General features: G+C 41.5%; 2 protein-coding genes across 2 annotated transcripts; one reads left to right on the top strand and one right to left on the bottom strand.

Annotated features, from left to right (window-relative positions):
- Positions 1-7,259: 7,259 nt before the first annotated feature.
- On the bottom strand, positions 7,260-17,454 carry ZNF891 (zinc finger protein 891). Its single transcript, XM_003281803.4, has 2 exons — positions 17,208-17,454; positions 7,260-9,788 (listed from the first exon to the last, which is right to left on the bottom strand). The coding sequence occupies exon 2, from the start codon at positions 9,680-9,682 to the stop codon at positions 8,048-8,050; it is 1,635 nt and encodes a 544-aa protein (XP_003281851.3). The 5' UTR covers positions 9,683-9,788; positions 17,208-17,454; the 3' UTR covers positions 7,260-8,047.
- A 128-nt stretch (positions 17,455-17,582) lies between these two features.
- ZNF10 (zinc finger protein 10) lies at positions 17,583-46,772 on the top strand. The gene is made up of 5 exons (XM_003281808.3): positions 17,583-17,745; positions 31,682-31,773; positions 38,339-38,465; positions 39,124-39,219; positions 42,815-46,772. The coding sequence occupies exons 2-5, from the start codon at positions 31,741-31,743 to the stop codon at positions 44,278-44,280; spliced, it is 1,722 nt and encodes a 573-aa protein (XP_003281856.1). The 5' UTR covers positions 17,583-17,745; positions 31,682-31,740; the 3' UTR covers positions 44,281-46,772.
- Positions 46,773-72,089: the final 25,317 nt, after the last annotated feature.

The following is a 72,089-nucleotide window of genomic DNA, read 5'->3' on the forward strand; positions in this document are numbered from 1 at the left end:
TGGAAGAAGGAGCACCCTACTCCTTCTTTACCTTCGTATTTCAAGTTAAATGTTATTTTCTCATGGAGACCTTTCCTGATTGCTTTTTTTCTTTCTTTTTTCTTTCTTTTTTGAGACAGAGTCTTGCTCTGTCACCCAGGTTGGAGTGCAGTAGCACTATCTTGGCTCAATGCAACCTCCGCCTCCTGGGTTCAAGTGATTCTCCTGCCTCAGCCTCCCAGTAGCTGGGACTACAGGCGCGCGCCACCACACCCAGCTATTTTTTGTATTTTTAGTAGAGATGGGGTTTCACCATGTTGCCCAGGCTGGTCTCGAACTCCTGAGGTCAGGCAATCCACCCACCTCTGCCTCCCAAAATACTGGATTACAGGCGTGTGCCACCGCGCCTAGCCCTGACTGCTTTTTCTAACACAATTCCCTGTTCTTATCAGAGAAACTTATTTGTATCCTTCATATTTTGAATTTTGCCTAGAGTAAGAGGAAGTCTAAAAAGTACCCACACCCTTTATCAACACTTTCAAAAAGTTTGCCTTTAAAAGGTAGGAGATAGAAATGGTAAGTTAAAAAATATATTTTCCCCAGCACTTTGGGAGGCCAAGACGGGCAGATCACAAGGTCAGGAGATCAAGACCATCTTGGCTAATACGGTGAAACCGTGTCTCTACTAAAAATACAAAAAATTAGCCGGGCGTGGTGGTGTGCGCCTGTAGTCCCAGCTACTCGGGAGGCTGAGGCAGGAGAATGGCATGAACCCGGGAGGTGGAGCTTGTGGTGAGCAGAGATTGCGCCACTGCACTCCAGCCTGGGTGACAGAGCGAGACTCTGTCTCAAAAAAATATACATATATATTTTTTCAATTTTTTAAATCTGGTATTTAAAAAAATGAAAAGAATCTATGTGTCCAACAACAGCCTAAGCAAATTATTTACTTTACAACCTTGAAGATATTAAAATCATGCTTTAAAAAGTATTTATTATAAAGTTAATGATAGAATTATTTTTAAAAAATAGACCACAGCTCTGTTCACTAAACTAGACATCTTAAAAAAAGACAAAAGAAAAAAATTATGACATAAATAATCATTGATAAAACTTTGGTGTTATGTCTTTCCATATTTTCAATGCACACACACACATATTTATAACATGCATTAAAAAGTCATACCATATTTTGTGACTATTTAAAATTCATAATGTATCAAATATATCTCCACATGTCAATCCACACAGAATTACATTTTAATGACTGCATTATATTCCATTTTATTGACTGTTACTGGGAATTTAGGAATTTTCCAGTTTTTCATTAGGGCATGAAACTGAGGTGAATATTGTTACTTATAAATGCTTATATGAAGAATCCTTTCATAAAATCTCAGCTTAAAATTGCTAGGTTTTACATATTTAAAGGTTATAAGTAATCCAGCTTTGGACATTTATTGCTTAACTGTCCCAAGTTTTTTTTTGGTTTGTTTTTGTTTTTAGACAGGGTCTTACTCTGTCACCCAGGCTGGAGTGCAGTGGTGCAATCATAGCTCACTGCAGCCTCAACCCCACTGCAGCTCAAGTGATCCTCCTACCCCAGCATCCCTAGTGGCTGGGACCACAGATTCATGCTACCATGGGTAATTTTTTTTTTTTTTTGGTAGAGATGGGGTTTTGCCATGTTGCCTAGGCTGGTTTCAAACTCCTGGGCTCAAGCAATCTACTCACCTCAGCCTCTGAAAGTGCTGGGATTACAGATGTGAGCCACCACACCCACCCAGTAAGTTTGTACTAATTTATGCTTCCATTGGTAGTTTAAAGCAAGTATACCACACACTCACCAATACTTGGTCAACTCATCCCTTTTCATATTATAATACATAATGGAACAAAATATGAACACTAGCTCTACAAAAAATAAGCTTGTGTAGTGAATGGGGTGGTGGTGAGTGGGATAAGGGAAGAGAGGAGAAGGACTAGGAGAGGGACATAATATAAATAACATTAAACTGCTGTTGTCCTAACAGTCTTAGTTTCTGCACACCTGTTATGGTGGAACATTTTCCTATACCTAGAAGAAAAATTAATTCCATGCATTTTTACTATAATGGAGTCTCATGTTACTCAGGCTGGTCTCAAACTCCTGGGCCCAAGCAATCCTCCCACCTCAGCCTCCAGAGTAGATAGGACTACAGGCACAGGCCATTGCACCCAGCTCCTTGCAACTTTTACCTTACAATCACTTAAATAGCTTTTAAGTTAAACTTCCACTAGAATGCTAAGTAAAAGAAAAGGCACAGAATTTGCTGAAGAATCATAAATATTTAACTGAACACCTATACTGGGCCAAGTAATAAAACAACGAAAAATTTAGACAAAGTTCCCACCTTACCAAAACTTACAGTGTAGAGGGCACAATACACAAACAGGCAATACAGTGTGAAAGTGTGACAAGCATTGTTAAAGCAGATGAAGGACACAATACCTAAAGGATAAATAGGACAGGTTAAGTTAGGGAGACAGTGAAGATAAAGGGAATGATCAGAGATGAGGCCTGAAAAGGCAAGAGTTTGAGCAAGGTCTTGTAAAAAGATTTTATCTTAACTGGAGAAAAATGCCAGAAGAAGATTAAAAGTGAAATGTTACATGATCAGGTTAGTACTTTAGATGGATCACCCTGGGAAGTGTAGAGAACAGTTGATAGGAAAGCACAATATATAAACAATATTATTGATTGCAGTATTGTTATAAAAACTCTGGAGGCAAATGGATCAAATATATTATGGTACAAGCATATAATCAAATATTAAGCAGCTATTACAAATGAAATAGAACTACGTGCGCTGACACGGAAAGATGTTTAAAAAGATGTTGGATGGCCAGGGGCGATGGCCTCACAATCCCAACAATTTGGGAGGCTGAGGTGAGCGGATCACCTGAGGTTAGGAGTTTGAGACCAGCCTGACCAACATGGAGAAACCCTGTCTCTACTAAAAATACAAAATTAGCCAGGAGTGGTCACACATGCCTGTAATCCCAGCTACTTGGGAGGCTGAGGCAGGAGAATCGCTTGAACCCAGGAGGCGGCAGGGGTTGCTGTGAGCCGAGAATGTGCCACTGCACTCCAGCCTGGGAAACAAGAGCAAAACTCCTCAAAAAAAAAAAAAAAAAGATGTGGGGTAAAAGGTGTAACTCAATTTTTATAAAATGAAAACAAATGTTTGTATGTACATAAAGTCTGACAGAATGCACATTCACCTACAATATTAATTTTTAAGGCAGTAGAATCTAGGGTTTCCCTTCTGCGTAGGGCAGAAGTTATTTACATTGTTTTCTCTTATGCAGGTATCAGTTTTATAATTAAAAACCACAAAGTTTTTGTTTCGCTTTTTTAATAGGATACCATGGCAGCTGCATAGAAAACATACTAATGCAAAGTACGATTCAAGTCAGAGAAACCAGTTAGGAGGCTATTGCAATAAAATCCAGGTGAGATGCCGAGTGAGACTGTGCCTGAGTCTACCTGCTGGTGTACGGGATGAGTATTCCTCATCCAAAATGCTTGGGACCAGAAGTGTTTTGGATTTTGGAATATTTGCATTATACCTACTAGTTGAGCATCACAAATCTGAAAATCCAAAATTTTAAATGCTCCAATGAGCATTTCTTTTGAAAGTCACATCGGCGCACAAGGTTTCAGGTTTTGGAGCATTCTGAATTTCAGATTTTCAGATTTGAGATGCTCAATCTGTTCCAAGATCACTGGGCCAAAATTAGAATGTAAATTCCAGTCCTAACCAAGCAAAATACAATCCCTTGCTGAGTATTCCTTAAGATGATCTCACCCAAGGACCACATGCAGTTGGGACCATTTTCTTGAGATGGAGTCTTGCTCTGTCACCCAGGCCAGAGTGCAGTGGCGCGATCTCGGCTCACCACAACCTCCACCTCCCAGGTTCACGGCATTCTCCTGCCTCAGCCTCCCGAGTAGCTGGTACTACAGGCGCCCGCCACCACGCCCGGCTAATTTTTTGTATTTTTAGTAGAGACAGGGTTTCATGTTAGCCAAGATGGTCTCGATCTCCTGACCTCGTGATCCACCTGCCTCGGCCTCCCAAAGTGCTGGGATTACAAGCGTGAGCCACTGCACGCGGCCAGTTGGGACCATTTTCTAACTACTGATGGCTAGTGCTATACCCACCAGGGCTGCTAACACCCGAAACCACTTGGTTTCACAGCATGACTGCGGGCTCTCCTTTCCAAGCTACAAATGAATCCTATTTGACCTAAATACCAATCATCTTCTTATAGACTGCTGGGATTTAACCTATACTCCCTCTAAATTTTGTTTTCACTGGTCATAGCCCCTGATCTGGTCTTTTTTCCTCTATCAATACTGTCATTACAATCTTCTGCATTCCTCAGGCCAAAGCCCGAAACCCAAAACCCCTGCCCTTCTGGAGACTCTTTCATGGTGCCCTCTGAGATTCCCCTAATAAACTCCCTTAATATCCTCAACTATTTCCCTGAACATTTCCTTTCATTAATTTAAACTTGGCTGTTCCCTGGGGAGGAAAAAACACCTACCTGACAACAATCACATGACAAGGGGGCTTATTCTCATGTATTCCACATATCCACAGGTTGGAAGTGGGATCAGTATCTTCCTTGCTCCCTAACACTGCTTCTAACCATTGCAGCCTGGTGAAAACCACTCCTTCCTTTGAAGCTCATACCATCTAGTTATACCACTTTCTCCATCTCTTCCTTGCTATCTTTTATTTAAATGACCTCTCCTCATTCACGTGGACTTTGCTACTTGCTTTGCTGTCTTCTCCACTGATGGCTCTATTGATAACTTGGAAGGACTTTCAAATACATAGAGATCTTCTTCACTAAAACCTCCTTGCAGTATTTCATCCGTCTTCCTCTTAGCAAATAATCTTACCATGAAACCTGTAATCATGTATCTATATCTTATTGGCCAGGAACAGTAGAAATGGCATCAAGGCTACAAAGAGGTTGGGATAAGTAGTTTTGTAGCTAAATACAATACTACTGTTAGCAAAACTGAAGATCTATTCATAAAGAATAAAAAATACATTTATTTGGTTAGTAATTAGCAGTGGCTGCCACACAGTAGTTCTTAGGAAACACAAAACATTATATAGTTCACATATTCTGATCACTGCTCAGTGCAGTTAGGTGTAAATAAAAAAACAGGTAATTTAAACCAACCCACCCATTTTTCCACTCCTGAAAGAATGCTGGGAGTATCCCTCCGCCTCATGGCAAACACCAATACTTTTGTTTGTGCTCTAAACATCTACACCCCATTCTCAGAAGCTTATATTAAACTTTATTAAGCTGCATACTAAACCTCACCATACTACATTCATCACATTAGAATACAAACATGTTCTAGTTTTTCATATTTTAAACATATTATCTCTTTACTCCAAATCTCTCTCCAGCTACTACCCTTTCTCCTATTATTCAAACTTGTCTACATCCAGTCTTTACTTCCTTGCCCTTTATTGATTCCTAAAGTCAGCCCAATCTAGCAACCATCTTCATTGTACCACTATGTTATTTCCAACTACAATCACAAATGATCTTCACATGGCTGTAAATGTTTACCTTTTTAGACTTCATCTAATTGGATCCCTAAGTAACACTAAAAACAGTTACCTTCACCTTCTTTTTTTTTTTTTTGAGACAGAGTCCTGCTGTGTCACCAGGCGGGAGTGCAGTGGTGAGATCTCATCTCACTGCAACCTTTGCCTCCTGGGTTCAAGTGATTCTTCTGCCTCAGCTCCTGAGTAGCTGGGACTACAGGTGTGTGCCACCACACCCGGCTAATTTTTGTATTTTAGTAGAACCAGGGTTTCACCATGTTGGCTAGGATGGTCTTGATCTCCTGACCTTGTGATCTGCCCGCCTCAGCCTCTCAAAGTGCCAGGATTACAGGCGTGAACCACCATACCTGGCCAACTTCACCTTCCTTTTTGAAACTCGTTTGTCTTGGTTCAGCGAAACTCCACTCTTCTTGTTTTCCTCTTATCTCTCTACTATGGTTCCTTTAAATGTATGTCTTCAGGGTTGGTGGCAGACATTCTCTTTTCATTCTTACTCACCTTCCGAAGCCTGTTATAGTCTCTTTACTGATGTCACTAAAATTTATATCTCTAGCCACCTCAGTTCTAGAATTGCATACCAACCTCTTCATCTGGATGTCTCACCATCCTCTGAGGCTAACATGAATAACTACAACAGCAGCTACTGCCTTCTTTCTTCCACGGTATGCCACTCCTTCCATATTTTGTTAGAACTAATCTGGTCAGTATCTGCAAGACCAAGCAGCAAAATCTCATGCTTTACTTAGCATTTAAAATTGGTAACTTCCCCTCTATCTGAAAACTTTCTGTAGTTCCAATGCTGAAATATTGGGATACTCTTTTTGCTGTTCAAAACACTTGCTTTCAGTGATCTTGGTTCTATCTTCATCTGCCACTTAGGCATAAAAGCTTGGTCAACATTCCTTTTCCATACTTTTTTCTATGTTCCTCTTCAAATGTGTACATCCAACATAAAACATTTAACTCTATATATCTCTGTTTTTCTACAATATGGTGACTGTGTTGACTGTATTTATGTAGTGCTTTAAGAAAAAATCAGTAAGAGCCAGGCATGGTCACTCATGCCTATAATCCTAGCACTTTGGGAGGCAAAGGCAGGAGGACTGCTTGAGCCCAGGAGTTTGAGACCAGCCTGAGCAATGTAGGAAGAGCCTGTATCTACAAAATATATATTTTTAAAATTAGCCAGGCATGGTGGCATGCATTTGTGATCCCAACTACTGAGGAGACTGTGGTGGATCACCTGAGCCCAGGAGGTTGAGGTTGCAATGAGCTGTGACCACACCACTGCATTCTAGCCTGAGAGAAAGAGACTCTGTCTGAAAAATTGAAAAAAAAAAAAAAAAAAAAAGAAAGAAAAAAGAAAAAATCAATTAACACATTTTTCTCGGCCAGGCATGGTGGCTCATGCCTGTAATGCCGACACTTTGGGAGGCCGAGGTGGGTGGATCACCTGAGGTCAGGAGTTTGAGACCAGCCTGGCCAACATGGTGAAACCCCATCTCTATTAAAAATACTAAAATTAGCCAGGCATGGCGGTGGCGCCTGTAATCCCAGCTACTCAGGAGGCTGAGGCAGGAGAATCACTTGAACCCAGGAGGTGGAGGCTGCAGTGAGCTGAGATTGTGCCACTGCACTCCAGCCTGGGCAACAGAGCGAGACTCCATCTCAAAAAACAAACAAACAAACAAAAAACCTTATTTTTCTCACATAGGAACATGTCCAGATACAAGCAGTGCAGGGCTGGTACAACTATTTAAAGATTTCTTTGAGGAACAGGGATCTTTTTCTTCTACTTCATCCCTCGGCTACAGTTGTCATTTTCGTGATCACAAGATAGCTCTTTCAGCAGCTTCAGGAATGGCCAATTCACAGGGACAAAGATGAAGTGCAAAAAGTAGAGGACAAGATAGATAGTTCTGTTCCCAGTGATATGTCTATTTTTGAATCAGCAAGAATGAATGATATGGCTACCCTTAGCTACAAGAAGTCAAAGAAGAATTCTATAACCAGAGACCTTATTGTTCTTGGCTAAGATGGAATTCATTCGTAAGGAAAGATGTGCTCAAATGTTTGGTTGGCTGCTAGCAATAGCAGTCTCACTGGGCCAGAAAACAACTTTCATAAAAACACCAACAAAGCAGTAAAATATAGTCCAGATTCTCTGAACAAAATGGAATTAACCCAGAAACCAACAATAAAAAGATAACTGAAAATATACCTACCTCACATATTAAAAATACGTAATTCTAAACAGCCATGGATCAAAAAAAAGTCATAATTAGTATTTATAGAACAAAATGTTATATTAAAAAAAGAGCCATTTGTAACCTTAAATGGTTATTTTAGGGAACAAAGACTGAGACAAGGAGCTTGGAATCCACCTTAAGACAATGAAAACAGCAATTCCACATTCATAACACTTACAGGGTTTCTCTCTCAGTATGAATTCTCTGGTGTATAATAAGTGAAGAGCTCTGACTGAAGGCTTTTCCACATTGAATACATTCATAGGGTTTCTCTCCAGTGTGAATTCTCACATGCCTCCTAAGGGAAGAGGAAACACTGAAGGCTTTCCTACATTCCTTACATTCATAGGGTTTCTCTCCAGTGTGAGTTCTTATATGCATTCTAAGGGATGAGAGCCCACTGAAAACTTTCCCACAGTCACTGCATTCATAAAGATTCTCTCCGGTATGAATTTTCTTATGAACTTTAAGGTGAGAGCTCGTGTTGAAGGCTTTTCCACACTCACTGCATTCATAGAGTTTTTCTCCAGTGTGTATTCTCTTGTGCACTATAAGGTAAGAGCTTGTGCCAAAGGATTTTCCACACTGGTTACATTCATAAGGTTTCTCTCCAGTGTGAGTTCTCACGTGAGCCTTAAGGGATGTTTTTTGACTGAAAGCTTTTCCACATTGATTACATTCATAGGGTTTCTCTCCAGTGTGAGTTCTTACATGTCTCCTTAAGGTTGAGGAATCACTGAACACTTTACCACATTCTTTACATTCATATTGTTTCTCACCCATGTGACTTTTCTTGTGTAAAGTAAGATTAGAAATCCTTTTGAAGGTTTTTCCACATTGATTACATTCATGTTTCTTATCAGTATGAGTTTGTCCTTGTTTCTTAAGGGATGATTGATGACACAGCATTTCATCTTTATTACCTTCACAGGCATTCTGTGCCATATGCAAATTGTTAGGTACAGAAAACATATTACGTGTGAAGTGCATTCCATGTTTAGAATATGTGTACTCTTTTTGTACTGTTTGATTTCTCTGAAGATGCCACAGAGTTGTATCACATTCATGACTTCCATAGAGCTTCTCACTTATAGAGTTTTTCACATAATTGTTTATGATTGAATTGTGTTTCAAACATCCAATCTCTGAGTAACATTTTTGGCAATGCTTACTGGTGAAAATGCTCTGTGAAAAAATAAGTTTTGATCTAAGTTTAGAGTTTTCCTCCAATTCATGATAGTCATGGAATAGCTCCTGAGATACTGTTTTCTTTGGGGCATATGTCATTTGCCTCCCATGTCCCCCTGGAATCTTATGCTGTTTTCTGATCTTACGGCATTCCCAGTCTTCTCTTAATATGGAGGACCAATTATGCATTTTGAGTTTTATCATTTTCACTGCACTGGATGGTTCCTCCCACAAAATTTTCTGCACAGTTGATTCTTTGGTTTTAGGTTGAATCTTCTGGTCTGGACAGATGGCTTGGGGAATTCCCTTTTTCATATTCCTTATCTCTTCTTGATCCAATGGGGAGATCACAGTAAGCCTGCACAATTGATATTCCACAGAGGTGAGATTTCTATAGTTTTCCAACATCACATCTCTGTACAGACTTCTTTGAGCAGAATCCAGCATCATCCACTCCTCCTGAGTGAACTCCACAGCTACATCTTTGAAACTCATTGGTTCCTGTAACCAGGTTGTCAGAAATACAGCAATCATCCTTTCCTCTTCAGCATTTCTCAGATGGAAACAGGCAGAGTTCTGTTTAGTTAAAGCCCATGTGGAGGATAGGTCCATAACTGCCATTTTATGAGTACATAAGCCTGCACAGTAAAGTAGAGAGATCAGGATGTTTCTGTTCTTGTGTCTCCAATCCAGTCACAGGAGGGATGCATTTCACCTGAAGTCCTCCCTGTAGCCAAAGAAGCAGGTTCAGGTAAAAGAAGAAAGCTGGAAACGGCCCCATTTGGGGAAAGGTGAATACAAAATTGTAGACCCTCCCCATTACCTCTCAGCAAGGTCTAACCAGCTTAAAATCTTTACTGGGATTTGTACTGACATGCAGTATAATAATCCTTACCCACTTTGAGAAATGCCATCCTGATTCTTTGTACTGGCTTCTCCTGCAGACCACTTTGAGCTCTGGGTGAATGGGGCATGAGTTATTTTTAAAAATATAAACTAAAAAGAACCAACCGGTAAAAAATGCATGGCTGTCAAATTAAATTTAATGTACTATTTACTACTTTTTTAACTTTTTGGGACAGAAAAACAAACAAAATTTCCCTGTGAAACACACCTGTTTCATATAAATTTCTTCCATAACTTGTTTACAAGAATAACCTTACACGACTGACAACTTGGCTGCTACCCTACCAAGGAATTTTATTGAAGTTAAAGGTGTATATGTGACTTTGAAACAGATGTTCATTTCAACGAGAACATATGGACACAGGGTGGGGAACACACACTGGGGCCTGTCGGGGGAGGGCAGCAGGGAGAGCATTAGGCAAAAGAGCTAATGCATGCCGGGCTTAATACCTAGGTGACGGGTTGATAGGCGCAGCACATGTTTACTTACATAACAAACCTGCATATCCTGCACATGTACCCTGGAACTTAAAATAAAGAAACAGATGTTCATTTGATTATTACTTCCAGTTTAACCTCCCTCCCCAAAGTCCATATTGTCATCTATGATAATTTATTCTATCTAACACTTGAATGGGGTCAAATGACAAAGGAAGAACCATGAACTGCATTCCCAAGTTTAGGAGTGAGGCACTATTAACATTAGATATTGTACTTTCCTGGATAATTTCTATAATGGATTTAATATAAATAACAAAATAACATACAGTGTAAATACAAAAGATACATGCTTGGGGACTTTAAAGATCATGACAAATCATGAAACAATTTATTATACTAATATTTTTAAAGTTCTCACTTTTTGAAGACGAGGTAGTTAACCGTCAAATGCAAGTCTTTTCTGTGAATACTGTACATCAATAGAACTCAGTTTTAATGGACAAAATTATAGAAGTGACATTTTTATTTAGGCAAAGATCTTTGTCAGGTAGATTCTGTGTCCCTAAACCAGGAGTGTATATAGGTCTGTCACTTTAGGGAAACTCATTTAGAAACTGATTTTGTCTGATTTGTTTATTGCTATATTCCTAGTACCTAGAAGAGTCCTCAGCCCATGGCAGAAACTCAACAATTTGAGTAAACCAAATGAACCTATGATAATTAAGGTTTTGTGCATGGGGGTATTTTTTCCACACCCACACCCTTATTTCAAGAAGGAAAAGGAAATCGTTAGGCTTCTGGGTTGGGTACAGGGGCTAATGCCTGTAATCCCAGCACTTTGGGAGGCCAATGTGGAGGACTGCTACCAGACTGGGCAACATGGTGGGACTCTGGGTCTCTACAAAAAATTTAAATATTAGCCAACCATGGTGGCATGTGCCTGAAGCCCCAGCTACTCAGGAGGCTGAGATGGGAGGATCACTTGAGCCCAGGAGGTTGAGACTGCAGTGAACCATGTTCACACTACCACACTCCAGCCTGGGCAATGGAGTCAAATCCTTTGCTTGAAAAAAACAACAAAAACACACACAAACAACAACAACAAAAAAAGAAAGTTAGGCTTCCTCTTCAAGAAAGAAAATCTGTTTGCCTTGTAGTAAAAGATATTAAGAATTGTATTGCAGGTTTAACCCTTCATTCCTCATAGTTTTATTTCTTTTCTTTTTTTTTTTTTTTTTTTTGAGACAGAGTCTTGCTCTGTCACCCAGGCTGGAGTACAGTGGCGCGATCTCGGCTCACTGCAAGCTCCGCCTCCCGGGTTCACGCTATTCTCCTGCCTCAGCCTCCCGAGTAGCTGGGACTACAGGTGCCTGCCACCATGCCCGGCTAATTTTTTGTATTTTTAGTAGAGACGGGGTTTCACCGTGTTAGCTAGGATGGTTCTTGATCTCCTGACCTCATGATCTGCCTGCCTCGGCCTCCCAAAGTGCTGGGATTACAAGTTTTATTTCTTTTCTAGTTATAGGACTAATTACAAACACTAAACAACTTTACTAAACAATAGGAAAAAATATTTGAATAAATGGCGAGAATCACTAGGTGAATCACCATGGGATTTTGATTAATCTATGTATTTAATAGGGATTTCCTGAAATGTAGCTTTTAAAGTTTTATAGAAAACTAAAGATATAAAAAATCAAGGCAAATACCTTAAAATGCCTTACCCTATTATATTTCAAAATACATTACAAATCTCTAGTTAAGTAAAACAGAACGATATTAGGGCAATAATAGAAAACAAAACAGTATCTTCGGAAACAGATTCTGTGTAGCTAGACATTTAGTACATAACAAAAATGGCACTTTAAATCGGTGGGGGGAAGGATGAACTATTTCATAAATGATATCAAGACAAATGGCTTTCTGTTTGGAAAAAAACATACTCTTCACATTCACAAATTCCAGATGGATTAAAGATGTGCATATGTGTTGAACAGGAATTCCAGAAGAGAAAAAGGGAATAGAAAAGAAGCAATATGAGATATAATGATTGTTTTTACTCCAAGCTGAGAGAAGGATATATAAGTCCTTGATCTGAAAGCCTATATACCATGTGCCATGTAGAATACATTTTAAAAATACACCAGCTACCAGCTACACTGAAGGTAAACTAGAATATCAAGAATAATGTGTAATTTTAAAGTTACCGAAGAAAAAAGGCTAATTATCTACAAGGGAATATCAATTATACTGACTACAGACTTCTCAGTTGCAAAGATAGAGGCCAAAAAGGCAATACAATAATATCTTCAAAGTACTAAAGGAGAACAACAACAACCTAGAATTCAATCGTATGCTAAAGACTGAGAGCAATATAAAAGGCGTCTATATGGGTGTGTGTGTTAACCACCCATGATAGTTCCTGAAGGAACTACTAAAAGGATGTAAGCTGAACTCAGAAGAAAGCAGTGGGGTGTAGGAGTAAAACAAAAGCAAAGAAGGAATTCAGAGGAAACAATGTAAGAAACAGAAAACAACAAACTTCTAAGCAACAATAGCATATTCAAAAGAGCATATGGCAAGGGAAATTGGAATTAAAACAATATGGAGACATAATTTTTCTATGGAAAAACCATACAGACTTCAAATTGTATAAACATTATCTGGACCATGAGTCAAAGAAATCAATTTTAAAGATTCACGAAAAAACAGAAAAATCTGAACACTGCCTATACATTATTTACTTATTTTTTAGAGACAGAGTGTCACTATATTGGCCAGGCTAACCTTGAAATCCTGGCTTAAGTGATCCTCCACCTTAGCCTCTGGCATCCTGAATGGCTGGGACTACAGGCATACCCTCCCCACCCCATCCCTTGGCTTTTGCCTATAAATTTGATATAAAGGAATTATAAATTTTGCAGGTGTGAGAATATCCTACTTAAAAAGGAGTACTTATCATTCAGAGATACATTTTGAAATATTTACAAATAATATATAATGTCCAAGATTTGCTTCAAAATAGAACGATGGGGCCTTTTTCACAAGATGGCGCTGATGGGGAAGAAGGAAACTCCTGCCTCTCCTATGGCTAAAGCCAAAGCAAAGGCTTTGAAGGCCAAAAAGGCAGTGGTGAAAGGCATCCACAGCAACAACAAAAAAGAAGATCCGCATGTCACCCATCTTCTAGCAGCCAAAGACACTGAGGCTCTGGAGGCAGCCCACGTATCTTCAGAAGAGCACCCTCAGGAGAAACAAGATTGACCACCATGCTATCATCAAATTCCTACTGAGTCTGCCATGAAGAGGATAGAAGGTAACACACTTGTGCTCACTGTGGATCTTAAAGCCAACAAGCACCAGGTCAACAAGCCCTCCTCACAGGCTTGTGAAGAAGCTCTATGACACTGATGTGGCCAAGGTCAACACTTTGATCAGGCCTGATGGAGAGAAGAAGGCATATGTTTGACTGGCTCCTGGTTACCATGCTCTGGATGTTGCCAACAAAACTGAATAATCTAAACTGAATCCAGCTGTCTAATCCTAAATATGTACATCTTCTCATCAGGAAAAAACAAAATAGGATGATTGGTACACTATACTATTATATTTGTGTATGTGTTTGAAAATTTCATAATTTGAAAAATAATCAGAGAGATATTTCCTCTATGAAATAAGAATACAACTCTATGGATTTTTTTTTAATTTCCCAGGAAATTAAAAATTATAATTTAAAAACTCCCCCAAAAGGTACAAGGGTTAAAAGATAAACTTAAGGCTGGGCACAGTGGCTCATGCCTGAAATCCCAGTACTTTGGGAGGCTGAGGTGGGTGGATCACGAGGTCAGGAGATCGAGACCATCCTGGCTACAGTGAAACCCTGTCTCTACTAAAAATATAAAAAATTAGCTGGGTGTGGTGGTGGGTGCCTGTAGTCCCAGCTACACGGGAGTGTGAGGCAGGAGAATGGCGTGAACCTGGAAGGCGGAGCTTGCAGTGAGCCAAGATCGTGCCACTGCACTCCAGCTCGGGCAACAAAGCGAGACTCCGTCTCAAAAAAAAAAAAAAAAAAAAAAAAGATACACTAAAGGAACTTTTCTAGAAAGCTGATCTTGGCTGAACACAGTGGCTCACACCTGTAATCCAGCACTTTGGGAGCCCAGGTGGGCGAATCACTTGAGGTCAGAAGTCCAAGACCAGCCTGGCCAACATAGTGAAACTCCGTCTCAACTAAAAATACAAAAAAAAAAAAAAAAAAGCTAGATGTGTTGGTGCACACCTGTAATCCCAGCTACTCAGGAGGCTGAAGCAGGAGAATTGCTTGAACCCAAGAGGTGGAGGCTGCAGTGAGCCGAGATGTGCCACTGCACTCCAGCCTGGGCATCACAGTGAGACTCTGTTTCAATAAATGAATAAATAAAGCTGATCTAAAAGAAAAAGTAAGAATAAGTAAAAAAAGACAACTATATGAGCAATTTAAAAGTCCAACCCCAGATTACTTAGAGTTCCAGAAAGAAAAAACGGGAAGAAACAAACAAACACAGGAAAACTTTTTTTGTTTTTTTTTTTTGAGATGGAGTCGCCCAAGCTGGAGTGCAGTGGCGCAATCTCCACTCACTGAAACCTCTGCCTCCTGGGTTTAAGCAATTCTCTGCCTCAGCCTCCCAAGTAGCTGGGATTACAGGTGCCGGCCACCACACCCGGCTAATTTTTGTATTTTTAGTAGTAGAGACGGGGTTTCACCATCTTGGCCAGCCTGGTCTTGAACTCCTGACCTCATGATCCCCCCACCCCCCCACCCCGGGCCTCCCAAAATGCTGGGATTACAGGCGTGAACCACGGTGCCCGGCCAGAAACTAAGTCTTATTCCTTATAAAAACACAGTATCTAAGAATTGATCCATCAAAGCAAGTAATTTCTTTAAATAATTAGAACACACATCATCATGAAATTTTTGAATACCAAAGAGCTTCAAGAGATGATAAACAGATTACACATAAAGGAACATTAGCAGGTATCAAACAGGACTTCTCAACAGTAACAGTAACACTGCTCCATTTCCCATCTAGCTGGGCATGGCAGTGTGCGCCTGTGATCCCAGCTATTCTAGAGGCTGAGGCAGGAGAATGGCTTGAACCCGGGATGTGGAAGTTGCAGTGAGCTGAGATCCTGCCATTGCATTCCCGCTTGGGCGACAGAGAGAGACTCTTTCTCAAAAACAAACAAACAAACAAAAACAAAAATTAGCCGGATTAGCCGGGCGTGGTGGGGCCTCAGGCAGGAGAATCCCTTGCGTCAGGGTGGCGGAGGCTACAGTGAGCCGAGATCGCGCCACTGCACTCCAGCCTGGAGACAGAGTGAAACTGTCTCGAAAAAAAAAAAAGTATAAAAACAGAGACAAAATAAAAGAAAAATTTAAAAATTAAGAGCAAAACTTACTGTAATAGGACCCTCCTCCCCCAAAAAGACCAAAACAAAACAACAACAAAAAAGCAAAACCAAATCTACATTTTTGAAGACTAATGTACATATATACCTTATAGGAGTAATCAAGAAAAAAAGGCCTAGATAATTAGGTTCAAAAAAGAAAAAAATAACAATTACAGCAGTTATTTCAAAATATTAAAAAGTGGTGATTTTAAAAATCACCATAGAAATTACTTACAGTGATAAAATAGCATGGGCAATTTTATGCCAATAAATTTGAAAAATTAGATTAAAAACAATTATCTAGGAAAAGGTATCTAAAACAGAACGCGAACTAAAAAACCTAATCAATGAGACTTTTAAAAAACTGAGTCAGGGCCGGGTGCAGTGGCTCACGCTTGTAAACCCAGCGCTTTGGGAGGCCGAGGCGGGCGGATCACCTGAGGTCGGGAGTTCCAGACCAGCCTGACCAACATAGAGAAACCCCGTCTCCACTAAAAATACAGAATCAGCTGGGCATGATGGCTCATGTCTGTAATCCCGGCAACTCAGAAGGCTGAGGCAGAAGAATCACTTGAACCCGGGAGGCGGAGGTTGCGGTGAGCCAAGATCGCGCCACTGCACTCCAGCCTGGGCAACAAAGAGCGAAACTGTCTCAAAAAAAAAAAAAACTGAGTCAGAAGTTAAATGCGTACTACATATTTTAAGACCAAATTGTACCAAACTTTTGCAGGCGGTGCGGGAGGCGGTGGGGGGTGGTGACCTGTTTTACAGAATAGGAGAGACTGTGCTGTCCAAATTATTCATGAAGCTTGTAAAATCTTGTTAGTATAACAGGCATGGATAGTACACAAAAAGATTAAAATGCAGTCTTGTGGGCATAGGTGAAGTCAGAGAAACAGCCAATTGAATACACCACAGTATTAAGGAAATAAAACCACATCGCATTCAACCGCAGTATAAGGCTATAGGTGAAAAAAATGATGGCTGTGATTCAACCCATTACTAGATTTAGAGATTCAAGAGAGGCTGCTGGACAGTGAGGCGTACACCCTCAGCCCTCCCGTGTTGCTTAGAGAAGGAGGCAAACGCGCGTCCCCGGCCCCCGGCGCTCCCTGCGTGGCACCCGCAGGCAGCCCGGGACCCCTCCGCCCCGCGCGCCCCTGGTCTCCACTCGCTCCCCGCGCTGCACTCGCACCCAGTAAGGAGCCCCTCCTCCCTCAAGGGCCTCTACCACCGCCGCCTCTCGGGCAGGCTCCCCGCTGCTCAGACTCCCGTGAGGCGATCCTTGCACGCAGGAGAACTCAGCGGGCGAGGCTGAGCCCACGAGGGACTCGTCCCGGGTGAACGAGCCACAGCCCCGCATGCTCACCCGTCCTCAGTGCTTGCCTCCAGGAGTCCGCGGTCCCGCCTCAGAGGGACGCGAGGCCGAACTACGTTTCCCAGGAGTTCGTGCGCCGCCCCGCGGAGGATCCTGGTCTGTGCGTCACGAACGCGCTCTCGGCGGAAGGCCCGCAGTGTCCGGCACAGAGTAGCGGCTGGGGCGCCGGCGAGGAATCGCCGGCTCTAGGGTCCCAGGGCGCGCAGCTGACGGACTGGGGGCGGGGCGCGGCCTGAACGCCAGGCTGGGGCGCGTGCGTAACGGTGTGTGTTTAGGGTGCGTGTGCGTGCGTGCGCGGCAGGGGCGGGCGTAGGACCAATGGGGGCGGGGTGGTCGGGGGCGCGTGCGCGTGCGTGACGTCAGGCCACGGGGAGGTGGCGCCGCCGTGCCGGGCCGGCCTCAGACTCACCTCTGAGGCCGCTCTTCGCGCTACGCTGGTGAATGGAGTCGCATTCTCTGTTTTGCCGTTGCTGCTGCCTTTGTGACGGGATCGCTTTCTCCCATCGAACCTTCTAGTGGCTTATTGCAGGTATATACGAAAGTGCTGAATTTTGTGTTTGCATCGTAATCAGACGCGTGTTGAGCCCTTTAGTAATGTAGCAGTGTATTAGCTTCGTATTTCTAGGTAGACGGTAATTTCGTCAATGAAAAAATTTAACAGTGATCGTCACCCCTTGCCTCAGTCATTCTCTTTCCCTCGCGCGGCCCCGGCGTTCACGGCGGACGTTCTTGTTCTGTGGAGAATAACGGCTGCACCTGGAGATTGACGCAGAGTGGGCGGGGGTGGTGATAAGTTTGAAGAGGATATTTTCAGTAATACAAAATAAGGTTTCTTCTAGTCTAACTTCCATTTTTCCCCCTAGCTGGGATAGATGTTTAAAATTTTGCGTATGGCCTTTCTAGTATTTGTTGAAGTAGTGACGCTAATTTGTGTGTGGTCTTTTAAAAACAAATCCTGCATCTCTAGCTCCTAGCTTCCTCATCTTTGTTTTGTTTTTTAATCAAATAGATTAACTGGAGGCGTGTTTGTGTGTTTAATCTACTTTTTTTATTTTAAGAGACAGATCATAAGTTTAATTATATTTTTATTTTCCCTTGACACTAGATTTGTTAATTAAAATTATATATACACCATCTAGCACATAATATAGTGTCAAAGATAAGGTAAACATCAAGATTTGGTACGTAGATCCCACCCAAAGTGTATGCAGAAGGTGAACAGTTTCAATTCTAGCTATACATTAATTGCAGAAAGATACTGTTAATTAAAAAAAAAAAAGTAAAAGGGAAGGCAGGATGTCACCCAGAATGCCAGCCAACAAGTGTTATTAGGTTAGAGATGACTGCAGTTAGGTCTCCGAGAACTGGATAGCACAAATCTTCCCTACCCCTTTGAAAAAATCACCTCCGCACTAACTTTTCTCTTGTGACGTAGCTAATCTCTTCTGTTTTATTAAAATTGTCTCCCATCTTCCAAAGCCTCCTGAATGGTAAGTTGCACACGCTCCTGTCTCTTTTTGAAAGTTACATTTGTTTTTTGATTACTTCTCTCAGCATGCATTTCTTTAGCTCTTAGCATATGCCAGTCACAAGGGCAGAGATTTGAGATACACATCATAAATTAAATGAGAATTTGTGCTTATCAGTATTTTATATAAGCACTGTTTGGAAATTCTACTTCGGACAATATTTAAGTAGATATGAGGCTTACCTTCTAGAAAAGAGTTTACAAAATTATCCTTATTAATTAAGTAATTAAGTCCCCAAAATGAGAAGAGATTCAATTACTATCAATAATTTGTAGTAAAGTGACTGAAAAGGAAATATATAAGCTAATTGATTGCCGTCCTCAAAAAGTTAGCACATACTTTTGTTTTTAAAAAGTCTTCACAATAGGAAGAAAATAATTTTAGCTAGAAATATATGTGAACTATATGAGAAAAACTTCAAAACCTTACTAGGCAATGTAGAAGAATAAAGGATGAGTAAGAATAAAAACAGTTCTGTTTATAGATTATATTCAATTGTCAAGAAAATCTGAGAATTTTTTTTTTTTTTTTTTGAGATGGAGTTTTGCTCTTGTTGCCCAGGCTAGAGTGCAATGGCGCGATCTTGGCTCACTGCAACCTCTGCCTCCTGGGTTCAAGCAGTTCTCCTGCCTCAACCTCCCTAGTAGCTGGGATTACAGGTGCCTGCACCATGCCCAGCTAATTAACATATGCCAGTCACAAGGGCAGAGATTTGAGATACACATCTTAAATTAACAAGAGCAACAAGAGCGAAACTCCATCTCAAAAAAAAAGTATTTTAGGGAAAAAGAAATTTCTTATTGTTAATATCCCTGTTGTGCCTACAAGAGACTCTTTTACTTTCATCAGTAGTACTCTTTCTAGCCTGTCTCATGTCAGCCAGGGCTTTTAATTCTTCTGGCTATGAAGCAAGGTTGGGACTAGGTATGATATAGGCCACCTTTGTCTGTATATGTGCCTCTTTGACTCATAATGAACATCCATGAGCATTATTTTTTCCTCTTTCCACACAATATCTCCTTGCTGCCTGATCCTAACATTTCCTGTTCAATATTTTATTATGAAAAATTTTGAGCATACAGCTAACTTAAAAGAAGTTTCCAGTGAATACTTATAAACCTTCCCATCTAGACTCTACCATTAGTGTTTTACTGTACCTAATTTTAACACATACCCATCTGTCCCTCTTTTTATCCATCAGTTCATTGTATTTTTTTATTTTTTTCTAAGTAAATTGACATGGGTACATATTCCCTAAAAATTTCAGAATGCATGTGTATTATTGACTAGAATTCTGTATTTGCTTAGATTTTTCTTTAGATGTAAAATTTACATAACATGAAAAGTGCAAATCTTAAGTGTACATTTGCTGAGTTTTGACAGATGCAGGATCTTTGCCTTTTGTATCTTTAAATATATCTTTGCCATGTCTATTGTTTACCAAGTTTTAACTTTGCGGTTGCTGGGTCCTTTTTGCTGATCATACCTTGCCCTTTGCTGAAGCAAATACTGGTAAACCTATTCAGAACTTGAAGAGACCCTGTTCTCTTTATTAATGAACATGTACTCCATGTCCCCAAGTGAAATGCGGTTCCTGACGAGGTTGTGCCTGTCATTGTGAGAGCTGGTTAAGTATAGTCAGATGTCAGAGTGAATGAATATGAAGTGCTAAGCACTTTGCTAGCCTCTTCCCAGGATTTAGAATGAGACTGTCCTAATTCTCAAGTAGTTCACTGTCTCATAAGGGAGACAGACAAATTTTGGTAAGGCAGTGTTGAAGTGCTGGAATAGGGCATGGGCAGAGTCCTTCGTGTTTACTGATGATAGAACCGCTGATTCTGTCTGAGATAGTGGGAAGGCCTCACAGCATAGATGGCATTAAAGTGATCCTTAGAGAATATGGGACAAGTGTAGTGGGCATTAAGTTGAAAAGGGTCTAGAACGTTGTTGTGAAACTTGTACGCTAAGTGTTTGATTGGAGCTGTGCTTTGGAACTGCTTGTGCCTCAAATAGTAACTTTCATAGCCTTCCTACTGATACTTGAAGCTTCTTTTCAGCGCATCTCTGCCCTTGTGGCAGGCAAAATAATGGCTCCCCAGAGATATCTCCAGCACCTGGGAATATTTTACCTTATATTGCAAAATAGAATTTGCAGATGTGATTCAATGAAGGACTTCAAGATGGGGAGAGATTACCCTGGATTATTTTGATGGGCTTAGTGTAAAACAGGGGTCCTTAAAAGTAAAAGAGCTGGGTGGCTGGGCACGGTGGCTCACGCCTGTAATCCCAGCACTTTGGGAGGCCAAGGTCGGGAGATCACCTGAGGTCAGGAGTTCGAGACCAGCCTGGCCGACATGGTGAAACCCTGTCGCTACTAAAAATACAAAAAAAAAAATAGCTGGGTGTGGTGGCCTGCGCCTGTAATCCCAGCTACATGGGAGGCTGAGGCAGGAGAATCACTTGAACCCGAGAGGCAGAGGTTGCAATGAGCCGAGATTGCGCCACTGCACTCCAGCCTGGGCAACAGAGCAAAACTCCATCTCAAAAAAAAAAAAAAAAAAAAAGTAAAAAGGGGATAAGAAGGTGAGCAATCAGGGAAATATAACCATGAAAGAAAGGCACAGAGAAATGTATCATTGCTGGCTTTGCAGGTGGAGGAAGGGTCAGGAGCCAAGGAGTATAGATGGTCCTAGACACTGGACGGGGCAAGGAAATAGATTCTTCTCTAGAGCCTCCACAAGGAACGCAGCTCTGCCAACACCTTAATTTTAGCCCTCCGAGACTTGTATCAGACTTCTGACCTCCAGAACTGTTATATAATAAATGTGTGTTGTTGAAAACCACAAAGTTTTGATAATTGGCAGCAATGGAAAACTAATACAGCACTCTGTCCTTAAGAGTTTACCAAAGCAAAAATGGTCTCCCTTTCTCTTCTCTGGCACTATATTTTGACTTTGCCTCAGAAGAAAAATGGAGTGATTATAAATATTTTTTGTGACCACATCTGGTAGAAAATATAGACTTTATTGTAACATTCACGTTCACAAACTGAATTATAGTCTTTGTCTCCTAGGAGATATTACCATTTGGAGGTGGGAAGAAAAATCTCCTCTTTGCAAATGTAAAGCTCACATTGTGGAATGGCTGTTGCTGTGCTTTCTAACTCCTAATATCGGACCTTTTCGCATTGTTGTTCCAGTTTCTCGTTCCCCAGGAAGTTTTGCACGTTTCCCCAGCCACATTTCCTTTCTCCATTCTCTTCATGTCTGTGGTACTGGGCTTTTAACATCCTTCCATGGTTACAATCTGCTTGCGGGAGGGAAATTATTCTCATAGTTGCGTTCCTAACATCTTAAAAAGAGCTTCTCCGGTAGGGGACGCTCAGTCACTCTGGTAGCTACCTGAATGCCTTTTGATCTTAGTGTGCGCATATAGAATTGTCTTTTGCCTTTCACGGGTCTGCCTTGTCTTACTGGGAAGATTATTGGATCTCAGAGCATCCGGACTACCTCTCACCTTTTGTTCTTACACAGCAGTGACCAAATAGTAAGTTGGGCTCCAAACTCTGCACTGTGAGCTGGGGAAAGGGCACTCAATGCTCCCTGAATACCAAGATCCATTATGCTGCTGCAGCCAAAACAGGAAATAAATAATGCTGGACATCGTCAGGAGAGGATTTGAAACAGCTTTCCTCTGTGGCATTGCAGTGTTCCAGGACTTAATTATATGAACTGAGCCTACCTTGCCTTCTCATCTCTGGAGGCTCTTCACTTCGTTCTGCTCATGTCATCACTCCTGTGTGCCTCACACCCAAACAGTACAGACTCTGCAAACTTCGGTATCCCTCTTTCTGACTCTTACCCCTTGTTCTTCTGGCTCTTTTATGTCCTTATTCTCACGACTCTTCTTGGAGGTTCTCCTCAAATCTGTCAGCTCCTTCCTTGACTCATGTCTATACCAAAACTAGATCCTGTTGTTGATTGCACACATGTCTCACATAGGGCATTCTTACTTCCCTTGCTCTGCATTACCTGCACACATAGAAATCCCAGCCTAGAACCACTGCACAGTGTGCCTTTTCTTCTGTCCAGGCAGCGAGTGCTGCTTGAGGAAATCACAGCTAAGCAGACAAGTATGACAGACATACTCTCCGTAACCTCAGTTTATCTTTTGTCAGCAGCTTTTGCTAGTTTGTCACTGCATGGCCCAAACCTTTATCACCGTCCTCAATGATCATGGCCACCTGTTGTTCCTCCCATTGTTAGCATATAGCCTTGATTTCTTTTTTGACTCACATTTTTATTGAACTGCCTGCTAATTGTCAACATCCCACCTATCCTGACTTCCAAGAGGTAAGAGAAAATGAAGCATCCTTCTTCCTTTACAAGCCTGATGCCTTCATCAGAGATTTGACCCCATCCTTTCCCCCTTCTCTTTCCTCTAGTTCCAACTCCCTTGTCTATTAATTGCTTCCTCTGTTTTTAGTCTCCACTCTGACCCCACCACCTCTTCTACCTACCCTTTCTCTTCCTTCTCCACTTCCAAACTTTTCATTCCTATTGTGGAATTTGTCTGCTGTTTCCACTAGTGTATTGAAACTGATCTCCTCCAATTATTAGTGAAGGCTTATCTAACCAATCCAATACCTTTCAATCCTTAGCTTATGTAACTCTATTTTGATCTACCCATCCTTGACATTTTACATATCTTAGATCTCTCTGTCTGGTGGTTCTCTGCCTCCTTTTTGGGCTTCTCTTTCATTTGCTTCCTAAATGTTGATTTTTCTCTATAATCCAGGTCCTACCGTTTATTTTACTCTTCAAGTTCTCTTTGGTTGGTTTTATGCCATGGTTTCATCTGATAATACCATTATGTGGCACTATTGAATATTACTGTTTCTTAGTAAGCTTTATATGAAATATGTCACAGGGTTGTTGATAGGAACATATGATCCCCCTTAGACTCCTTTATTCATGTGTTTACTTCACCTATATCTTATAGGAGAATATAGTTACCCTTAAATATGCGCCAAAAGACCATCCTCCTCCCGAAAAGCTTGTCCTGTTTGAGTATATAGCCAGGCAGCTTGAATGGATTCAGATAGAAAACAAATATGGAAGGCAGATGATGTACATCTGGATAACCCTCACATTTAAATACAGCCTCCTAGATGCCACTTCCCTGTGGCTTACTCACTGTGTTCCTGTGGCCTACTCACTATGTTCAAAACCAATCACATCATTTCTCTAGTACCTAACCCTTCTGATACTGTTCTCCATTTAGTCACACAGAAACCTGAGAGTCATGTGAATCCGCTAGCCCTTTCTCACACCCACATTCAGTCAAATTCCAGGACATACTGACCCTACCCAAATCTACCTGTTCTCCATTTCTACCATCATGGCCCTAATTTGTGTTCCCAAATCTTCTGGATTAAAGTATTAGCCTACTACCTGTTTTTTTTTTTTTTTGCTACCATTATATCTTCCTCTAGTCCATTACACAGCTACCCCTAGAAGAGCACTTTGAAGACACTAATATTGTTTCCTGGCTTACAACATTTAGGACAGAGTCCACATTTCTGAGAATGGCATTCTTGACTGGCTGTGACCTAGATCTGGCTTTGCACACCTCTGGCCCTGTTTCTTTTTGTTCTCTGGCCTAAACTATATGCACTAGAAGTATTGAACTTCTTCCCCTTACACATAATCTTCTTAGGCACTGCCTTTGCTCATGATGTTCCCCAACCTCCCTTACCTACCAAACCAGCTCTGACACTGAGCCCATTCCTCCCTGAAACCATTAGGCTGTGTTAGAAACCACCTTCTATGCTCCCATGAGCCCTTGTCCATTGCTGTTATTATAGCATTAGTCAAACTCTACTGTAAATGTGTGTTTTTAGTTTCTTCAACTAGCCTCAGCTGCTTGAGGTAAGGGATAAATACCTTGTTCACATTTCTATCCTTAGGGCCTGGTACAGAGCTAGAAACGTAAGTGTTCGGTAAAGATTTATTAAAATGGCAGAAGTTCCAAATCTATAACACTAAGATAGTTATTAACTTACCAGGTGTTCCTTAAAATAAACAAAACTTCTTCCAGTATCCCTGCTCTGAGAATGACTGATACTTTAGAGAAGTCAGTTTTGGCCAGTCACATAAAAGGATCCTTTGTGATGGATCTGAATACCTCAAGAATGGTAGAAACCTAGAATTAAATAAATAATGGTTTACATTTGTGTTTCTCAACCTTGGTTATGCATTCATTTGTACCAAGTGGAGCTCTTAAAAAAAAAAAAATCCTTAACCCCATCTCAGATAATTAAATCAGAATCTCTTGGTAGGGGACCCAGGTATCAATAAATGCCAGACATACTTAGCAATTCCAGTGTGCAGCTAGAGTTTAAAACCACTGGGTTAGATAAAGGTTTGAGTGAGTTATCTAGAAGTAGTTGCTAAGGGAGATTAGAATTGAGTGAGACCTAACCCAAGCTATTTATAATTATGGTAGTTATTAGAATGGACCTTATGTGTCTGTCTAAACCAGAAGCCTTACTATAGTTTTTTTTTTAAATGAGATCCTATTGAAAATTTATTAGTGACCAGAAATTTTGAGACCCTGTCAAAAAAAAAAAAAAAAATTAGCCGGGTACAGTGGCTCTTACCTGTAGTTCTAGCTGCTTGGGAGGATCACTTGAGCCCAGGAGTTTGAGGCCATAGTAACCTCCCTAGGATGCCAGTACTATTTCCAGATATGTCATTTGATTAACAGTATCTTATTATATTGACTTGTAACTGACTTCTTTTTTTTTTTTTTTTTTTTTTTTTGAGACGGAGTCTCGCTCTGTCGCCCAGGCTGGAGTGCAGTGGCGCAATCTCGGCTCACTGCAAGCTCCGCCTCCTGGGTTCACGCCATTCTCCTGCCTCAGCCTCTCTGAGTAGCTGGGAGTACAGGCGCTTGCCACCATGCCCGGCTAATTTTTTGTATTTTTAGTAGAGACGGGGTTTCACCGTGGTCTCGATCTCCTGACCTCGTGATCCGCCCACCTCAGCCTCCCAAAGTGCTGGGATTACAAGCGTGAGCCACCGCGCCTGGCCGTAACTGACTTCTTTGTGACTCCACACATATGTCTTAATCCTGCCCTGTGCCACAACTCAGAATAAATATTCCGAGGATAGGATGTGCAAATGTGTAAAAACTATTTTCTTGCTTCCTGTAAGTAATTTTTTTTGGGCTGAATGTTTCCAGTTACTTCAGCCTTTGCTTATCTTGAAAAGCTCTATGAGGGAAGGACCCATGTCTGAGTGGCTACTACTCTATTCTCAGCCCCTAGAATAGTACTTGGCATATTGTAAGTATTCAGTTAATGTCTGGTGTAAAAAGGGATGAATAAAGGAACCATCTGGGTTCATTCACCTCTTTATCCTGCTAACTATGGCATTCTGACTCCTTAAAAGGAAGCTTGTACTCCTGTGATAACATCCATACAAAGTACATATAGCATCCACTTGTATATCTTAATTTCCTCAAATAGTATGTCATTGCCTTTATTGTCAGCTGAAATTTGTAACTGATCCTTACTTATATTGCTGGTGAAAGGATTAAAAACAGGGTAAGGACAGAGACCTGTACCTGATGTCAGAGACTTCTCTCCATAAGGACATGACCCTTTGGTCAGCTAATTGTGGATCTCTCTTGCTGTACTTTAATTCAGTCATTGTTGCTGCTTCTTTTGGTGGCTGTGGGAGCAAAGAGTAAGAAACACTAAAACTTCCTGGAGAAATTAGGTAATGACATAAGAAGGGATAATGTTTGATCTTGCAACATGGGTAAGGTTTTACCAAGAGACAAGAAAAGGAAGAACATATCTGGCATAGGAATAGCATAGATAAAGATGTTCAGGCAACTCAAGTGGTTCAGCATGGTTATAGGGAAATGTGTTACTTTGATAAAACATTTAGGGCTTAGGGAGGTAGAAAAGCCACAATCACAGAGGATCCTAAATCTATGCCAAAGACTTTGTCCGTTTTTCTATACGTACTTGGAGATCAAAAGGGAATTTTAAACAGGGAGTGAAACTTTTGTGTTTTACAGAGATGATGTTGCTGCAAACACTCATTGGAGTGAGAGAGACCAAAGGCAAAGAAGTCAAGTAGGAGGTCTCTAGGTCAAGAATTATGAGGGCCTGAATCAGGGTCACGGCAGTAGGAGTTGGTGGAAGACATTTAAGAGAGGGAATTTACAGGTTGTTGTGACTGATTGGATGTTAAAAAGAAACTCTAGAAAGACACTTGCTGGTTGGGCGCAGTGGCTTACATCTGTACTTTGAGCACTTTGAGAGGCCCAGCACTTTAGGAGGCCAAGGCATGAGGACTGCTTGAGGCTAGGAGTTCTAGACTAGCCTGGGCAACATAATGAGACCCCTATCTCTGCAAAAAAATTTTTTTTAATTAGCCAGGCTGGGCATGGTGGCTCACACCTGTAATCCCAGCACTTTGGATTGCTTGAGCCCAAGACTTTGAAACCAGCCTGGGCAACATAGTGAGACCCTGTCTCTACAAAAATTTAAAGATTAACTGGGCGTGATGGCATGTGCCTGTGGTCCCAGATACTCAGGAGGCTGAGGCGGGAGGATCACTTGAGCCCAGGAGGTCAAGACTGCAGTGAGCTGTGCTTGTGCCACTGTACTCCAGCCTGGATGATGGAGTAAAACCCTGTCTCAAAAAAAAAAAAACCAGGTGCAGTGGCTCACACCTGTAGTTCTATCTACTTGGGAGGCTGAGGAGGGAGGATCACTTGAGCCCAAGAGTTTGAGGCTATGGTAAGCTATGATCGTGCCACCACACTCTGGCCTAGGTGACAAGAATGAGGCCTCGACTTTGAAAAAAAGAAAAGAAAGACACTTGTGTTACTGGGTCACTAGACGTCTTTTTTTTTTTTTTTTTAATCTTACCATCTGTCAGGCACCATTCTATGTTTTACAAATACTAACTCATTTAATTCCCACAATAACCGTATGAGGTCAATACTATTTTATCCCTCTTGGTCTTGAAAACCACTGTTTAATGTATTTTGTCTGTTTTGTTGTTGTTGGGGCAAGAGGTTAATTCTGTTGTCTCGTATTCCATTTTGGCTGGAAGCAGAAGTTTATAAACATTGCATTTTAAATTTGTTTTAAATTTAGATTTTTTTAATTTCTATTTTTTGAATACTAAATTTGACTATTTCCTATATGTTTACATTTGCATTTCTTTTGTACTTTGTTCCTGTATATTGTTTGCTGTGTCTTCTGAAGATTTAAGGGTTTCGTTTTCAATTTTATGCACGATCACATAAGTAAAAGCAATATGGCTTCTGTAAGAGAGCATCTTACAGCAGGAGAATTCTGGAGATCTGCAAAGGTTCTCCCGCAAGTATTCAGCAGAGCACAGATCAGTACATACATGTGAGGAAACTACTTGAGCCAGGGAAAGAGTCCTCTAAAGGATTATTGGGAACAGTATCTGTTGTTCACATAGGGCTGAGAAGAGTGTCTATTCCCACCAGCCAGACTGGAAAACTCTTCCAATTCCTGGAGCATTGGATAGGTCGTGTCTACCCGATCAGTCTCTATCAAGAAGGTCTTGCTTCACTAATGGGGGATAATTAGCCCCATACTAGGCACTGCTAAATCTATCTAGCAAACTGTAAAAGAAAGACCCAAAAGGATCAAACTGTTTCCAAGTAACCTAACTGCATCCTAAAACAAAGCTTAAGGAAATTTATAGTAATATAAAAATGCCCAGCATCCAATACAATAACATTCACAGTATCTGACATCCAATCAAATTCACTAAGCATGCAAAGAGATGAAAACATGGCCCGTAGTGAGGACGGTAATAATGATTTGAAACTCATCCAAACTTAACATAGATATTACTATTAGCAGAGGAGGATAGTAAAACAGTTATAACTGTATTTCGTATAGCTAAGAAGGTAAGTACAGCAATAGAAAGTATTAAAAAAAATTGAGATTCTAGGGAGAAAACCTATATTGTCTGAAATGAAAATAAACCAGGTTAACAGCAGATTAGATTTCCAGAAGAAAAGTTGGGTGAACTTGAAGGCATAGCAGTAAAACTATCCAAAATGAAATGCAGAGAGAAAAAAAGAAACCAGAAAAAAAATGAAAAGAACTTGAGTAAGCTGTGGATAGATAGCATCAGGTAGCCTATCATATGAGTAATTGGAGTCCCTGAAGAAGAGAGTAAAGGAGAGATGGAGAAATATATGAAGAAATAATGGCTGGAAATGTCAAAACTTAATGAAACTATAAACTCGCAAATTCAAGAAGCTCAAGGAACTCTAAACACCAGAAACATGAAAAGTATACCAAGGAAAATAATAATCAGATTACTCAAATCAATAAAAGGGAAAATCTGAAAAGCAGCCAGAAGGAAAATACATGCTATATACAGAGGAATAAGGGATTACATTGTATTTCTTACCAGAAATAAGACATCTAAGAAGAGTGGAATTATATCTACAAAGTACTGAAAGAAAAAAATAACTGTCTACCTATTAAATAGAATTACACATTCAGGAAAAAACATCTTTCAACAACAAAGGTAACTCAACTTATAGCATGGGAGAAACAGGCCAGGTGCTGTGGCTCATGCCTGTAATCCTAGCACTGGGAGGCCGAGGCGGGCAGATCACCTGAGGTCAGGAGTTCAAGACCAGCCTGGCCAACATGGTGAAACCCCGTCTCTACTAAAAAATACAAAAAATTAGCTTTGCATGCCTGTAGTCCCTGCTACAGGCTGAGGCACAAGAATTGCTTGAACCCGGGAGGTGGAGGTTGCAGTGAACCGAGATCGTGCCACCGCACTCCAACCTGGGTGACAGAGTGAGACTCCGTCTCCAAAAAAAAGAAAAAAAAAAAAAGAGTTGGAGAAACTATTTGCAAATCATGTATCTGGTAAGGGTTTAATATTTAGAATATACAAAGAACTCCTACAACTCAACAATACACACAACCCAATTGTAAACGTGGGCAAAGGAGTTGACATTTCTGTAAACAAGATATACAAATCGCTAGTAAGTACATGAAAATATGCTCAACATCATCAGTCATTAGGGAAATGTAAAAACTACAATGAGATGTCACTTCATCCTAACTAGGATGGCTGTAATTTTAAAAAAATAGAATAACAAGTATTTGGCAAGGATGTAGAGAAATTAGAATATGCATATATATTCCTAGTGTGAATGTAAAAATAATGCAGCCACTATGGAAAACAGTTTGATGGTTCCTCAAAAAGCTAAACATAAAACCATATGACCCAGCTGTTTCAGTCCTAGGTGTACACCCAAAGGAATTGAATGTAGGAACTCAAACAGGTACTTGTATGCCAGTGCTCATGGCAGTGTTATTCATAATAACCAAAAGATGGAAACAACGCAAGTGTTCATCAACAGATGAGTGTGGGTAACAAAATGTAGTCTCTACACAATGGAATATTTGAAAAGAGTCATTAAAAAAGAGTGAGGTTTTGATACATGTTAAAACGTAGATGAACCTTGAAAAATGTATACTCAGTGAAATAAGCCAGACTCAAAAGGGCAAATATTGTATGATTCCACTTATATGACCTAAGTAGAATAGACAAATTCATAGAGACAGAACGTAGATTAGGGGCTTCCAGGGGAATAGGGGAGAATATGGAGTTACCACTGAGTGGGTACCAGAGATTCTGTTTGGAGCGATGGAAAAGTTTTGGAATTACATAGTGGTGATGGTCGCACCACACTGTGAATGTAATTAATGCCACTGAATTGGATGCTTAAAAACAGTTAAAATGGCAAAAAAAAATTATTTTACTACAATTTAAAAAATTATGTAATATACCAAAACCCACTGAATACAGTTTAAATGGTTGAATTGTACTGTATGGCTGTTTAAAAAAAAACCAAAGGCACAAAAAAGACATTGTTAGCTATAAAGAAGCTGAAAGAATTTATCACCAGGAGACCCCCGTTACAAGAAACGTTAAAGAATGTGCTTGAGAGAGAATGGAAATGAAACCAAATGGAGATCTGAATCTACACAAACGAGTAAACAGCACTGGCAAATGGTAACTACATAGGTAAATATATAATATTTTTCCTTAATGTTTAAATTATCTGTAAAATGTAATTGGCTATATTAGTTTTCTATTGCTTGTAGCATATTACTACAAACTTGGCAGCTTCGAACAGCATTTCCTTATTATGAGCTCTGTTGGTCAGAAGCGGTGCAAGCACAGCATGGCTGGGTTCTATGCTCAGGGTGTCCAAAGGCTGAAATCAGGGTGTCACCTGGACTGGTTCTCATCTGGAGGCTGTGGGGAAAAATTCACTTTCAAGTTCACTCTTCTTGGCAGAATTCAGTTCCTTGTGGCTGCAGGACTGAGGTCCCTGCTTCCTAGCTGGCTTTCAGCTGGTGCTGCTCTTTGCTGCTGGAGACTGCCATGTTCCTCACACTGCATTCCATCTTCAAGCCAGTAATGGTGCATCACATTTTTCTTGGGCTTCTATCTCTGACTTCCATTCTGTGACCAGCTGGAGACAACACTTGTTTTTTTAATCTGTAAAGTGAGACTATTAGATTAGGTCAGGTTTGGTATTTTTTTTCCTCAAAAAAAAAATTTGTAATGGTAGGTAGGATCATTTAGTTTTAAATCTTCAAATGTGGTGTGGAACTTCAGAGGTTAAGGGGGTAAAAATGCAATTTATGTAGCTCTTCTCTTCCTAACCTTGGGGAGCTTTGGGCGCTGTAGATTTGCTTATAGAATGTCTCTGATGTTCCTCTGTATAGTGGGTGTTTGTGTCATACCCAGCTGGTATGAAGAAGTTTAGGCTGATAATTTAGGGAGCCTCCCAGTCATAGCAAACTTAACTTATGTTTCTTTTTCCCAGCTTTGTCTCCTCAGCACTCTGCTGTCACTCAAGGAAGTATCATCAAGAACAAGGAGGGCATGGATGCTAAGTCACTAACTGCCTGGTCCCAGGTAAGCTGGGCTTTCTTCCCAGTTTCCAACTGGGAATTCCTTTTTGCTTTAGTTCTTTTGCCAAAGAACTTCAGAAATTATATCTTCTTCAGCAGACTAGGATTAGGTTTTTGTTTTGTTCCCAGGTGAGTTAGGAAGAAGACAGATCACTGTGGGCTTTTGTCTTTCCCTCTCTTCTTTTATTATAGAAATTTTCAAATATATACAAAATAAAAATAGTAGAATAGTAGTAGAAAATATGACAGAATGGAATGAGATTAGTGTTATATTTAAAATGGACTGGAGGCTAATACAAGAAAAAGATCAACTCGTGCTGACCAAAAAATTCAAAAACAGGTATTTGCAAACAGTTAATTCTTTTTTTTTTTTTTCTTTTTTTTTTGTTTAGACAGAGTCTCGCTCTCTCACCCAGGCTGGAGTCCAGTGGTGCGATCTCAGCTCACTGCAACCTCCACCTCCCGGGTTCAAGTGATTCTCCTGCCTCACCCTCCCAAGTAGCTGGGACTACAGGCATGTGCTGCTATGTCTGGCTAAATTTTTGTATTTTTAGTAGAGACGGGGTTTCACTGTGTTAGCCAGTCTCAATCTCCTGACCTCAGGTGATCCGTCTGCCTCGGCCTCCCAAAGCACTGCATTACAGGTGTGAGCTACCCCGCCCGGCCAAACAGTTATTCGTTTACAATTATATTCATATGAGGTAAAGGCATTTTAAAAACAATAAACACAATTCAGGATAATGCTTACTTCCAGCACAGAAGAAGAAACACACAAGAGATTTCAAAAGTATTAGGAGGAATGAAAACATACTTAGGCTATATACCTTCTTGGCATGTCTGTACATGCTGGACTGCAGCGGATGGCACTTCTCATCTCTGTCTTCTTTAACACGGTATTGTATTGTTGTGTTAGTGTATATAATACTATGAGACAGATGGTATTTTACAGCTAAGAGAACCGACTCATGGTGAAGTTAAATAAACAAGCATTATCCAATCCAAAATTTAAGGTGTACAGGCCAGGTGTGGTGGCTCATACCTGTAATCCCAGCACTTTAGGAGGCCGAGGTGCGCAGATCACCAAGGTCAGAAGTTTGAGACCAGCATGGCCAACATGGTAAAACCCCGTCTCTACTAAAAATACAAAAATAAGCTAGGCATGGTGGCGTAGTCCCAGCTACTCAGGAGGCTGAGGCAGGAGAATTGCGTGAACCCGGGAGGCAGAGGTTGCAGTGAGCCAAGATCATGCCACTGCACTCCAGCCCGCATGTCAGAGCAAAACTCTGTCCCACCCCTCCCCCCGCAAAAAAACAAACAAACACAAAAACACATAATTTAAGATGTACAGATTTGACCACAGGTTCGCCTGATTTGAAATCCAGTTCTTGACTAACATCTCATGCACCTTTCCTTTCATTGGTGTCCCCGTGACGTGCTTTGTCTCTGTGTTTACAGTAAAAGTGCAGTGTATTACTTATGGGAATGCTAAAACCACCAGGCCAGAAATCAGATAGCCACTTAAGTTAAAATTGGGCCGGCTTCTTAGAAACAGTGAACAGCAATGAATGAGTCAAGGACTAGTGGAAAGTAGCAGGCACATGGAACTTCAGTAATACGAGAATGAGGTGGGAGCAGAGTGTCATCACCATTAGGCCTGAAGGGATGAGAACAAGGACAGGTTCTGGAAACCAGACTTGCAGTTCACAGAGGCTGTTCCCATCTGTCAAGGTACCTCCATCACGTCACCACCACTGCACTGGGGCAACTTTCTTGCCATACCAGCTGGTGATCTCCATTAGTGAAATAAATCAGAAAGGCAGAGGGCAAGAGAAACCTTTGGTATAATCCACACAGCTCACCCTCCCTGGGGAACAGAGTAGGGTGGAGAGGAAACCTGGAGGGAAGGAGAGAAGATATCCAGCATACAGATCTCATAGAACATTCCATTTTAAATATTTTTATTTATGTTTCAATTTACATACAGTAACGTTTTCCCTTTTGGATTTACAGTTCTGTGATTTTTGACAAATGCATATAGTTGTGTAGCCCCCACTTCATTCAAGATACAGAGCAGGCCAGGCGCGGTGGCTCACGCCTGTAATTCCAACACTTTGGGAGGCTGAGGTGGGTGGATCACCTGAGGTCAGGAGTTCGAGACCAGCCTGGCCAACATGGTGGAACCCCGTCTCTACTAAAAATACAAAAATTAGCTGGGCACGGTGGCAGGCGCCTATAAACCCAGCTACCTGGGAGGCTGAGGCAGGAGAATTGTTTGAACTCAGGGAATAGAGGTTGCAGTGAGCCGAGGTTGTGCCACTTCACTCTACCCTGGGTGAAAGAGCGAAACTCCATCTCAAAAAAAAAAAAAACGACAAAAAAAACCACCAAGATACAGGGCAAACCCATGATCCTAGAATTCCTTATGTGCAACCCCTTTGTATATAGTCCATGCTTACTCCCCCTCCAGCCCCTTGCAACCACTGATCTATTGATTTTTACCTTTTCCAGAATGTCATATAAATGGGATCTCATAGTATCTAGCTCTTTTCATATAGCATAATGTATCCGAGGTTCATCTGTTGTTGCATAAGTCAGTAGGATGTTCCTTTTTATTGCTGAGTAGATTTACATTGTGTGGCTGTACCACGCTTTGTTTATGCATTTCCTGTTGAGGGACATTTGAGTTTCTTCCAGTTTTTGCCAATTATAAATAAAGCCCTTTCTCAGGTTTATACATTTGCATACAGGTTTTTGTGTGGACATAAATTTTCATACTCAGGTATTTAGCCAAGAGAATGATAGGTGTGTGCCAAGAGTACATTTAACTTTATGAAAAATATGCAAATTTTCCAAACTGGCTGTAGCGTTTTTGCATTCTCACAGTAATGTGTGGGAGTGGCAGTTATTCTGCATCCTCACCAGCACTTGGTATCACACATTTTAAAAGTTTACCCTTTCTAGTAAGTGTCTTTATGGTATCTCACTGTCATTTTAACTTTCATTTCCCTAATAAATAATGACATTAAGCATCATGTGCTTATTTGTTACCAACTACCTATATTCTTCTTTGGTGAAATGTTTATTTTAGTCTTTTGCTCAGTAAGAAAACTAGTCTGTTTTCTTACTGAGTTTTGTTTTTTTTTTGCGAGACAGAGTCTTGCTCTGTAGCCCAGGCTGGAGTGCAGTGGCGCGATCTCAGCTCACTGCAACCTTTGCCTTCTCCCGGATTCAAGCAATTCTGCCTCAGTCTCCGGAGTAGCTGGGACTACAGGCACATGACGCCACACCTGGCTAATATTTTTTTTTTTTTTTTTTTGTATTTTAGTAGAGACGGGGTTTCACCGTGTTGCCCAGGTTGGTCTCGAACTGCTGAACTCAGGCAATCCTGAGGCATTCCCAAGGCCTGCCTTGGCCTCCCAAAGTCTGGGATTACAGGCGTGAACCACTGTGCCCAGCCTCTTACTGAGTTTTGAGGGTTCTCTGTACCTTATATGTACAAGTCCTTTGTCAGATATGATTTGCAAATATTATTTCCTGGTCTCTGGCTTGTCTTTTCATTCTCTTAGCAATGTCTTTTGAAGAGAAAAAAGATTTTTAGTTTTGATGAAGCTCACTTTTGTCAATTTTCAATTTGTTCTTTTTTAATTTTTGGAGACAGAGTCTCATTCTCTCACCTAGGCTGGAGTGCAGTGGTGTGATCTTGGCTCACTGCAACCTCTGCCTCCAGAGTTCAAGCAATTCTCATGCCTCAGCCTCCCAAGTAGCTGGGATTACTTGTGTGCACCACCATGCCCAGCTAATTTTTGTATATTTAGTAGAGACGGCGTTTCACCATGTTGGCCAGGCTAGTCTTGAACTCCTGACCTCAGATGATCCTCCTGCCTTGGCCTCCCAGAGTGCTGGAATTACAGGTGTGAGCCACTAAGCCTGGCCTATCAGTTTGTTCTTTTATGGATCATGCTTTTGGTGTTATTGCTAAGAACCCTCTGAAGAACTCAAAAGGACAAATATTTTCTCCTATGTTTTCTTATAGAAGTTTTATAAATTTATGTGTTACATTTTGATCTATTTAGGATTTGAAATTTTTTTGCAGATTGACATATTTATCAGTGTGTAATATCCCCTTTATCTCTGCTAATATTCTTTGTTCTTAATTCTATGTTGTCTGATACTAATACAGCCACTCTAGCTTTCGTATGATTAGTGTTTCCATAGTACATCTGTTTCTGTCCTTTTACTTTTAACCTCTCTAGGTTTCTAGGTTGTATTCAATGTTGGTTTTTTTCTTTTAATTTTTTATTTATTTTTTATTTTTTTTTGAGATGGAGTTTCGTTCTCATTGCTCAGGCTGGAGTGCAATGGCGATATCTTGGCTCACTGCAACCTCCGCCTCCTGTGTTCAAGCGATTCTCCTGCCTCAGCCTCCCGAGTAGCTGGGATTACAGGCATGTGCCACCACGCCCAGCTGATTTTGTATTTTTAGTAGAGACAGGGTTTCTCCATGTTGGTCAGGCTGGTCTGGAACCCCCGACCTCAGGTGATCCGCCCACCTCAGCCTCCCAAAGTTCTGGGATTACAGGCATGAGCCACTGTGCCTGGCCCAGTGTTTTCTTTTAGGTAGCAGATAGTTGAGGCTTATGGTTTGTTTGTTTGTTTTGAGGCAGGGTCTCATTGTTGCCCAGGCTGGAGTGCAGTGGTGTTACCACAGCTCACTGCAGTCTGGCTCAAACTCCTGGACTCAAGTGATCCTCCCACTTGTCTCCCCAGTAGCTGGGACTATAGGCATGAGCCACCACATCTGGCTAATTTTTAAATTTTTGTAGACATAGGATCTCCCTGTGTTGTCCAGGCTGATGTGAAACTCCTGGGCTCAAGGCTTGTGGTTTTTGTTTTTTGTTTTTTGTTTTTTTTTTTGAGACGGGTTCTCATTCTGTTGCACAAGCTGGAGTACAGTGGTGTGATTACAGCCCACTGCAACATCTGGCTCCTGGGTTCAAGTGATCCTCTCACCTTAGCCTCCTGAGTAGCTGGGACTACAGGCACATGCCACCACGCCTGGTTAATTTTTGTATTTTTTGTAGAGACAGGGTTTTGCCATATTGCCAGGCTGGTCTTGAACTCCTGAACTCAAGTGATCCACCTGCCTTAGCCTTCCAAAGTGCTGGGATTACAGGTGTGAGCCACTGCACCCGGTTGCTTTTTTTTTTTCCTTAATAAAGTTTGGTGACCTGTTTTTTAATGGTTATGTTTAGACCATTTTTGTTTAATGTTATTATTGATACAATTGGATTTAAGTGTGTTATTTTATTACATGTTCTCTGTATATCTTTTTCTCCTTCTTAATTTACTGCCTTTATTTGGATTATTTGAATGTATTTTAGTATTTCACTTAATGTCTTGGTTTTTTAGCTTTATATTTTTGTATTTTTTAATGGTTGCTGTAGGGATTAGAATATACATATCTAATCTTTTACAGTCCACTTAGAGTTAATTTTTACTACTTCAAGCAAAATCTAGAAGCCTTACAACATGTGGGTCCCTTTACGTTCCTCCCTTTTTGTTAAAGTTGTGTGTATGTTGAAAAACTGCACCAGAAAATGTTACAGGTCTTTCTTTCAACTGTTCTATATATTTTTGAAAAATTTAAGAGAAGAAAACAAATCTATTATATTTACCCAGATATCTACTGTTTTTGTTATTTATCTTCCATTTCTGAGATTTCAGGTTTCTCTCTAGTATCATTTCCCTTCTGCCTGAAGAACTTCCTTCAGCACATCTTCTAGAGCAGATCTTCTGGCAACAAATTCTGTTAGTTTTAGTTCGTTTGAGAATATCTTTATTTTGCATCATTTTTGAAAGATATTTTCACTGGATGTAGAAACTCTGGTTTGTCTGTTCTTTCAGCATTTAAAAACAAACAAACATTATTCCACTGTCTTCTGACCTTTATGGTCTTTGATGAGAGACCCTCAGTCATTCAAATAGGTTTTTCTCTAGATATAATCAACACTTATTTTTGATGTGGCTGATAAGGGCCTTGCATCTATCTCCTGTTTCTTTGTCAAATTGTTTTGCTACTGCTAAAATATAATCTCCCAACTCTTCCATTTTTTTTTTTTTTTTTAGTACCTACCAATGGTCATGAAAAATATTTTGGATAATTATTTTAGGTTATAAAACATGGCTAGGGTGGTAAATCTCTTCAGCATTAAGGTGTGCTTGAATTAGGTTCTTTATTTTACATAGTGTAAAAGTGGGTTAACTTTTTTGAGAATGGATGATTCTCCCTGCCATAGCTGTTTAAAATTTAATTTAAATAAAAATGCTTATGACAGTTTTCTTTAACCTAAAGCATCACATAAAACTTGTTTTCGGACAGTAGGTACCTAATAGCCATTCCTTTTAAGACTTGACCAGAATAAATACTACTCAATCCTAGAATAAATTGTGGTCTATCCACTTTACCTGCCCCAGTGCTGTCAGCTTAATTTCTCTTCCTGTTAGCAATCAGGAGAGGGGGATAGCAAAGATACATATCTGGTACAATGCAAATGTGTTTGATGTTGTAGACTCTGGTGACCTTCAAGGATGTATTTGTGGACTTCACCAGGGAGGAGTGGAAGCTGCTGGACACTGCTCAGCAGATTGTGTACAGAAATGTGATGCTGGAGAACTATAAGAACTTGGTTTCCTTGGGTAAGACTAGCTCTGTTTTTGAAGATTTTGGTTCTCCATTGATCAAAAGGTACAGAGACCCTGAAGCATGTATCATATCAGAGTACGGGCTTGGCGTTCAGAGACCTAATTTCTTTGAGGCATAGAACAGGGTTTTTTTACTCCAGTTTTTGTGGAAAACTTGTTTTAATGTATTGAAGTTTTAAAAATGCCTCCTTAAAAAGTTTTCCGGCTGGGCATGGTGGCTCACGCCTGTAATCCCAGCACTTTGGGAGGCCAAGGTGAGCGGATCACAAAGTCAAGAGATTGAGACCGTCCTGACCAACATGGTGAAACCCCATCTCTACTAAAAGTACAAAAATTAGCTGGGCGTGGTGGCGTGCGCCTGTGGTCCCAGCTACTTGGGAGGCTGAGGCAGGAGAATCACTTGAACCTGGGAAGCGGAGGTTTCAGTGAGCCAAGATTATGCCACTGCACTCCAGCCTGGCAACAGAGCGAGACTCCATTTCAAAATAAATAAGTAAATAAAATAAAATACGTTTTCCTGCGTCTGTCAACCTTAGAGTCCCTGCCAGTCCTGCAGAGAGTTGGTGGTCAGGTTGAATCTGAGATGTTTCTTTGTGCCTACCCCAGAGCTCCCCTGACTCTTACCCTGTTCTTTGTCTTTCACTGTGAACAGGTTATCAGCTTACTAAGCCAGATGTGATCCTCCGGTTGGAGAAGGGAGAAGAGCCCTGGCTGATGGAGAGAGGGATTCACCAAGAGACCCATCCTGGTGAGGACCAGACAAGAGTTGTCATAGGCAGCAGCCCAGATGGGCTGTGAGGTGCTAGAACTTCTAGAGATAGTGGTCACTGGCCCTCCTCACAGGTCCTTCTTCCTGGGAAGACTGAGTTCATCTGGCCCTTATTTCCCCACTGCCAGTCTTTGCATTCCATTTGCATTCAGAGGCAAAGGTTTCTCTGTCTGTTGACGTGCTTGGTTTCAGCGCTTGCACGTGTCGCTCTCCTAATTGTTACCACTAACCCTAGCATCTTGTGCTCTCATTTGTCAAAGAATCACTTCTTGCATTTTTGCCTCTCTTTGTTCTTTCATGTGACCCCTTCCCACAACTCAGTTCTCTGTGTAAGCTCTGGAGTGGGACTCATCACCTTCTTTTCTGAGAGTTTGTTTTCTGCCAGGTAGAAAACTGCTGCAGAGATTTCATAATTCCTGTTGCCGCAACTCTCCTTCCTTTCCAGAATGACTGCTCACAGAAACACCAGTTTTTCCTACTGTACTTTAGATCTTTTTTTTTTTTCTGAGATGGAGTTTCACTCAGTCTCCCAGGCTGGAGTGTAGTGGCATGATCTTGGCTCACTGCAACCTCCGCTTCCCAGATTTAAGTGATTCTTCCACCTCAGCCTCCCGAGTAGCTGGGATTACAGGCATGCACCACCATGCCCAGCTAATTTTTGTATTTTTAGGAGAGATAGGGTTTCACCATGTTGGCTAGGCTGGTCTCGAACTTGTGACCTCAAGTGATCTGCCCACCTCGGCCTTCCAAAGTGCTGGGATTACAGGCGTGAGCCACCATGCCCGGCCTCTATCTAGTTTTGTATTTAATGTTTTAAAAATTTATTTCTAGGCATTTCCCTGCATCTCAGACTTTGAGTGTGATATAAATTAAATCTGAGTCTTACTTGTCCTGTAATTTAGCCTCAAGTTCTTTCCCATGAAGCCTTTTATGATTCCTCATTAAGTACTGGCCTCTTCCTCTTCTGAACTTCCACTTAGTTTAAATCTCTACTTTGAAATATTATCATAAGTTCTTTTTTACTTTTTAGTATTTGCCTTGTAGGTGATTGTATCAAAATGCTATCTCAAAGCAAGTCTTTCAACTGCCTTGGGACCATGGGAGGAAATATTGTTATATTTTCTTTTCTTTATTACTTACCTTCTTTCTTTCTTTTCTATTTTGTTCATCTAGTAAGCTTTCCTGAATGTCTGTTGACAAGTATCCAAAAATAACAATTATTAACTGGACCCAGCAGTTTATGTTTTTATTGAGAATTTATTGTCAGAAGAAATACTCAGACTTCATGGGCTTAAATGCATGGAGTTTTACAGAATCTACAAGGCTGTTAAATTCATTATCAAAACAAAAAATATAACGAGTGATGATTTTTAAAAATCAGATGATTAGTTGATTAATGGGTCCAATAGACTTCGACAATAACTTACTGGCATGGCTGTATTACATAATATGCAGAAGATTTTAGGATATTAATAAAGCACCTCATTCTTATGATCAAACTCTCCACTCAGAATTATCCTCCATTAGTGCTCAGCACCCCCCTTATACATATTCTTCATAGAATCTTCCAGTTGGCATTTGTAGGTTGAAAAACTTCTCCATAAGATTTTCTGATGTTCTGGGTTGGGGAAAGGGGAGAAAGGGTGGTGTATTTCCTATTAAAAATCATCAGGATGGGGAAGAAACTAGGAACTAACGAAGTGGTAAGGGACAGGACTGGTCGGGGTGGGATTGTATAAGGAAGTCATCTAGGGACCAGGCCTGGCACAGGGATCATTTACCAGGTGTATTAGTTTCCTGGGGCTGCGGTAACAAAGAACCAGAAGTTAGGTGGCTCAAAACAACCAAAATGTATCATGTCACAGCTGGAGGCTGTAAGTCCAAAATGAAGATGTCAGTGGGGCTCTGCTATGCTTCTAGGAGAGGGTCTTTCCTTATCTCTTCCAGGCTCTGCTGGCCCTAGGTATTCCTTGGCTTGTGGATATATCATTCCAGTCTTGGTCTCCACATTCACATATTCTCTTTACCTGTATCTGTGTCTGTTTTATGGAGGACCACCCTCATACTGGCTTAGGGGCCCATCCTATTTCTGGTACTACCTCATCATAACTAATTACATCTGGAAAGACTGTATTTCCAAATATGGTCATAGTGTGAGATACTGAGGATTAAAACTTCAACATACCTTTTTTGGGGGGATACAGTTTAACCCATAATACCAGGTAAGAGTGGAATGTCACCCCACTTATGTAAGATGAAGTGGTATTATCAGTGTATTTTTTAGGTTTGGGATTATATGTTTTACCTGAAAGACATTGAGAAACAGATAAAGCTCTTATTCAAGAGAAATAATTTGCAGTAATATACACAGGTAGCAGATGGCAGAAATTCTAAGAGAATATGGGTCAGGCTTCAGATTCTAAGTTCACATCTTGTGGTAGTAGTCCTATCAGTTGTTAAGTCCTTATGTTTCAGAACAAAGAAATCAAAAAAATGGGAAGAATGATAATGATTATTGTAAATCTTATTGCTTTGACCATAAATGTGCCAGAGACTGTAATAGGCTCATGCTTTATATAATACAATAATCTTAAATAACAAATACTGTCATCCTTAGATTAACAGATAAGCAAAATGAATTCTTCAAAGTTTAGCAACTTGTCTAAATTCACCACTAGTAGTAGTATAAAACTTAGATTAGAATTTGTATCTTGGTAACTTTTGTGCAGTTACTCTTCCACCTTGTAATGCAGCCGCTCTGAGAGGTCTGTTGTGTCACTTATCTGGGTGTTATTCTATAGTGCTTCTGTGATTTGGATAAAAAGCATTGCCTGACGTATGGCTGCATTCATGGTTTAAGAATACTAAATTGGGCCGGACACACTGGCTCACGCCTATAATGCCAGCACTTTGGGAGGCCAAGGCAGGTGGATCACCTGAAGTCAGGAGTTCAAGACCAGCCTGGCCAACATGGTGAAACCCTGTCTCTACTAAAAATATTAAAAATTAACCAGGCATGGTGGCAGGTGCCTGTAATCGCAGCTACCTGGGAGGCTGAGGCAGGAGAATCATTTGAACCTGGGAGGCAGAGGTTGCATTGAGCCAAGATCGTGCCATTGCACTCCAGCCTGGACAACAAGAGTGGAACTGTCTCAAAAAAAAAAAAAAGAATACTAATTTGATAGTAATGTGAAGAATGTGTGTCAGGGGAAAGTCCTGACAACAAGTAGACAGGCGAGGAACTTACATTGTTAATATCTGGCTTAGAAAATGAGAGTGCAGTCGTTTTTATGGAATTTCCCTTATTTCTACCCTCACCATTGATACCCTGATCCCATGTGTCATGCTGTGTCCTGTGGCTTCTCCTTACTCCTTTTGCCCTTTGTGAGTACTGTATACCCCAATGCATTTACTGTTTACTGCTCCATTCTTCCTTTTCTCATTCTCTATCAAAGTTATAAAGCCGTATTTGAAAGCAACTGTGTACATCTTGCATACTTTGTCTCCACATACATCCTACCATTCTCGCCTTAATACTCTCTTTAGTTACACAAAAATTTTTCATTTCTTTCAGATTCAGAGACGGCATTTGAAATCAAATCATCAGTTTCCAGCAGGAGCATTTTTAAAGATAAGCGATCATGTGACATTAAAACGGAAGGAATGGCAAGGAATGATCTCTGGTATTTGTCATTAGAAGAAGTCTGGAAATGTAGAGACCAGTTAGACAAGTATCAGGAAAACCCAGAGAGACATTTGAGGCAAGTGGCATTCACCCAAAAGAAAGTACTTACCCAGGAGAGAGTCTCTGAAAGTGGTAAATATGGGGGAAACTGTCTTCTTCCTGCTCAGCTAGTACTGAGAGAGTATTTCCATAAACGTGACTCACATACTAAAAGTTTAAAACATGATTTAGTTCTTAATGGTCATCAGGAAGGCTGTGCAAGTAACAGTAATGAATGTGGTCAAACTTTCTGTCAAAACATTCACCTTATTCAGTTTGCAAGAGCTCACACAGGTGATAAATCCTACAAATGCCCTGATAATGACAACTCTCTTACTCATGGTTCATCTCTTGGTATATCAAAGGGCATACATAGAGAGAAACCCTATGAATGTAAGGAATGTGGAAAATTCTTCAGCTGGCGCTCTAATCTTACTAGGCATCAGCTTATTCATACTGGAGAAAAACCCTATGAGTGTAAAGAATGTGGAAAATCTTTCAGCCGGAGTTCTCACCTCATTGGACATCAAAAGACCCATACTGGTGAGGAACCCTATGAATGTAAAGAATGTGGAAAATCCTTCAGCTGGTTCTCTCACCTAGTTACCCATCAGAGAACTCATACAGGAGACAAACTGTACACATGTAATCAGTGTGGGAAATCTTTTGTTCATAGCTCTAGGCTTATTAGACACCAGAGGACACATACTGGAGAGAAACCATACGAATGTCCTGAATGTGGGAAATCTTTCAGACAGAGCACACATCTCATTCTGCATCAGAGAACCCATGTGAGAGTGAGGCCCTATGAATGCAATGAATGTGGAAAGTCTTACAGCCAGAGATCTCACCTTGTTGTGCATCATAGAATTCACACTGGACTAAAACCTTTTGAGTGTAAGGATTGTGGAAAATGTTTTAGTCGAAGCTCTCACCTTTATTCACATCAAAGAACCCACACTGGAGAGAAACCATATGAGTGTCATGATTGTGGAAAATCTTTCAGCCAGAGTTCTGCCCTTATTGTGCATCAGAGGATACACACTGGAGAGAAACCATATGAATGCTGTCAGTGTGGGAAAGCCTTCATCCGGAAGAATGACCTCATTAAGCACCAGAGAATTCATATTGGAGAAGAGACCTATAAATGTAATCAATGTGGCATTATCTTCAGCCAGAACTCTCCATTTATAGTTCATCAAATAGCTCACACTGGAGAGCAGTTCTTAACATGCAATCAATGTGGGACAGCGCTTGTTAATACCTCTAACCTTATTGGATTCCAGACAAATCATATTAGAGAAAATGCTTACTAATAAATATGGGAATTTATCACAAAGAGCAATGACTTTATTTTGCATTGGAGAACTCCTGGAGATAAGCTGTACAAATTGAATCTATGTGGAAATGCTTTCAGTCTTGTTACTATCCTATTGCACATTAGAGAATTGGTCCTGGAAGGGAAAGAAACCACAGATTTTATTTCAGTACACAAGTCCATCAGATTTTCTTCTTTTCATGAATTCCTACAGAAGTAATTGGCCTGGGAGCATTCTTGACCAAGTCTTAAATGCTAGAATCTGAGAAGGAATTATTAAATAGGTGAGTTGTTGAGCGAGAACCCCTTCATTTGAAAAGAAATGAGTATGCTACTGTACGGAGTTGTCGCTGAGAATTAAGAAATGATACAGTTAATGCAACAAAAGATGGAAAATAATATTTCAGTCAATATGTCATTGTTTACTTGACTGTGTCTCTCTTCTGGGACATTTAGTAGTGTTTGGTATGTTTTATGTGTCTGGTAGAAACCATATTTTGGTTAACAGCAAGGAAAATGCTTATAATGCAGTACAATTAAAAACAACACATCTCCACTACCAGTACTAACCCATTTTTAAGTACATTTGCATGTGGGCAAGAATTGAAAGTATATAGATAATTGAACAGAATTGATTTGTTAGATAATGAGATTTTGACTGAGTTTTATAGTCTGTTTAATGTTGCTGTAATAATTATTTTAAGAAACTTTTAAATATTGTAAGAGGATATCTAGTTTCTCTATTCTACCATCAAAGAAGCTTTTGAGTACCACCTGTTAATGAGCTTTCCTATTCTAAATTGTTTTGGGTCACAGAGTTCCACTTTTTCCACTCTTATTAGCACTGCAAAAGCTCCTGAGAATTTAAAAACAGTAATTCTCTGGATGTTAGGACCTAGGGGAACATTGGGCATTTGAACATATCAGGGAGGGTCCCCATTTTAGTGGGAACAAGTATTTAAACAATATTTAGAGCAAGTGTCCTCATGTGATAAACAGAGCATGGTCCAAAGATACCCCCCTTTTCAAGGTAGTCTTTTATCTTTATAAAGAAAGATTAGTATTTAAGAGCATAGACTTGAGCTAGACTACCCAGGTTGAAACCCCACTAGCTGGGTGATCTTGAACATGCTGCTTAGCTTCTCTGTGCCAAACTTACTGATATCCTCCTCTGTAAATTAGTAATAATAATAGTACTTACCTGGTAGGATTATGGTGAGTATTAAATGAGTAAACGGAAACAGCTTAGAATAGTGCCTGACATATATTATGTTCTCTGTAGTTACTGGCTGTGATTATTAATATTGCCGCACCTTAATATCTGTTATTTAATTGAAATCTGCTTGTGTGCTTATAAGAATTTACTGAGTTCTCACTTCCCTTACAGTCATACATGGTTTTTCCCTTTTGCCTAAATCAGAACTCAACAGCTTGGGAAAATCACTGAGAAATAGTGGATATAGGTTTCATTTCTGAGGATCAATAAACAGCTTGTAATGTTGTATACACATTTATTCTGTTTGTACAAAGGTTTTCCATTCTGTGGAGAGGATCCCAGTCTTCAGATTGTCTGGTAAGTTAATAACCCACAAAAGATTCAGGAAGAGGATCTATTTTAATTCTCTTTCATTCTATAAATCAATCTGTTGTATATAGGGACTGACCATGATTCTCCATTTTCTAGCATAAATATTAGCTGCTCAATGATTGATTGTTGAATGATAGATGAAGTATTGCTGAAGCCAACCAGAGATCTTGATCTCTCTGCGAGGAAAAAACCTAGAAATGATGGTTAGAATCAGGAGACTTGAGAACTACGAGGAACATGGCAGCCTCTAGCTCATACTTGTCATTGTACAATTGAGATCAAGTGAATTGGCCCCTGTCTCACATTTTCAGTGAAGTCAGACTCAGAAGTAGATCCTAGGTTTCATGTTTCCTACTGCTCTTCTCACTGTGTACACACCATGCCCACATACAACATGCCTATCAGAAATGGTTTTCATTAAGGGAGTAGAATAGTCACTTAACTGGGGCTCTTAACATTGCTAATAACCTGTGGCTCAATTTCCTCAACTGTATAATGAGGATACTACTAGTATCTACCTCAAAGCGTTGTCATGTGGATTGAGATGATATGTATGAATCATATAAAAGAGTGCCTGGCATATAGTAGGTGCCATTAATAATATTACTATTGTTAACACCTTAAGGGTCTAACTTGTAATGAAGACAGAAATATGTATGAGGATGATCACTGAAATATTTATGACAGTGCATAATTTGCAAAATGAAAAAATGTACACTAGCATAATATTTGTGGCATATCTGTGTAATGGAAGATTATGCAGGCATTAAAATATGTACACAAAAAGTTTGGTAACAGGAAAAATGCTGTCATGTGTTACAAAAAAAGCATGATAAATAATTCTTAATATGGAATAAGCTCAAATATGTCAAAATAAATGTATTGTAAAAAATGAGTGTTGCCCAAAACTAAGGAAATTTGTCAAAATATTAACAGTAGTTAGCCTATATATTGGGAAAATTGGTGTTTCCTTTTCTATTTTTACACTTTTCAGTTCTTTCCAAAGCCTCCTGAAATAATATGTCTTACTTTTAGAATTAGGAAAACAATCTCCTCAGTGATGGAATTTTTTTTTTTTTTCTTCAAAAGCTCATACCAAGGCCTGGTGTGTTGGCTCATGCTTATAATCCCAACAACTTGGGAGGCTGAGGGAGGAGGATTGATTGAGTTCAAGACCAGACTGGGCAACATAGCAAGACCCTGTCTCTACAGAAAGTTTAAAAATTAGGTGTGGTGGTGCATACCTATAGTCCTAGCTACTTAAAAGGCCCTGAGGCAGGAGGACCACTTGAGACCAGAGTTTGAGGTTGCAGTGAATTATGATCACAGCACTGCACTCCAGCCTGGGCAACAGGGTGAGACCCCTTTTGGAGAAAAAAGGGGTGTGAGGGCTCATACGTGTTAATAAGCTACTAGAGGCCCGGCACGGTGGCTCACGCCTGTAATCCCAGCACTTTGGGAGGCTGAGGCGGGTGGACCACCTGATGTTGGGAGTTCAAGACCAGCCTGGCCAACATGGTGAAACCCCGTCTCTACTAAAAATACAAAAATTAGCTGGGTGTGGTGACGCATGACTGTAATCCCAGCTACTCGGGAGGCTGAGGCAGGAGAATCGCTTAAACCCGGGATTCGGAGATTGCAGTGAGCCAGGATCGCACCACTGCACTCTAGCCTGGGTGACAGAGTGAGACTCTTCCTTTTCCGTTAAAAAAAAGCTACTAGAACCTTAATAAAGGAATTTAGCAAGGTCATAGGATATGAGGTTACAAAAAACAATTTTATTTCTTATACTAGCAGCGACCAATTAGGAAATGAAATTGGAAATACAGTTCCATTTATAACGATACAAAAAAAGTTAGGTTTTGAAGGAAAGGTGAGGGTTAAAGAGAGAGTTAGTGGCTCAACAGAAACACAGGTTGATTGCTAGCAAAAACCTGCAGAGAGGGGACCAGCTTAGTGCCGGAGCCCACTGCTGCTTTCAGGCTGGGGTAATTATAGGTGTAAGTGGAAGGGGTCTGGGTGGTATGGCTTGCTGCCCGGCAGAATTTGATAAAGATGTTCCTGTAGTCAGGTGGTTAGGATGTTTCTCATGGCCCAAGCCCCTGAAGAATCGCCTTGACCAGGGTCTGTGAAATGGTTGGGGGTTTATAAAATGATGCAGCTTGGACTAACAGTGACCAATTAGGAAATGAAATTAGAAATATAATTCCATTTACAATGATAGAAAAAATGTGAAATACTTAGATAAATTTAATGAAACATGAAAGACCTGCACAGTGAAAACTATAAAACGTTGCTGAAGAAGTTAAGGAACATATAATAAGAATAAATAACACAAAAGAAATGGAGAAATGTACCTTGGTCAGGGATGGGAAAACTCAGTATTGTTAAGATGGCAGTCCTCCCGAAATTAATCTTTATTTTATTTATTTTTTTTTTTGAGACGGAGTCTCGCACTGTAACTCAGGCTGGAGTGCAGTGGTGCGATCTGGCTCACTGCAAGCTCTGCCTTCCGGGTTCACGCCATTCTCCTGCCTCAGCCTCCCGAGTAGCTGGGACCACAGGCACCCACCACCACGCCTGGCTAATTTTTTTGTATTTTTAGTAGAGACGGGGTTTCACCGTGTTAGCCAGGATGGTCTCGATCTCCCGACCTCATTATCTGCCTGACTCAGCCTCCCAAAGTGCTGGGATTACAGGCGTGAGCCACCGCGCCCGGCCCCGAAATTAATCTTTAAATTCGTAGACATTTGTGTGGTTATTGACAAAATAACCAAAAATTTATAGGGAAATGCAAGGGACCTAGAATAATCAAAGCAAATTTTTTCAAAGAACAAAGTTGAAGGGCTTATACTACCTAATTTCAAAGCTGACTATACAGCTACAGCAATGAAGACTGTGGTACTGTCATGAGGATATAGTTAAAACACAAAAATACATAACACAAAAAGCACAAATATAAATCAGACTTCCTCAAAATTTAAAACTTCAGCTCTTTTAAAACAATAGGGCCGGGTGCAGTGGCTCATACCTGTAATCTTAGCACTTTGGTAAGCCGAGGTGGGCAGATCACTTGAGCCCAGGGGTTTGAGACCAGTCTGGACAACTTGGCAAAACCCCATCTCTACAAAAAAAGCTACAAAAATCTGAGCATGGTGGCCCGCACATGTACTCCCAGCTATACGGGGGTGCAGAGGTAGGGTTTGGGGAGGGCTGAGGTGGGAGGATCTCTTGAATCTGGGAGATAAAGGCAGCAGTGAGCCATGAGCGAACCACTGCACTCCAGCCTGGGTGACAAAGTGAGACCCTCTCTGGAATAAAACAAAACAAAAAAAACCCGTAGGAGTATATATTCACAATACAGGTATCTGGTAAGGACTTGTATCCGGAATGTGAAAAACTCATAACTCAGTAAAAGAAAAAAACGAATTACAAAAAGCAAAATATTTTAACAGATGCTTCACAGAAGAATACATACGAATGGCCAGTGAATACATGAAAAGATGCTTAAGATCATTAGTCATTAGGGAAATGCAAATCAAAACCATAAAGAGAGAAGCACTTCAGATCCAGTAGCATGGCTAAGAAAAATAAGACATGATAAATGTTAGGGAGGATTGGAGAAATTAGAACACATACATTGCTAGTGAGGCTGTAAAATGGTGCAGCCACTTTGGAAAAGTTTGGCAAATCCTCAAAATATTAAACAGTTACCGTATGTCCCATCAATTCCACTGTAGGCATAAACTCAAAAGAACTGAAAATGCATGTCCAGCTGGGTGCGGTGGCTCACACCTGTAATCCCAGCATTTTGGGAGGCCGACGCGGGCGGAATACGAGGTCAGGAGATTGAGACCATCCTGGCTAACACGGTGAAACACCGTCTCTACTAAAAATACAAAAAAATTAGCCAGGCGTGGTGGCGGGCGCCTGTAGTCCAGCTACTCAGGAGGCTGAGGCAGGAGAATCGCTTGAACCCAGGAGGCGGAGGTTGCAGTGAGCAGAGATCGCGCCACTGCACTCCAGCCTGGGCGACAGAGCAAACTCTGTCTCAAAAAAAAAAAAAAAGAAACAAAAAACATGTCCATGCAAGAACATGTACAGCAACGTTCAGTGATATTTGTAGTAACCCAACACTGCAGTAAACACAGTAAATACAATAGATGTGTGAATGGAAAAGAAAATTGTGATATATTCATATAGTGGAATACTACTCAGCAATAAAATGTAACAAAATAATGACATAACCTACAGCATAGGAAAATATCATGAATATTTTAAGTCACACACAAAAGTACTGGCTGGGTGTGGTGGCTCACACCTGTAATCCCAACATTTTGGGAGGCCAAGGCAGGCAGATCACTTGAGCCCAGTTCAAAACCAGCCTAGGCAATGTGGTGAAATCCCCTCTCTACAAAAAATACAAAAATTAGCCGGGTGTAGTGGCATGCATCTGTGGTCCCAGCTACTCAAGTAGGAGGCTGAGGTGGGAGGAGTGCTTGAGCCAGGGGAGGTCGAGGCTGCAGTGAGCCGTGATTGTACCACTGCACTGTATCCCGGGCAACAGAGTGAGACCCTGTCTCAAAAAACAGAGTACAAACTGTGTGACTCCATTTATAAAATTCTAGAAAATATAATCTATAATGACAGAAAGGAGATAAATTAGTGGTTGCCTCAGGCTGGGGTTGGGAGAGCAATTGACTGCAAAGAGACCATAAGGGAAACATTGGGAATAATCTGTATCCTGATTGTGGTGAGGCAGGAGAATAGGGTCTGGAGGCAGGGAACTAAGGCCACTTAATGCTGACTGGATATCAGAGGCTACTCCCTTTTCAACCCCTCCTTTCTCTGTGTGGCACTTGCTGCGTGGCAATTGCAGCCCCTCCTTTATGGGCATGGCAATTGAAAAATGAAAGTACCTCTGGTCCCCTCCCACAATAGATTAGACTGGTCACAGACCCACACTTTATTCTGATTGGTCCCCTCCCACAACCAGTCAGACTGGTTGCGGGCTAATGGGAAACCTCTAGAGGGCATTTAAACCCCAGAAAATTCTGTGACACGCTTGAGCCGCTTGCTGGAGCCCACTCCAACCCCGTGGAGTGCACTTTTGTTTAAAATAAATCTCTGCTTTTGCTGCCTTGCTTTGTACATATTGTCCAGTTCTTTGTTCAAAATGCCAAAAACCTGGACAACTACCCTCAACTGGCAACATACTTAGGCAACCCAGCAGGAGGTAAGCCCAAAGTTTAGGATTTTCTTTCTGTCTCTCTCTCGTTCAAGTGAGTAACCTGAGTCCTTTTCTTTTTCAGTCTTTCAGCAGCTGTTTCCTAGAAGCCTCTTGGTAACTGAGGGCAACTGGCCGGGACCACACTCTGGTGTTACCTGAAGGCCAAGGAGTGAATGGGGATAGCTGCCTTGCCTGGAAGGGGAAAGGACTCTTTTCTGTCTTTTCTGGTTATAGTCCCTGATCCCTACGTATGACACAATTGGCAGTGACAGCTTGTCCAGGGCAAACACACATTTCAGGCAACTTAAGCCACCTTTCCTTATTTGAAATTCTTCCCTTCACTTACTCAACTGGCTAAGGACAAGCCACAGAGGGTTTGGGCATGTCGCAGATGGTCTGTGTGAGTCATGGGCAGGGGTTGGGGGGACGAAAGGGAATTTATGTACAATTTTATCTTGCCTAAAGTTAGAGAGTTAAAGAATTGTTTTCAGTGGGATAGAAAAAAAAATCCACAGGTTTGACTGAAAATTAATTAGAGAAGTCAGGCCTTCATCTAGGGACAAGAGGGAAGGTTCACAGTGGGTCATCGGTGGTGGAGGGAACCACTCCAAAGTGGTGCCAGCACCCATCTAAGGTCAGAGATGTCTGACAGACAAAGATGGAGCCTTAAAGGGGGATGTCCCTGGGAACCCCGGTCAGGGCCCAGAGTTTTTCCAGGGGAGTGTCCCAGGGAAATTTGGGTTACCTAATGAGCCCTCCACTTTTCAAAGTCCTCCTTTCTAGACCACTATGGGCAACTCTCCATCTATTCCACCTGATTCCCCACTTGGCTGCATCCTCCACTGTTGGAATCAGTTTGACCCTGACAATCTAAAGAGAAAACCTAAGATTTTTTTCTGCAATACTGTTTGACCCCATTATGAGCTGCCCAGCCTAGAACAATGGGTGATCAATGGTAGCCTCAGTTATGACACCATCTTGCAATTAGGCCTATTTTGTAAGAGGCAGAGCAAATGGTCAGAAATAAAAATATATTAATCTGGACCCTTCTTCTCCCAAAGGCAAAATATTAATGCCACATTTCATTAGCCAATCCACCCCAGACATTAAACCTAAGGTCCAAAAGCTAGAGATGGGGCCACAAATTAATCACAGTTTCTTGATATCGCCTTTGTTGTGTATAACAATTGTGATCTGGAGGAAAGAAAAGGGGAACAGAGTAAAAACTTAGGGGAAGACTGGCAACTAGACTTCACCCACATGCCAACTGGCAGAGGATACAAGTTTTTGTTAGATACCTTTACTGCTAACAGATACCTTTACTGGTTGGGTCGAAGCTTACCCTACCAGAACAGAGAAGGGTAATGAGGTTATAAAGTTTCTCTTAAAATAAATGATGCCCTAGTCTTGGGTTATCTGAGAGTCTCCAAAGTGATCATGGCCCATTCCTTATCTCCCAAATAACTCAAGGAGTTGCTAAGGCTCTCAGAATCAAATACTATTTACATTCAGCATGGAGGCCTCAGTCCTCCAGGAAAGTAGAAAGGGATAACCAAGCTCTAACATGACCGTTAGCAAAGCTATGTCAGGAAAAATCAGAAATTGGGTCAGCTTACTGCCCATAGCCTTCTTAAGGATCCGTAATACCCCTAGAGCAAAAATATAAGCCCACACAAAATGTTATACGGAAGACCATTCTTAACTAATGATCTAATTACTGATCCAGAAACAGCTAGTTTAGTAAAATACCTAGTCAACCTAGGACAATTTCAGTAGGCTTTACAAAAGTTTGGAACTCAAAGATTTCTCATACCAGGAACCAACTAGCATCCCCAAATCAGGCCAGGAGATAGGTACTTGTTAAAACATGGAAGGAAGGATCACGTGATCAACAATTGCAACACAAATGGAAGGGACCTTTTCAGTGTTACTGGCCACGCCTTCTGCAGTCAAAGTGCTGGGATTAGATAGTTGGATACATCTTTCAAGGATGAAGTCTGAGATACTTGAAGCCCCAGGCCTGGAACCTGAAGTTTCCATCAGCCACTACACCTGTGAACCTGTGGATGACCTGAAATACCTGTTTAGAAGGCAACCAAAAGATAAATGCCTACCAACTTTTCTTGGTGTTTTTGTTGCAGTTACTGCAGGCTGGATAATAGTAGCCATATTTTTTATTTTTTGTAGTTTATTTGCCTACTTTCAAATGGTTGGAATAACTTCTTTTGTAGTAATTAAGCAGAATGTTTTAATTCATTCTTATAATAAACATTCCTGACAGCATAGGTACCCAACCCCTGAAGTTCCCATTAAATCTTTTAACCAAATTCATTTCCTCTCGCCTAGAGACCATCATGCTTCAGATGATCATGCAATCAGGTTTCTAGCCAGTTCCAAATGAAGACAGCACCCCTGGCCATAAAGAAACTACCCTGTCTAGGGCCGGGCACGGTGGTTCATGCCTGTAATCCCAGCACTTCGGGAGGCCGAGGCGGACGGATCACGAGGTCAGATCATCGAGACCATCCTGGCTAACACGGTGAAACCCCGTCTCTACTAAAAATACAAAAAATTAGCCGGGTGCAGTGGCAGACCGCTGTAGTCCCAGCTACTCAGGAGGCTGAGGCAGGAGAATGGCGTGAACCCAGGAGACGGAGGTTGCAGTGAGCGGAGATCACACCACTGCACTCCAGCCTGGGCGACAGAGCGAGACTCCATCTCAAAAAAAGAAAAGAAACTACCCCGTCTCTGGATCACTTGAGGTCGGGAGTTCGCGATCGGGCTGACCAACATGGTGAAACCCCCTCTCTACCAAAAATACAAAATTAGCCAGGCATGGTGGCACATGCCTGTAATCCCAGCTACTTGGGAGGCTGAGGCAGGGGAATCCCTTGAGCCTGGGAGGCGGAGACTGTGGTGAGCCGAGGTCACTCAATTGCACTCCAGTCTGGGCAACAAGAGCAAAACTGTCAAAAAGGGAAGGGAAGGGGAAGGGAGGAGAGAGGGAAGGGGAAGGAAGGAGAGAGAGAAAGGAAGGGAGGAGAGAGAAAGAGGAAGGAAGGGAGGGGAGAGAAAGAGGAAGGGAGGGAGAGAGGGAAGGGAGGGAGGAAGGAAGGGAGGGAGGAAGGGAGGAAGGGAGGAGAAAGAAAAAAGGAAAGAAAAAGAAGGAAGGGAAAGGAAGGGAAAGGAAAAGAGAAAGAAACTAACCTGTCTCCACTAGACAGAGCAGGATGAGTATTCCATGATCCTCAGTAGGTAGGGACTGTGCCCCAAGTCAGCATGAAGCAGTCATCAGTCCTGTGTCCAGAATTGGTGGGTTCTTGGTCTCACTGACTTCAAGAATGAAGCCGTGGACCCTCACGGTGAGTGTTACAGTTCTTAAAGGCGGTGTGTTCGGAGTTTCTTCCTCCTGGTGCGTTTGTGGTCTCGCTGGCTTCAGGAGTGAAGCTGCAGACCTTCGCAGTGAGTGTTACAGCTCTTAAGGTAGCGCGTCTGGAGTTGTTCATTCCTCCCGGTGGGTTCGTGGTCTCGCTGGCCTCAGGAGAGAAGCTGCAGACCTTTGCGGTGAGTGTTACAGCTCATAAAGGCAGCATGGACCCAAAGAGTGAGCAGCAACAAGAGTTATTGCAAAGAGCGAAAGAACAAAGCTTCCACAGTGTGGAAGGGGACCAGAGCGGGTTGGGCTGGTGGTTCGGGCAGCCTGCTTGTATTCCCTTATCTGGCCCCACCTACATGTGGTTCACAGATGGCAGTAGCTTTGTGTCAAATGGGGAGTGCCAAGCTGGATATGCAAAAGAAAATCACACCACCATTACTGAAGCCCAGCCACTGCCCCCTGGCACATCAGCACAAAAGGCTGAAATCATTGCTCTTACACAAGCATTAATGTTGGGACAAGAACAGTTAATAAAGGAACAAGGGAGACAAAAACAAGGATCCTGGTGGTATACGGGATCAAAAATACATCTTCCTCGAAGAGCCTGATGGAGAATGACTCTTTCCATATGGGGAGAGATGCCACCCTGGCCATGATTAACAGGCTCTTCATTGGGCCTAACAGCTTTGGTGGTTAAGCAGATGTGTCAAGCCTGCTCACTGTGTGCACTTAACAGCCCAGGAAATAAAATGCCTCCCCTAATAAAACCAGTCCAGAGGAAGGGAACTTACCTTTTATTCCCTTATCTGGCCCCACCTACATCCTGCTGATTGGTCCATTTTACAGAGAGCTGATTGGTCTGTTTTGACAGGGTGCTGATTGGTGCATTTACAATCCCTGAGCTAGACACAAATGTTCTTGCCCCACTAGATTAGCTAGACACAGAGTACCGATTGGTGCATTTACAAACCTTGAACTAGACACAGAGCACTGATTGGTGCATTTATAAACCTAGAGATAGACACAGAGCACTGATTGGTGCATTTAGAAACCTTGAGCTGGATGCAGGGTGCTGATTGGTGTATTTACAATCCCTTAGCCAGACATAAAGGTTCTCCAAGTCCCCACCAGATTAGCTAGATACAGAGTGCTGATTGGTGCATTTACAAACCTTGAGCTAGACACAGAGTGCTGATTGGTGTATTTACAATTCCTTAGCTAGACATAAAGGTTCTCTAAGTCCCCACTAGACTCAGAAGCCCAGCTGGCTTCACCCAGTGGATCCCGCACAGGGGTGCAGGTGGAGCTGCCTGCCAGTCCCGCGCATCAGCCCGCACTCCTCAGCCCTTGGGTGGTAGATGGGACCTGGCGCCGTGGAGCAGGGGGCAGCGCTCGTCGGGGAGGCTGGGGCAGCACAGAATCCCAAGCCCCGGCCCAGGGGAGGCTCAGGCATGGTGGACTGCAGGTCGCCAGCCCTGCCCCACGGGGAGGCAGCTGAGGCCTGGCGAGAATTCCAGTGCAGCACCAGCGGGCCGGCACTGCTGGGGGACCTGGCTCACCCTCCGCAGCTGCTGGCCCGGGTGCTAAGCCCCTCACTGCCTGGGGCCGGCAGTGCTGGCTGGCCGCTCTGAGTGCAGGACCCGCCGAGCCCACACCCACCCAGAACTCACACTAGCCCACAAGTGCCACAGCACAGCCCCAGTTCCCGCCCACACCTCTCCCTCCATACCTCCCCGCAAGCTGAGGGAGCCGGCTCCGGCCTCGGCCAGCCCAGAAAGGGGCTTCCACAGTGCAGCAGTGGGCTGAAGGGCTCCTCAAGCGCAGCCAGAGTGGGTGCCTAGGATGACGAGGTGCCTAGAGCGAGCAAGGGCTGCAGGGCTGTGAGGGCTGCCAGTATGCTGTCACCTCTCAGTCCCTCTGCCTCCCATAAAGATTTATGGTGTTCACGTCTCAGGGGGAAAATGAGGCAGGAGAATAGAGTCTGGAGGCAAGGAACTAAGGCCAATTCATGCTGACTGGGTATCAAAGGCTGTTCCCTTTTCAATCCCTCCTTTTTCTTTGTGGCAGTTGCTGCGTGGCAATTGCAGCCCCTCCTTTTTGGGGGTGACAGTTGAAAATGAAAGTACCTCTGATTGGCCCCCTCCCACAATCAATCAGACTGGTCATGAGCCTACTCTTCATTCTGATTAGTCCCCTCCCACAAACAATCAGACAGGTCGTGAGCGTACTCTTCATTCTGATTGGTCCCCCCCACAAACAAACTGGTCACCAGGTTTCAGAAACCTCTACAGGGTATTTAAACCCCAGAAAATTCTGTAACCAACACTGCAGCTGCTTACTCAAGCCGGCTCCCACCCTGTGGAGTATACTTTCATTTAAAATAAGTCTCTGCTTTCACTGCCTTGCTTTGTTTGTGCATTTTGTGCAAATCTTTGTTGGAAATGCCAAGAACCTGGACAACTACCCTCAGCCAGTAACAGTGGGAGAGGTGGTTCCATGACTATATTCATTTGTGAAACTTACAAAACTGTACACTCTAAATGGATCCAGTTTATTATATGTAAATTTTGCTTCAATACAGTTGATTTTTTTTTGAGACAGAGTCTTACTCTCTTGCCCAGGTTGGAGTGCAGTGGCGCCATCTTGGCTCACTGCAAGCTCCACCTCCCGGGTTCACGCCATTCTCCTGCCTCAGCCTCCTGAGTAGGTGGGACTACAGGCGCCCACCACAACGCCCAGCTAATTTTTTGTATTTTTAGTAGAGAGAGTTTCATGGTGTTAGCCAGGATGATCTAGATCTCCTGACCTCGTGATTCTCCTGCTTCGGCCTTCCAAAGTGCTGGGATTACAGGCGTGAGCCACTGTGCCCGGCCTAGTTTTGTAATAAATACTTAAAACTTAAGAAAAAATGTATTTATAACTTCAAACAACAGTTTTAAAACCAAAGTAAACCCCTGGAAAAAATTTTTTGTCATAAAGCCTACATTCTTGAGCATCATAAAATTCACATTAAACAAAAATGAGAAAAACATAAAATTCTGATGAAGGATTAAAGCTCCTACTCGCTTTTTCTTGAGGCAGTGTTGCAGGAAGACTATGCTTTATGCATTCTGTGAAGAGTAGCAAATAAATGTCCTTAATTCACATGGCATTTACAATCCCCATGCCCACTACCTACTGCATTCCTCCCAGGATTGCTCCTTCAAATGGCAGTCTCTATTGTTGCTTCCCCAGACCCCAGAAATGACCTCTTCACATGCTATCATTTTTGTTACTGGTTTATGGTGGGATGCAGATCAATTTTTCTCTCCAACCTAAAAATGCTACTCCTTTGTGGGCAGCAAGCCACTCAGGTGCCAAGGCAAGAGACCGAGGGCACAAGCTGTTCCAGTATAATAAAGAAAATATATAGAATAAGAATAGTTATACTAGAAATAGATGATAGATATGATTGTATATGAATATCATTAATCGTTAGTTTGTAGCATTACTCTTTATTCCAATATTATAATAATCTTTGTTCTACAATTATAACCTTGGAAAAACCAGGCTATACAGAGATAGGAACTGAAGGGACACGGTGAGAAGTGACCAGAAGACAAGAGTGTGAGCCTTCTGTCACACCTTTTCAGGGCCACTAGAGGGCTCCCTGGTCTAGCGGTAACGCCAGTGCCTGGGAAGGCACCCGTTACCTAGCGGACCTTGGTCTAGTGGTAGAGCCAGGGAGTCTCCCTTTCCCTGGCGGAGTTAGAGAAGACTCTGCTCCACCACCTCTTGTGGAAGGCCTGACATCATTCAGGCCCGCCTGCAGCCATCCAGAGGCCTGACCGTCTCCCTATGACGCTGTGCTTCAGCGGTCACGCTCCTGGTCCGCTTTCATGTTCTGCTCTGTCACCTGGCTCCGCCTTCTAGATAGCAGTAGCAGAATTAGTGAAAGTACTAACGTCTTTGAAATGCATAGAAGAAATAATGACGTAACCTGTCCTGTCTTTCTCTCCGCCCTGGCTGCCAAACAGGGAAGGGCCCCCTGTCCTGTGGACATGTGACTCGCGTGACCTTACCTATCATTGGAGATGGCTCACACTCCTTACCCTGCCCCCTTGTCTTGTATCCAATAAATAACAGCGCAGCCAGTCATTTGGGGCCACTACTGGTCTCCCCATCTAGGTTGTAGTGGTCCCCCGGGCCCAGCTGTCAGTTCTTTTATCTCTTTGTCTTGTGTCTTTATTTCTACAATCTCTCATCTCCAGACATGAGGAGAAAAACCTACAGATGCAGTAGGGCTGGACCCTACACTCCTTAGTATCCTATACTACGATATATCACACTAAATCTATTTGAAATCACAGACTTATTATCAAATATTGTAGTGGAAGTTGATTATGCAGTTTCTGAAGTTTTAGTGCAAAGTTATAAAACCCTTGGCTAACAGAGAAACAAGTGCAGTTGCAATGATTGCATTTCTTTTACTAAAACACACACATAAAACTGATTTTTTAAAGACATGAACTGAATGTTTTTCTTTTTTCTTTCTTTTTTTTTTTTTCGAGATGGAGTCTCGCTCTGTCACCCAGGCTGGAGTGCAGTGGCACGATCTCAGCTTACTGCAACCTCTGCCTCCCGGGTTCAAGTGATTCTCCTGCCTCAGCCTCCCGAGTAGCTGGGACTACAGGCGCATGCCACCACACCCGGCTAATTTTCGTATTTTTAGTAGAGACAGGATTTCACTATGTTGGCCAGGATGGTCTTAATCTCCTGACTGCGTGATCCACCCACCTTGGCCTCCCAAAGTGCTGGGGTTATGGGTGTGAGCCACCACACCTGGCCTGTTTTTCTTCATGGAATTGGCCCTCATGCAAGAAAAGATGGTCATCACTGCTAACTTGAAGGCTACGGCAGAAAGAAGTGTATTTTTATATTATGTATCTTTCAGATTGATACATTAAATTGCCATTTTTGTAGGGAACATGGTCAAAAATATAGGCAAATTTGTATGGTTCAATCTACTAATTAGATAATTCCATGCTTATTAGTGTCTCTGAATAGAAATGTAGTTATAATTGTCTGGCAACATGCCTCTTGTACAGCTTGCAGAACCATGAGCCAAATATATCCCCTTTCTTTATAAATTTCCCAACCGCAGGTATTTCTTTATAGCAATACAAATGGACTAAGACAATGCCTGATTCTAGGTTAGATCCTTTCCCATAAGGGACATTATCTGTGAGAACTTGAATAGAGTTGAATATTGATGCTAATAATGCTATCATCTTAATTTCCTGACTGATAAAGATACAAGAGAATGATCTTGTTTGAAGGATATATTAAGAACTGAAAGGGTGGCTGGTTGCGGTGGCTCATGCCTTTAATCCCAGCACTTTGGGAGGCCAAGGCAGGTGGATCACCTGGGGTCAGGAGTTCGAGACCAGCCTGGCCAACATAGTGAAATCCTGTCTCTACTAAAAATACGAAAATTAGCCGGGTGTGGTGGCAGGCATCTGTAATCCCAGCTACTTGGGAGGCTGAGGCAGGAGAATTGCTTGAACCCAAGAGGTGGAGGTTGCAGTGAGCTGAGATTGCACCACTGCACTCCAGCCTGGGGAATAGAGAGAGACTCCATCTCAAAAAAAAAAAAAAAAAAAAAGAAAAAGAAAAAAGAAGTAAAAGGTATCATGTTGTCTTTGTATTCTTGAGTGGTGCAGAAAAATATTTCTTTGTATTGTATGTGCAACTGTTCTGTAGGTTTCAGCTTGTTTAAATATATTTTTCTAAAAATCACAATTTTGTATATTTTTCATAAATAAAAATACAATTTCTGGGGCTGAAAAACAGTGGTCTGGTCATATGAAAGGCTATGAATATTTTAAATCTTGACAGAAATTGCCAATTTGCCTCCCAAAAAGGTGGTGCCAATTTATATTACCATTATAAGCTTTATGAGAATATCAGTTAGAACACATCTGATAAATATCATATCTACTAACAAATATCTAATAAATGTCACTGTACATTTAAAAGTAGATCTCATCTCTAAATCAAAATATGAACACACATACCCTGCACACACAACTAGTTCACAAATCATGCTATTTTTAAATCTTTCATGGTTAATCTTTTGAAACTATGTGTCCAATCTGGGATTTGAAAGCTATGTTCATATTTAACAAATATCAAATATAGAAATTGTATCTCACATCAAGGCAATAAAATGATTTTTTTTTTTGAGATTGAGTCTTGCTCTGTTGCCCAGGCTGGAGTACAATGGTGTGATCTCTGGTCACTGCAAATTCTGCCTCCCAGGTTCACGCCATTCTGCTGCCTCAGCCTCCCGAGTAGCTGGGACTACAGGCGCCCGCCACGACGTCTGGCTAGTTTTTTGTATTTTTAGTAGAGACAGGGTTTCACTGTGTTAGCCAGGATGGTCTCGATCTCCTGACCTCGTGATCTGCCCACCTCGGCCTCCCAAAGTGCTGGGATTACAGGCATGAGCCACTGATCCTGGCCAATTTTTTAAAATTCTAATGAATTTTGTCATATACTGATCGGAAGGGTTTTTCAGTTAAAAAGTGCTGGAGAATTCTGTGATAATATGTTTGGGAAATAGAATCTTTTCACATGAGTGTTCCTGAATCAGTCCTCACTGCCTAGACATTGAACTTATTAGACAAAATGGCGATATCAATAAACAGATAGAAATTATTAAAAAGAACTGAAGAGAAATTCTGGAGATGAAAAGTATAACTGAAATGAAAAATTCAGCATAGGGATTTAACAGCATATTTGAGCAGACAGAAGGTAAATTAGCAAACTTGGAAATAAAACAATTGGAATTATATAGTGTGAGGAGCAGAAAGTAAATTTTAAACAGTGAACAGATTACAGGCATTCCTTGGAGATACTGCAGGCTTCATTCTACACCATCACAACAAAGCAATCAATCATCATAAGGAAGTCACACAATATTTTTGGTTTCCTAGTGAATATAAAACCTATGTTTAGAGAGTGGGCTTCAAGATGACTGTCTAAAGGCATTTAGTACTCACCTCATTCACAAAGAAGAACCAAAAATGGCAAGTATATAATCACACTTTGAGTAGATTATCTAAGAGAGGACATATAATTCAACAGAGAAGTGATAGAAAACACCTAAGGCAAGGAAGCAGAGGGAGGCGAGGTGGCCTGCTCAGCCACTGGAGATGGGCTGAGAACCCAGAGAAACACCCCAATGTGAGGAAAGGGTATGTGAGAGATTCCCCAGCAGTCCACATTTCCACCATGGTCTCTTGCAATCCTAGCATGGGAAATTTCCTCAATCCTCACGGGCCCTAAGACCAACATAGTAGCTGCCTGGAGACCACATGATGGCATTGCTACAGAGATGGGGCATACACTGGGTCTTACACACACCCTGAGTCCTAAGTAGCTTCAGCACAGTGCCATTTTGAGAGCCCAGACCCTGCCACACTTCACCCTGCACTGGGGTTCAATAGCTCCTGATATCCACATCCCAGGAGCCCCGTTGACAAGCATGCTTGGCCTACCACTCCCACTCCCTTGGGCCCTGGGGTGCAAGGGCTGGCCCACCTGGGATCCCTATCTCCAGCAAAACTACCACAGTCTGCACCAACGATGGTGCTCTAAGCCACTGAGGAAATCACAGGTACCACTGAAACTGCTTATAGCTGAAGAAATTATATGGAGACTACACTGCTGCATGGACCCAAAATAAAAACTAAAGTGCCCTACCCCGGGCCAGGCGCAGTGGCTCACGCCTGTCATCCCAGCACTTTGGGAGGCGGGCGGATCACCTGAGGTCAGGAGTTCAAGACCAGCCTGGCCAACATGGTGAAACCCCATCTCTACTAAAAATACAAAAATTAGCCAAGTGTGGTGGCGGACATCTGTAATCCCAGCTACTCAGGAGGCTGAGGCAGGGAAATCGCTTGAACCTGGGCGGCAGAGGTTGCAGTGAGCCCAGATCCCACCAGTGCACTCCACCCTGGGTAACAGAGTGAGATTCTGTCTCAAAAAAAATTTAAATTAAATTAAATTAAAAAGTGCTCTACCTGGCTAGGTGCAGTGGCTCATGCCTGTAATCCTAGCACTTCGGGAGGCCAAGGCAGGGGGATTACTTGAGCTCTGGTGTTCGAGACCAACCTGGGAAACATGGTGAAACCCAGTCTCTACAAAAAATACAAAACTTAGCCAGGTGGTGTACGCCTGTGGTCCCAGCTACTTGGGAGGCTGAGGTAGGAGGATTGCTTAAGCCCAGGAAATAAAGGTTGCAGTCAGCCATAGACACATAGTTGCAGTCACCATAGATACATCTTTAGGAAAAAGTCCTCCTCTAATAAAGCAAATTCAAAAGAACGGAAGAAGTGACTTTTTCGCCAGATGTGTATATATCAATGTTGAGAAGACAAGAAACATGAAAAAAAACTAAGGAAAAAATGACACCTCCAAAGGAAAACAGCAACTCTCCAGCAAACAAGGATGCTATATCCAGAAAAGTTAAATGAAGTCAAATGAAGAAGAAAGAAAGTCTTTCCCAGGCAAATAAAAACTTAGGGAATTCATCACCAGTAGACTGGCTGGCTATACGAGAAATTCGTACGGGAGTCCTACACCTGGAAGCAAAAGAACGATATCTACCATTATGAAAACATATGAAAATATAAAGCCTACTACTGGTAGAGCAAACACACAAATAAGGAAGAGAAAGGACTAAAATCTTCAGGCTCCACTTCTAGTTTCCTTGCTATTTCCACCACATCTGGATTTACTTCCTCCATGGAAGTTTTGAGTTCCTCAAAATCATTTATGAGCATTGGGATCAACTTATTTTACAGTCCTATTAATGTTGATATTTTGACTCCCTCCTATGAATCACAAATGTCCTTAATGGCACCTAAAATGGCGAATCCTTTCCAGAGGTTTTTCTATTTACATTGCCCAGATCCATCAGAGTAATCACTAGCTATGGCAGCTGTAATCTTACAAAATATATTTTTGAAATAAGACTTGAAAGTCAAAATTACTCCTTTATGCATGGGCTACAGAATGGATATTATGTTAGCAGGTGTGAAAACAGCATTTATTTCCACCAGAGCTCTTGGGTGACTAGGTGCATTGCCAATATGCAGTACTATTTAGAAAGAAATCTTTTCTTACTGAGTAGTAGGTCTCAACAGTGGGTTTAAAATATTCAGTAAACCATGTTATAAACAGATGTGCTGTCACCCAGGCTTTGTTGTTCCATTTATAGAGCACAGCAAAATAGGTTTAGCATAATTCTTTTTTTTTTTTTTTTGAGATAGAGTCTCGCTCTGTTGCCCAGGCTGAAGTGCAGTGGCGCGACCTCGGCTCACTGCAAGCTCTGCCTCCTGGGTTCACACCATTCTCCTGCCTCAGCCTCCCAAGTAGCTGGGACTATAGGCGCCCGCCACCATGCTCGGCTAATTTTTTTGTATTTTTAGTAGAGACGGGGTTTCACCATGTTAGCCAGGATGGTCTTGATCTCCTGACCTCGTGATCTGCCTGTCTCGGCCTCCCAAAGTGCTGGGATTACAGGCGTGAGCCACCGCGCCCAGCTGTTTAGCATAATTCTTAAGGGCTCTAGGATTTTCAGAATGGTAAATGAGACAAACAAAAGCAGTCGGAATTTGTTACTGTCCTACATGAAATTCTAAAGAGAATCCTTCAGGTCAAAATGAAAGGACACTAGACAGTAACTTGATGGTATATAGAGAGTAAGAAAGATTTTCAGTAAGAAGGCTGGGTGCGGTGGCTCACGCTTGTAATCCCAGCACTTTGGGAGGCCGAGGCCAGTGGATCACGAGGTCAGGAGATCGAGACCATGGTGAAACCGCATCTCTACTAAAAATACAAAAAATTAGCCAGGCGTGGTGGCGGGCGCCTGTAGTCCCAGCTACTTGGAGAGGCTGAGGCAGGAGAATGGCGTGAACCCAGGAGACGGAGCTTGCAGTGAGCCGAGATTGCACCACTGCACTCCAGCCTGGGCGACAGAGCAAGACTCCGTCTCAAAAAAAACAAAAAAGAAAGATTTTCAGTAAGAAAAGACTACATGGGCACTTATAGAAGCTAGTGTCAGTGTAAAAGAAAATACATAAAAATAACTATAAATGGCCGGGCACAGTGGCTCACGCCTGTAATCCCAGAACTTTGGGAGGCCGAGGCGGGTGGATCACAAGGTCAGGAGATCAAGACCATCCTGGCTAACACGGTGAAACCCCATCTCTACTAAAAATACAAAAAATTAGCTGGGCGCAGTGGCTGGCGCCTGTAGTCCCAGCTACTTGGGAAGCTGAGGCAGGAGAATGGCATGAACCTGGGAGGCGGAGCTTGCAATGAGCCGATATGGTACCACTGCACTCAGCCTGGATGAGAGTGCGAGACTCTGTCTCAAAAAAAAAAAAAACTATAAATTTATGTTATCAGGCACACAATATATAATGATGTAACTTGGGACAATAACATAAAGGGAAGCAGGAAACAGAACTACATAAGAGCAGAGTTTTTGCATGCTATTGAAGTTAACTTTGTGTCAGTTCAGACTATATTGGCCTCAAATTTATTTGGAAGTCCAGAGGGCTGCGAAAGGCCAAAGCAATCTTGAAAAAGAAGAATAAAGTCGGAGGCAGTTTCTGCTTTCAAAACTTACTACAAAGCTACAGTCGTCAAAACAATGTGGTACTTGCATAACTATAAATATTTAGATCAATGGAATAGAATTGAGAATCTAAAAATCAACCTATACATCTATGTCCAGTTGATTTTTACAAGGGTGCCAAGTATATTAAGTAAGGAAAAATAATCTCTTTAACAAATGGCACCGGATGACTGGATTTCCACATGCAGAGGAATGAAGTTGGCCTCCATCTCACACTACATACAAAAATTAATTCAAACTAGACCAATGACTTAAAAGCTAAAACTGTAAATCTCTTAGAATAAAACATAAAGGAAAATCCTCATGACCATAGGGCCTGTCATGGTGACCCACACCTGTAATGCCAGAACTTTGCAAGGCTGAGGCAGAAGGCTCACTAGAGCTCGAGAGTTGGAGACCCACCTGGGCAACCCAGTGAGATCCCATCTCTATTAAAAAAAAAAAAGAAAAAGTATTCACAACCTTAGATTTGGCAATAGATTCTTAATTATGACACCAAAAGCACAAGCAATAACAGAAAAGAATAGATAAATTGGACTTCATCAAAATTTTGAAATTTTGTGCATCAAAGGACATTATCACGAAAGTGAAATAACCAACAGAAATAGAGAAAATATTTGCAAATCATGTAAGAGTTTAATATCAAGAACATTTAAAGAACTCCTACAACTCAAAAAACAACCCCACTGAAAAATGAGTAGAGACATGAATAGACATTTCTCCAAAGAGGATGTGCCAATGGCCACTAAATATGTGAAAAGATGGTCAAAGTTATTAGTCACTTGGGAAACGCTAACTAAAACCACAATGAGATACCACTCCACACCTTGTAGGATAGGTGTAATTTTTTTTTTAAAGCAGAAAGTATTAAGTCTTATTCCCCAGTGAACAGGTATATTCAAACCTACCCCTACAGGCCAAGGGAACTGAGAAGCTAAAGAAAGAAGCTAACAAATCCAGTTTCTCAGAAACATTTAATAGGGACTTACAAACAGAAGCGATGTCTTGGGTAACCATGAGACAGTGGATTACTGCACTCACCCTCCAGAAAGAATTCTTTATATCACAAGTTTTTTTGTTAAGACATGTTCAGCTGGCCATGTTTCAGACTCTCTTGCAAAACTCATGACCAATAGGAATTTAGAGAAGCATCTCTATGAGGGATTGTCTATGGCACGTGCATTGTTTTTTGATCTTACCGTAGCAATGTCTTGGTATGCATGATTCAAACATTAGTCATTATGTCAGTTTCATTTCAAGATGGCCTTACTCTTGACAGGCAACAGACTGTTTTCCTACAAGTGTTTGGTAAGGATGTGAAGAAACTGGAGCCCTTGTACATTGCTGGTGGGAATGTAAAATGGTTCAGCCACTGTGAGAAACATTTTGGTGGTTTCTTGGAAAGGACAGAATTGCCCTATGACCCAATAATACCGCTACCATGTATATACCCCAACGCATTGAAAATAGGGAGTCAAACAGATACTTTTATGCCAATATTCCTTGCAGAATTATTCATAATAGCCCAAAGGTGGATCAGCCCAAATGTCCATCAACAGATAAATGGATAAACAAAATGGAATATACAACAGCATATCAGTCCTAAAACAGAACCAAAGCTCTGGCACATGCTACGACATTGGTGAACCTGAAAAACATTATGCCAAGTGAGATAAACCAGACACAAAGGGACAAATATTGTATGATTCCACTTATATGACCAAGGTCGAATAGGCAAATTCATGGAGACAGAAAGTAGATCAGAGGTTTCCAGGCAAATAGGGGGAATAATGAATACCAGAGTTTCTGTTTGGAGTGATAGAAAAGCTTTGGAAATAGTGGTGATGGTTATACAACATTGTGAATCTAATTAATGTCATTGAATTGTATGCTTAGCGATAGTTAAAATGGAAGTTTTTATTATGCATATCTATCCAAAATGAGATAAAAAAGAAATTTTAAAAATTTAAAGAGAGCAATTTTAAAATGTTAGAATTAGCCAATTTTAACATCATATTGAATTTTGCATTTCAAGCATAGGCTAATTTCCCCTCACAATTATTGTGTGTGTGTGTGTGTGTGTGTGTGTGTGTGTGTGTGTGTGTGGGTGGGTGTTTTCAGGCCTTTAGTATATATTTATTGATAGTGATAGATGACAAGAAATTTTTATGCTAATGTGATTTATGAAAAACATTTTTAAAGAGAACTGGTTGTGGTGGCTCATGCCTATAATCCTAGTGCTTTGGGAGGCTAAGGTGGGAGGATTGCTTGAAACCAGGAGTTCGAGACCAGCCTGGGCAACATAGGGAGACACTATTTCCACAAAAAAATTAGAAAATTAGCCAGGTATATATGTTATATATATTGTACAATGTAGCATACATTATATAATATATATTATACAGGTGCATACCTGTATTCCGAGCTACTTAAGAGGCTGAGATAGGAGGATCACTTGAGCCCAGGAATTTGAGATTACAGTGAGCTATGGTCGTGCCACTGAACTCCATCCTGCGTGATAGAGTGAGACCCTGTCTCTTAAATTTATTTTTAAAAGAACAGATGTAAGAAAGACCTTCTAAATATAAGGGTAAATAGAGGTGAAATGTAAGGAGAGGAAAAAATATATACCATGCATACAGTAACCAAAAAAAAAAAGAGCTTGCATGGTTATATTAACATCAGACTATGGCAAGAAATATCATGAGAGATAGACAGGAAAATTTTATAATAATAAATGGCAAACTCAACAGGAAAATCTAAATGTCTTAAATAAATAGCTTGAGACATAAGCATATTCCACCCTGATTACTGTGACAACTTCTGTAGTAGAGGATCTGCCAGTGCTCATCAAAACTGTTTGCTTTTTTTTCATTGGCAACTCTTTCCAAACACACCTTGAGTTTACATGGAGTCAAGTGACCAAGTTCTGGCCATGGAATATGGGCTAAAATGGGATATACTGCTTTCAGTCCTGTCCCACGTGATGAAGAATGAACGTTCTTTAGATTATTACACAAAGTGGGAAAGACTGTCAGGGAAACTTGAAAAAGAATTAGACATGAATAAAAAATATTACTTTGTATTTTCAGTGTAAATCTAGGCATTATTTACGGCATTCTTCCATATTATATCTGCTTTTCATTGTCTTTGAGATATTTTACAACCCTGTACTTTATCGAAAACTCATGTTATTATTCTCTATAGAAATGCAAATATATTATGTCTAGTTGATGCAATTCTTTAGTTTTGCATCTTTTTGTAAATTCACCCTCGTATTTCTTACCTGTTTATCAATGGTTCTTTGAATTCTTCTTTGGACTATTTACAACAGCTTACTGGTACACTAATTAAATAAGAAGGTAATTAAAATATTTGGCACATGTTTATTTTGTGTTTGTATGAGAGTCATGACTTTTTTTTTGCAACAGGGTCTCACTTTGTCACCCAGGCTGGAGTGCAGTGTTGTGATCATGTTTCACTGCAGTGTTGACCTCCCAGGCTCAGGTGATCCTCTTACCTCAGCCTCCTGAGTAGCTGGGACTATGGGTGGCACACCAGCATGCCTGGCTAATTTTTTTTTTTGGATTTTTTTGTAGAGACAGGGAGTCACACTATGTTGTCCAGGCTGGTCTCAAACTCCTGGATTCAAGCAATCCCCCCACCTTGGCCTCTCAAAGTTCTAGTATTACAGACATGAGCCACCGTGCCCAGTTTTTATATATTTTTTTAAAAATATTGTGAAAGTTTCTTAAACACCCTGTATAACTTCCACTTCTCTCCCATCCACCATTTGCAAGCTGGATTTCAATGTAAGAAATCTATCAGAATCATATACTGGAAGCAATAGACTCTGTAAACATGGGTCACTGAATGATTGACTTTAGCAGAGACTCCCCGACCCTCATTGCACTATGATATGTGAAAACATAAGGTCTAAATTACATATCATAAAATGTAACCATTTAATGTATATAATTTCATTTTAAAACGATTTTTACAGGCCGGGTTCAGTGGCTCATGTCTGCAATCCCAGCACTTTGGGAGGCTGAGGTGGGCGGATCACGAGGTCAGTATATCGAGATCATCCTGGCTAACACTGTGAAACCCCATCTCTACCAAAAAAAAAAATAACAAAAAATTAGCTGGGCATGGTGGCACGCTCCTGTGATCCCAGCTACTCAGGAGGCTGAGGCAGGAGAATGCCGTGAACCCAGGAGGTGGAGCTAGCAGTGAGCCGAGATCTTGCCACTGCACTCTAACCCGGGCAACAGAGCGAGACTCCGTCTCAAAAAAAAATTATTTTTACAGAATTGTGCAACCATCTCTATAATTTAATTTTAGGGCCTGCCGTGGTGGCTCATGCCTGTAATCCCAGCACTTTGGGAGGCTGAGACGGGTGGATCACTTGGGGTCGGGAGTTCGAGACCAGCCTGGCCAACATGGTGAAACCCCGTGTCTACTAAAAATACACACACACACACACACACACACACACACACACAGTTGGGCATGGTGGCACACCTGTAATCCCAGCTACTCAGGAGGCTGAGGCAGGAGAATCGCTTGAACCTGGGAGCTGGAGGTTGCAGTGAGCTGAGATGGCACCACTGCACTCCAGCCTACGTGACAGAGTGAGACTCTGTCTCCAAAAAAAATTAATTTTTAGAACATTTTCATATAACCCCTCCCAAAAACTTCATATCCACTAGTAATCAGACCTAGGCAATGAATAATCTACTGTTTCTACAGATTTGCCTTCTGAGAAAATTTCACATAAATAGTATCATGCAATATGTGGTCTTATAAGACTTGCTTCTTCCATTCAGTATAATGTTTTGAGGTTTATTTGCTCAGGCATGTACCAGTACTTAAGTCCTTTTTTGCTTAATAGTGTTTCATTGTATAGATATATCTCATTTTGTTTTTCAAACATCAGTTGTTGGATATTTGGGTTGTTTCCACTTTTTGGCTATTATGAATAATGCTTCTGGTAACATTTATGTACATGTCTTTGTGTGAACATTTCTTTTTCTTTTTTTTTTTTTTAACAGATGGAGGTCTCACTCTGTCACCCATGCTGGAGTGCAATGGTGTAATCATAGCTCGCTGAAACCTTGAACTCCTGGGCTCAAGCAATCCTCCGCCACCTCAGCCACCCAAGTAGCTACAGCCATGACTACAGCCATGTCACCATACCTGGATATCTTTTCCTGTATCTTGGGTAATGAGCTTTGCTAAAGAGCACTTTGGGAGGCTGAGGCTGGAGGATCACTTGAGGCCAGGAGTTTGAGACTATCCTTGGCAACATGGTGAGACTGTATCTCTCCAAAAAAAAAAAAAAAGTCAGGCATGGTGATGCATACCTGTAGTCTTAGTTACTTGGGAGGCTGAGGTGAGAGGATCACTTGCGCCCAGGAGTTTGAGGTTACCTTGAGCTATGATTATACCACTGCACTTCATCTGGGGCAACAAAGCAAGATCATGTTCCTAAAAATAAAAATAAAATAAAATATATAAAATTTTTAAAGCCTGATTTTTTTAAAAAGCCTGACATAATTTTTTTTAAAGAGACACCCAGGCTGGAGTGCTGTGGCATGATCATAGCTCACTGCAGCCTCAAACTCCTGGCTCAAAAGATCCTCCTGCCTCAGCCTCCTGAGTAGCTGGGACTACAGGTGTGCACCCCCACCCGAGATAATTTAAACAAATTTTTTTAGAGATGAGGTCTTCTCAAATTGTCCAAAGTGCTGTGGTGGCATTAGCCACCACACCCAGCCTAGTTGACGTACTTAATCTACCTGAGATTTATTTTAAATATATTGAGAGACTGCCATCTTTATTTATATTATTATATAGCTACCTTGTTGTTCCTATACAATTTACTGAAAAGTTTATCTTTCCCATAATGACTTTTCCCCTAATATTTTCTTATGAAAAATTTCAAACTTACAGAAGAGTATAAATAATTTTACAGTAAACACTGATATTTCCAATTTTAAGCGGTTATCTACTGTGTTGAAATTTGCACTGATGGTACAAAACGATGGTGGGTAAAACTGCTGGCACTTCAGCATCAATTAAGGTAATAGCAAACAAAGATATTTATTAGTAGCCATTGTATTCTTCATCACTACACGTTCATAGTTTTGTTTTTGTTTGAGACAGGGTCTAGCTCTGTTGCCTAGGTTGGAGTGCAGTAGCATGATCATAGCTCACTGCCGCCTCAAACTCCTAGGCTCAAGCAGTCCTCCTGCCTCAGTCTTCTGAGTCGCTAGAATTATAGGTGTTCACCACCATACCCGGGTAATTTTATTTTATTTAGAGATGGGGTGTCGCTATGTTATCCAGGCTGGTCTCATACTGCTGGCCTCAAGTGATCCTCCCACCTCAGCCTCCCAAGCAGCTGGGATTACAGAGATGAGCCACTCCACCCAGATTTGTACTTTTTAAAGGAAGTCGATTTAACTTTAGGATGTCTTTGATAAAGTAGTAAAGAGTCATTTTATTAAATATCAACTCTTAAATATATCTCTTTTTTTTTTGAGACAGAGTTTCGTTCTGTCACCCAGGCTGGAATGTAGTGGCGCGATCTCGGCTCACTGCAAGCTCTGCCTCCCGGGTTCACGCCATTCTCCTGCCTCAGCCTCTCGAGTGGCTGGCAGGCGCCTGCCACCACACCCAGCTAATTTTTTTGTATTTTTAGTAGAGACGGGGTTTCACCGTGTTAGCCAGGATGGTCTCAATCTCCTGACCTCGTGATCCACCTGCCTCGGCCTTCTTAAGTGCTGGGATTACAGGCGTGAGCCACCACGCCTGGCCTAAATACATCTCTTTTTAATATCTGTGCAATGAACGTTCTGTGCTGTATACTGAAGTTCCGTAGTTGTCTCAAGAAAAAGTATTTGTGTGATTATTTACAT

Source organism: Nomascus leucogenys, chromosome 10 (genome assembly GCF_006542625.1).
Source record: "Nomascus leucogenys isolate Asia chromosome 10, Asia_NLE_v1, whole genome shotgun sequence".
NCBI lineage: Eukaryota > Metazoa > Chordata > Mammalia > Primates > Hylobatidae > Nomascus > Nomascus leucogenys.

Excerpts from the sequence above, each read along its gene's own strand:
- ZNF891 (XM_003281803.4), bottom strand. The coding sequence starts at position 9,682 with ATGGCAGTTATGGACCTATCCTCCACATGGGCTTTAACTAAACAGAAC.
- ZNF10 (XM_003281808.3), top strand. The coding sequence starts at position 31,741 with ATGGATGCTAAGTCACTAACTGCCTGGTCCCAG. Across the intron at positions 38,466-39,123 it reads TAAGAACTTGGTTTCCTTGG|GTTATCAGCTTACTAAGCCA; the intron begins GTAAGACTAGCT and ends CACTGTGAACAG. Across the intron at positions 39,220-42,814 it reads TCACCAAGAGACCCATCCTG|ATTCAGAGACGGCATTTGAA; the intron begins GTGAGGACCAGA and ends CATTTCTTTCAG.